The sequence below is a fragment of the Sardina pilchardus genome, chromosome 1 (assembly GCF_963854185.1).
Source record: "Sardina pilchardus chromosome 1, fSarPil1.1, whole genome shotgun sequence".
NCBI classification, from domain to species: Eukaryota; Metazoa; Chordata; class Actinopteri; order Clupeiformes; family Clupeidae; genus Sardina; species Sardina pilchardus.
The window spans coordinates 30891012-30963100 of NC_084994.1; the positions used below are offsets into that span (position 1 = coordinate 30891012).

The 72089-nt window shown below is 40.9% G+C and overlaps 4 protein-coding genes across 6 annotated transcripts in view; 3 read left to right on the top strand and 1 right to left on the bottom strand.

The window, feature by feature from the left end:
• Nucleotides 1-16459: 16459 nt before the first annotated feature.
• LOC134078100 (polyunsaturated fatty acid lipoxygenase ALOX15B-like) lies at nt 16460-38291 on the top strand. The gene is made up of 13 exons (XM_062533770.1): nt 16460-16469; nt 16794-16875; nt 19519-19641; nt 20158-20261; nt 20338-20507; nt 28682-28825; nt 29707-29910; nt 30034-30120; nt 34876-35045; nt 35336-35457; nt 36245-36345; nt 36433-36603; nt 38184-38291. The coding sequence occupies exons 1-13, from the start codon at nt 16460-16462 to the stop codon at nt 38289-38291; spliced, it is 1596 nt and encodes a 531-aa protein (XP_062389754.1).
• A 3345-nt stretch (nt 38292-41636) lies between these two features.
• Nucleotides 41637-45725, bottom strand: LOC134078105 (B-cell receptor CD22-like). Its single transcript, XM_062533778.1, has 6 exons — nt 45674-45725; nt 45027-45374; nt 43987-44247; nt 43308-43571; nt 41952-42034; nt 41637-41669 (listed from the first exon to the last, which is right to left on the bottom strand). Exons 1-6 carry the CDS (start codon nt 45723-45725, stop codon nt 41637-41639), a joined length of 1041 nt encoding a protein of 346 aa, XP_062389762.1.
• A 15341-nt stretch (nt 45726-61066) lies between these two features.
• On the top strand, nt 61067-67464 carry LOC134088071 (zinc finger protein 3 homolog). Of its 2 annotated transcripts, none has more exons than XM_062541995.1 (8): nt 61067-61209; nt 61715-61932; nt 62419-62523; nt 62654-62749; nt 63848-63958; nt 64644-64770; nt 64900-65430; nt 65712-67464. In XM_062541995.1, exons 1-8 carry the CDS (start codon nt 61134-61136, stop codon nt 66404-66406), a joined length of 1959 nt encoding a protein of 652 aa, XP_062397979.1. In that variant the 5' UTR covers nt 61067-61133; the 3' UTR covers nt 66407-67464. The 2 variants fall into 2 exon arrangements, with proteins under 2 accessions (XP_062397979.1, XP_062397988.1); XM_062542004.1 differs by having other exon boundaries at nt 61715-61908.
• Nucleotides 67465-69816: 2352 nt separating this feature from the next.
• LOC134073397 (zinc finger and SCAN domain-containing protein 21-like) overlaps nt 69817-72089 on the top strand; it is a 6186-nt gene continuing 3913 nt past the window's right edge. For both annotated transcript variants that reach the window (XM_062530326.1, XM_062530335.1), the window contains exons 1-4: nt 69817-69977; nt 70490-70683; nt 71197-71301; nt 71435-71530. In XM_062530326.1, coding sequence (XP_062386310.1) covers nt 69956-69977; nt 70490-70683; nt 71197-71301; nt 71435-71530 — 417 coding nt within the window. In that variant the 5' untranslated portion in view covers nt 69817-69955. The remainder of the gene's footprint in view (nt 69978-70489; nt 70684-71196; nt 71302-71434; nt 71531-72089) is intronic.

The following is a 72089-nucleotide window of genomic DNA, read 5'->3' on the forward strand; positions in this document are numbered from 1 at the left end:
CGCCGCCGCCGACTGGCGATGGCACGGGACACACCAAACAGACTCGAGTCCCTGACTGCCCGACGGCCGATTATTGGGTTGTGTTCAGGCCTTAAAGCATCCCGAGTCAGTCTGAAGTCTCTGCCTTACCTCAGAGCTAGGACGAGTAATTGTGATTTAAGAACCGCCCAAATTAAACGGCAGAGGAAGACACCTACAAGCATTATTCCTAAGGACTAGACGAGTGTCATAAGGAAACAAGTTAGGCATTCTCATTAACAGCTTATACTGTGGGTTTATCAACCTACTAAGGGTATTGACTTTACTTTGAACTGAAACTTTCCATATTCAGCGGAGTCAGATTTAGTAGGTTCAACAGGGGTGTATAATCAATTGATATTTTCCAACAGCTTCATGAGTTTTCCATGAACTTTCCATTCCCAGTTCCCTCATTGGTTCTGAGCGAGTGACGTCCTTATACTGTGACTAAGACAGACGTGAAAGTGATGCCTTATATGACAGGCTTCCTCTGTATTAACAGGCTATGATCACATGACCACACCTTGATTTAAAACAAATAAAGTAAAAATAAAAAGAAAGTCAGTAATGGCAAAGCCAAAGCAATGACACCAGTAATTTGCTCTATTCTTGAGTGAAGAGAGAGTAGAGGCACATGTTGGTACACATTTTCTAATACGTTTGTCTCTATAGTATATTGCAGTGTATCACATGTTCATCTGACTCAAGTCACTTCTATGATAGCAAATTATTAGAGATCAGTGGGAGTTACAGTATACATTTGAATTTTGTTAACTTATGGAGTGCAAATAGTGCCATCTCTTGCGGTCATACATCAGCAAACATAGATTTGATGAACATTAGAAGACATGCATCCCAAGTAATAGTGTGTGAACATTTCCCTTTAGCTTGTCAATCTTATTTCTCGAGGCTGAACATTAGCCAGGATGACAGATGACTTGATGAAAACTGTTTAGCTGCTTTTTCCTGACGGACGCTGCTTGTTTTCCATGTTGCCTGACCAAAGTGTTAAGGTTTTGTTTTTAATTATTGTTTAAAACTAAGTGTGTATAGACTAGTGAACCACTGTATAAGGATTCCATTGTAATACTAGAACAAACTCACTTAGCTTGTTTGGGGCAACAACAACAAAAAAAACCTGGGTAAAAAGTTAACATTCCAAAGTTTCCCCATCGAATTGCATGGCTAATAGATAACTGTATCCTATATCAAACACATAGTGTTTGCTGACCCTGCAGTGTCAGAGACACATGGGAAATCATTGATTAGACCCATACTGTCTGATTTTTTCCTTTAATTACTTCCCTGTATACTTCCCTGTGTGCAATAAGGGGACTTCGCCCTTGAGTGTGTGTGTGTGTGTGTGTGTGTGTGTGTGTGTGTGTGTGTGTGTGTGTGTGTGTGTGTGTGTGAATCTAGTTCAGAGCCCAAACACAAGTAAATAATTGCCCCATCTTCTATGGTGTTTTCCCCATCATTTTCCCTGTTGTATGTAATAGGTGGACCTTGCTCAAGCATGCAGAGTGCTCCCTGACCTCTGACCACTACAGAGGTGATGGCATGCAACTGTGGAACATCATTCTGTATGTAAGGGATAATGTAATTATTGGAAAATAAGTCCTGACGGGATGAACAGAACAGGGATTTGCTTCACCCTGAGGGGACTTATTTGCTGATAATTACCTGAGGACAATACACAACCCGTTCTCATCTCAGCCTGGGTCATATAAGGCTGTTTTTGTGACGTCCTTTGGCGTTTTCTATCCTTTTGCTTAAAGAGGACACGCACATGTTTTTTCACCAACTTTGGTGTAAAACCATCCGCAATGGTAGTAGACGCTCTGGGCTTCACCCGTCAATAACCCGTTTAATCCCAAATTTTTCCCAGACATGAAAATATCAAAATCATGTGTCTTGAGTAACCCTTTGAAGTAATCAATTACTGTTTTTTTCAAATTCTAATAAAAAAGTGGGTGAAAAGGAGTGTTTTCGGTCACAATTGTGACCGGTGGTAAACTACTGTTTTTGTCACATTTTATTGTGCAATCATCTAATTTCCAATAAATTCCAGTCAGAGATATGGGGACATTGTCCCAGGTCTGTTCTTTACATTTATATTTGTATCACAATACAATATACTCAACATTGACTGTGACACACACACTCACAAGTGAACGTACACACACACACACACACACACACACACACACACACAAATGCAGGCAAGCAGATGCACACATACAATACACATCCCATTAACCCCACCACGCACACTCTCAAGCGAAACCTCACAGAGAGAGAAGCACACACACACAAAATCAAGCGTACACATGCACACACTTACTTACATACATGAAAATTGCAGTAGGAGATGGAGTAGCAGATGGAAACAAATTGACACGCGTGATTTAAGTTTTTATTATTTTTTATTTAGAGAATGTGCAGGACTGCGCGGCGGTCATGTTTTGTACCGCTTTGTCATAAATTTAGTTTGAACTATTTTGGCCTCAACAATCCTGTTGTCAACAATATTGTTGTCAACCCATCGGCCATTAGAGAGAGAGAGTCCACGAAGATGAGGACTAACACCAAGTTCCTATAGAGACCAAGGTGGGATAAGTGTACTGTATCTAATTTACTTTAATTGCATGTTTATAATCATGATAATTATTTAAGCATGCTTATCGTGTAGATCCATATGGAAATAATAAAACATCACTCTGTGTGTGTGTCTGAACCAGTGTTGTGCATGAACGAGTTCAAAAGAACGTGTTCATTGAACACGCTCATTTTTCTGTGAACGCTGAACTGAACGCAACACATTTGTAAATAATGAATTTGAACGTGAATTCGCTCAGATTTTGGGAAATGAACGACGAACGTCACTGTTGATGTCCAATTAAACGTTACAGAATTTATTTTGTCCTGAGAAGTCGAGTGACACTATCTGCTGGCAATTCAGAAACAGTATGTCGTTGTCACACTCACTGCCCACGGGCGCCACTCCTAAACTACAGCTTTGCACTACCTTACTACATTACCCATGATCACGTTACGCATGATGCATTGTACACAGAACCGCTGCATTCTGCACTTGTCAGTGATGATAGAGGGATGCATAACGTGTTCAAAGAGCCCTACAGTATGTCACTGATCCATCTGGTAAGGTAATGCAGCAAGGCAGCCTCCTCCATACCCCCGGTGTAAAAACTACACTCTTCTACCGTCAGGCATGCACAGCTGACGCATTTATTATTAATTATTAATAAATGCGCGGCCACATTTATTAGGCGTCGGTATCTGCCATAGACCTAAAAGAAATGTATCTGCCCAGCGAAATAAAGCCCAATTTACGGACATTCTCAATTAGATGAGAACAACAGGTGGCTGTAGCCTATATTCCGTCAGAAACAGATTTTCATTCAAATGAACTGAATTTGAACTAGTTCAAAATTAAAAATGGTGAACTATGAATGTGAACAGTTCACTTTGCACGTGTGTGAACTGAACTTTGAACTAGTTACTGAAGAGTGTGAACGTGCACAACACTGCTCATGACACTCCCACATGCTTACCAGCTGTATAAAATGCTTTCTGGAAAGTAACACATTTCACTCCTTAAGTTGCACTGCTTCATGACAATCATTTTTTTTCTTCAGCTCATACAGAAGGGCATCCATCTTCTTATTTGGTCTATAAAGGTAAGTCATTTTCCTCCAACATTTTCCAGTTATATTGTTTCTGAAGTATCAGCAAACTACCACATTTTTGTTTTTCTGTTTTGTTTTTGTTCACATTTTTGTCCTGAATTCATAATTTTTTTTGGTCGTGTTTATGGGCCATTTCATGTCTTGGATAATCAAAATTAAATATATATATATATATATATATATATATATATATATATATATATATATATATATATATATATATACACTATATTGCCAAAAGTATTGGGTCACTTGCCTTGACCCCCCTAATGACTTAAAGGGATATTCCGCCATTTTTGGAAATACGCTCATTTTCCACCTCCCGTCGAGCAAAACAATCGATATTTACCTTGTTCCCGTTCATCCAGCCATTCTGTGAGTCTGGCGATACAACTTTTAGCTTCAGCCTAGCATAGATCATTGAATCGGATTAGACCATTAGCTTCTCACCTGCTAGCTTCATGTTTAAAAGTGACTAAGATTTCTGGTCTCCTCTCAAGTTAGAAAGTGCAATAAGACCAACTGAAAATGAAACCTGGCGTTTTTCTAGGCTGATTTGACATGGAACTACACTCTCATCTGGCGTAATAATCAAGGCAACTTGCAAACGTACCATAGGCGCAGTGATATCATATGCAGCATCTGAAAATAGTCCCCATAGACAGCAAGCAGTAGTAGTGCCAGTAGTTTGCAAGTTGCCTTGATTATTACGCCAGATGAGAATGTAGTTCCATGTCCACCTAGGTGGAAAATGAGCGTATTTCCAAAAATGGCGGAATATCCCTTTAAGTGACATCCCATTCTTAATCCATAGGGTTTAATATGACATAGGTCCACCTTTTGCAGTTATAACAGCTTCAACTTTTCTGGGAAGGTTTTCCATAAGGTTTAGGAGTGTGTTTATGGGAATTGTTGGCCATTCTTCCAGAAGCGCATTTGTGAGGTCACACATTGATGTTGGGTGAGGAGACTGGCTCTCAGTTTCCGCTCTAATTCATCCCAAAGGTGTTCTATCGGGTTGAGGTCAGCACTTTGTGCAGGCCAGTCAAGTTCATCCACACCAAACTCTGAGATCCATGTTTTTATGGACCTTCCTTTATGCACTGGTGCACAGTCATGTTGGAACACCAAGTGGCTATCCAAACTGTTTCTACAAAGTTGGGAGCATGGAATTGTCAAAAATCTATTGGTTAATGCTGTAGCCTTCAGAGATCCTTTCACTGGAACTAAGGGGCCAAGCCCAGCTCGGGGATGGCCCCTTCCTGTTCCAACATGACTGTGCACCAGTGCACAAAGCAAGGCGCATAAAAACATGGATCTCAGAGTTTGGTGTGGATAGACTGGACTGGCCTGCACAGAGTCCTAACCTCAACTCAACAGAACACCTTTGGGATAAATTAGAGCAGAAACTGATAGACAGTCTCCTCGTCCAACATCAGTGTGTGACCTCACAAATGCGCTTCTGGAAGAATGGTCGAAAATTCCCATGAACACACTCTTAAACCTTATGGAAAGCCTTCCCAGAAGAATCGAAGCTGTGGACTGACGTCATATATGGATTAAGAATAGGATGTCACTGAAGTTCATGTATGAGTCAAGGCAGGTGACACAATACTTTTGGCAATATAGTGTATAGCCTATTGTATTTCAGGAATACAAAAAAATGTTGACCTACACACTGAGTTTTTACACTGGCGATCGAGCTTTCGCCGAAACCTTCCACACCATCTATGTTCTACTCCGTGGGACTGAAGGAACAAGCGAGGAAGTTGGAGTGAATGGTCTTAAACGTCATCACGTGAGTCTGTTCATATGGTCTCTCTCTCTCTCTCTCTCTCTCTCTAGATCGTCTGTCACTCTGTGTGTGGCACGCATAACTCTCGAACCACTCATCCGACTGACCTAACATTTGACACGTGTCTTGCTAATGACATGCGTGAGTGCAGTGCAAAGTGGTCGTTTTAGGACAGAAAACGACAAAGATATCGTTAAATTAAGCAAAAAAACAACTCTACCGCAATCCCACAATTCTATCGCTCTTCGCACTTTAGTCACGCCCCCTCCCACTCACTCCAGCATAGAAACAAAAACGCACATTTCGCTGACAAACTCACGTGTTGCCATTCATGGAAATTACGATGTCTCGCGTAAACAAGGGACCGTTTCAAGGTTGTTAATGTTGGATAAACATCCTGAGTCCGACACACATGCACCCATGTTGGTAAGCAGGCTGTTGAAGTCAACGTTGCATCTACTCATCAACAACCGCGGTTGCCTAGCGGTTGTTGCCTGATCAGGGGTGCGTTTCTAGAAAGCGTCGTTTGCTAACTTGCGTCGCAATCTTGGGAGTTCGCTCCGTCGTTCTTGAATTTGGTGTTTCTAGAAAAGGTAGTTCAAACTCTCAATCGCAAACAAGGACGCAAAGTTTGGTCGTTTGAACTACTGCCCCTGGGCAGTCGCACCTGTGTCGTACCTTGGGAGTTCCAGTTGGTGATGTCGTCAGTGCAAGATCGCCTGACCAAAAATCATAAGCGCCCAACCAAAAATCACTAAGTTGTTGTTTTCTCGTGACTCAATGATTGCGCTATACTGTAGGCTAATATAAAGTAAAATACCGTTGGGCTCATTCTTGCTACGTGTGTTACCTTGCGTTCATTTGCGTGTTGGTTTGCGTTTTGGTAGGCTATACTGTTATGATATTGACAAACCCTCGGGTCAAGCACACCGTCACAACATCGTAGGTTCTTTTCCCGTATGCATCACACATGCTTTTGTTTCTGACTAGTGAAACGTGGAAATAACCCTAATAAGTAATGTCGTGGAACTATTAAACTGATGTCGTGTTCCTGGCCACTCGATGTAAAGCAATAAATATATTTAGGGTCTAACCTATTGTTGTGTGTGTGGTATGCCTGCTCTTACTCAAAAGTGACATGGAGAGGTAAGATGCGAACTTGGGCCGCGCGCGCAATGTACTGACGTGCAACAGCTGAACCACCAGCTTTTTAGTCTTGTGATCATTTGTAATTAGTCTAGGCCATATATATTTTGTACAGATATTTTTTAGATATTTCACACAAATAAGTACATATATTGGACAGCTTAAGCAAACTGTTTCATGTGCTTGCATAGGTTTACGTTTTTTTCTGATAGCAATGATAATGCCAGGCCAGCATGTCATGAATCACTTTGGGTTTAAATTAGACTCGTCGACACATAGGCTAGTGGGTGCCTCTCAACATCCCTCCTCGATCCTCGGTCCTCTATCCCATTGTTGCCGCCCTATCATTCAATGAGGACGAGGATCGAGGAAGGAAAGGAGAATCTATAAAGACAAGTGATAGGCATCCAGTGACGGAGCATTTCTAGTGGGTGGGGTATTATACGTTGACACCTTTTCCACCAATGAAATGTGCCGCTGGGTCCTCAACAACGTTGTTGGAACAACGGTGTTCGAACAACGGAGGTAGCGAATTGCGACACAGGTACGATGCTTTCTGGAAACAGGTGTAACACTGTCGTTGTTTGATAGCAAGTTGCGTCGCACCACGGTGGTTAAACAACGCTGTTGCTAACTTTTCTAGAAACGCACCCCAGGTTGATTTTGCAATGCCGACACACACGTCGGTAGCATTCTGGTAAAATTTGCATTTAAAACAGCCGTTCTTGACTCTATCTGGACACTCATTCAAACATAATTTCCGAGTTCATAGCACTAGCATTGCCATGGTCAGGTTTTGGCTATCATTTCCCGACAACAGCAAAAACGCACGGGTAGGCCTATGTGTCTAATATTGCCATTAGCTGCAACTCAAACGCCTTTCCCAGAGGCGGTTTATGTAACTAATGTTTGCCTTTCCCCTTCACTTTTTTTACTTTGCAAAGATGATTCTACATCATCACAATCTAACATGATTTATCAACGTCATTTGGCAACAAGTTTCTTGGAAAACAATGTTTGGTCGGGCACTGCAGTATATTGCACTGCACACACACTATATTTCCAAAAGTATCAGGTCACTGGTATCCGCCGTTCATTTTGACATACCAGCACTCCGACATTGACGTCCAATTGTCGTAGTGGCGGCATGTCTCCTTATGGGAAAAAGTCCCACCACTCCGAATTTTTTTTTTTTCATGGTCGCAGTGGCGGTATTTAACTTTTTTTTCAAACATTCCGACATGAGGTAGCCTAATTAATAGGCTATTAATGCTACAGTTATTATTTTGATGTCACTTCGTCTGTTTTATGGCCTAGAAGGTTGTATTTGGTATCTGTGGATAGCTCTAGCTCTCCTCTTTTGTCTGACACGCAAGCCATATATTTTTGACCACGGTTTCACGAGTAAATCAAACGAAAGTAGCGGTAGCCGAAGCTATATGACATTCTTATTTGTTTGTCACTTCGTCTGTTTTTATAACACGAAAGGATCGATGTGTTTGGTATCATTCTCCTCTTTCATTTGATATGCGTGTCATGTCTGTGCGATGCCCGGGGTAATTCAAGCGAGAGCAGTGGCTGCGTGGGTGAACACAGAGCAATATAGACTGTAAATATGATATACTTTGATTTAAATTCATGATTTTATTTTATTTTCATACTTGATCGTACAGACACGTGTCTAGTCTCGTTGGAAAGCCCCGGTTCTGCTCTTTCATGCAATATAGGTCTCATCTCGCGGAGCCATGTAACAGAGAAGAATGGGTGTGTTTTTTGATGCACTTTGCCTCCATCGGGCTCATAGGGTCCGTTAAATTGACTTGGAAAAAAATAGGATTTGTAAACTGTCGGAATGGGGGTACTAAAATGGGTCGGATTGGTAGCATGTCTAAATAGCAGCATGTCGAAATAGAGGCATGTCTAAATGGAAGCATGTCGTAGTGGTGGCATGTCTGAGTGGCAGCATGTAACCCAGGTCACTTGCCTTGACTGGTGCAGTCATGTTGGAACAGGAAGGAGCCATCCTCAAACTGTTTCCACAAAGTTGAGCATGGAATTGTCCACAATCTCTAGGTTAAAGCTGAAGCATTCAGAGTTTATTTTACTGGAACTAAAGGGCCAAGCCCAGCTCAGGGATGGCCCCTTCCTGTCCCAAAATGATTGTGCACCAGTGCACAAAACAAAGTCAATGGATGACAGAGTTTGGTATGGATGAACTGCATAGAGTCCTAACCTCACCCGATAGAACACCTTTGGGATGAAGTACAGTGGAGCCAGTCATACAATATCAGAATATATAAGAAACCTACATGTACTGACAGTGGTAGACTGTGTGTTTTGGTGTAACCATGCAGGCATCCCACTGTGTCATCAATTGCGCTGCTTCACTGGGGGACCTGGTCACGGTGGAGGTGCGCTCGGAGTGCTGTTTCTTTGATGACCAGTGGTTCTGTGACAAGATCACTGTTAAGACCCCAGAGGATGAAGAGCTTCTGTTCCCGTGTTACCGCTGGCTTAGCTGCAAGGCAAGGCTGTCTTTAAGACCTGCCTCAGGTAAGAGGCATGTTCATTTTAAGAGTTCCCCATATTTTCGTAACACTTAGAGAAGAGATCAAAAGAGATCAAGTGACCATGTAAACAGCCAAGAATAACCAAGAATAGAGAAACAATAAGGATCCCCCTTAGCTTTACTCTAGAAAAAGATATCTCATTATGTGGACATAGTGAAAGCCCTGTTGTTGTTGTTGTTCTTGTTGTACATGCACATGATGATATACAGATATGTCCTACTCGGACAGAAGAATGCACATTTTTCCATCGTGAGACAATTAAATGTTTTTTTTTTTTTTTTTTTTCAATCGCAACAAGCGCTTACAAAGATACTTTTTTCTAAACTCTTTATCACAGACTCACACCTACAAAACACAATAATAAAACACAATAATTTTCTTCTCAAAAACACATACATACATACACTACACTAACTCTTCATTTCTTCGCACACACTAACTTTGCCAAACTGCCTCAAAATGAAATTTTTCTGTCAAAAAATAAAACTTGTATTCACTTCACAATGTACATCCAGTCAATCAAAGTAGTAGACCAGAGGGGCATTTCACGAAACAGATAAGGGATTAAGCCAGGATTTTTTAATTATCCTGGATGAATTTAGCCTTGATCTGGTTTCACCAAAGAGATGGCACATTGGAGTTTATTCTCAGCACTATCCCAGGCTAACAGCCAAGCTAAGTTAATTCTAATGGTAATTACATCATCTGATTGGTTCAGCTGTATTTCATTTATGAGCTGTATTTCATTTATGTACAATTACAGTAGTTACATGCATTTACTCGCAAAACACAACAGATGGTCTGCCCAATATAACCGTTATGTTATAGGTGTTTTCAACTAATTGCAGTAGTTTTAAGACAAAATAAAGGTATATATAGTCATACGTTGTGCATATTTGCGGTGGCAAGTGCTTTCTTAATGACGTTGCATGCCGAGACAAGGAAGATCTCACACGTGGGTGCATACGTACAGGGGGTCAGGATTTGACTGATTAGCTTTGCCAATTAGCAAGGCTTCCTCGTCGCCATTTTCCAGAAATACATCATGTCCGGTGCCATTTCTCCTCATGCTGATTGGTGGCTGTTCCACTCTCAGCTCATGCACGAGCTTAGTGTGGGCACAAGCTCTCCTTATACAGCTTTCTTCTGTACTGGCTTCTGTATTGGCTAAGTAAAATGGCACCGGAAACAAGCCCCTTGAAACGCCATGTTAAAGCCATGGTTGAAGCCTGAAAAAAATCGTTCAATTTTGGCAATTTTCATTAGCCTAGCATTCCCATTGAAATGAATGGGGGCGGGACTTATTCAGTTCTCCAGTTCTTATAATACCTCCATGCATATGTACATTTGCATTCAGTTGGTTTGCCACACCGCTGTCACGTCATTCGGAGAAATCTTCCTTGGTAGCCGCATTTAGCTGATTTACGGCTCCCATTGACTGATTGAACATTTCTAATGAAAACGTCAATTACAGTATGTGCTTAAACAAACGCCGCTGACGCCGCAGCAACCATTTCACTTTGATAATAACCTACATTTTTGTCCGACATATTTACAGCAAGAATTGCACGTTATCACAACGTGGAGAAACTTAAGGGAGAACAAAAACATTACATCCGTGATCCCATGTTCAATTGAATTCCTCATTGACGAGGCGTCACCAAAAATGAGTAATGACATTCAAAAGAGTACCTTAATAATACACCACCACTCAAAAAGGAGCGAAGTATGAAAAGAAAAACACAATTTATTAATTTGTGTACAGATTTTTTTATTTTTCTACACTTTACAGTAGTAAGAACTATAATTTTGCCATTTTCTGTTTATTGACTTGTCACTGTAACTGAACATATGGTACAGTGAAAGAAATAAATATTGTCTGCAGCATCGGTTTTTTGCATTGCTTGATGAGGGTTCATCAAAAATATTTTTGTCATCTAAATTATACTAATGCTCTCAAACAATATGTCTGAATAAGATCTTGGATGAGGGTTGATATTAGAAGAGGGTTTTTACAGATGTGTTTTGAATTTATTGTGTTGGTGTGTATAAGATGGAGACAGTGTAGAATCATTCAAAGAATGTGTGTGTAGTATTTGTGCATGAGTAAGAACACACGCATAGACGGAGCCAAGGTAAGTGCTGTTTACTTCGTAGTTCAGTTCTGAATACAGAGATGCTCTAGGCGCGAGTGGCCAATACCATTACCGTATTAACTCTAGTACTCATACTATAATTACCGTACAGTACCAACTATTACACTCCTCCCCCCCTAGATTTCAACCTATAACAACAAGACTAAATTACTATGTACTGTTATCATTATTCTAGCAAACACAATATGCAGTGCTAAATGTATACCACTTATACAAACTTCATTAACATAGCAATAAGCACTCTGAACATGACTAATGCATTCACAACTCATTTCTACATGAACACTCAAAGATTCAGTCTAGTTGGTGCAGTCCGCTGCCTATCTGGATAGCGGCGCTCTTGTTGCACTTCCTGAGATGGACCAGGATCAACATTTTCTGGCTCTGTGTTTTCTGCTGGATCTTCACAGGCTGCTGAGTACTCCAAGAAATCATCGCCATCCCTTCTGCTTGGTGAATATGAAGCTTTAGATGCACGCAGGTGATCCACATGCACCTTGACTTGGCGATGACCAACTTGTACCTCATAGGTCAGAGGTCCTCTTCGTTGCAGAATCGTCCCTGGGATCCACAGCTTCTTTGGATGTCTGAAATCCCGAACTAACACCCTCTCTCCCAGTTTGAATGTCCGGAGTGGCTTTGCTCGCTTGTCATGAGCCCTTTTCTGCTGGAGCTGATGCTTGAGCACTACGTCAGACATGTCTGGCTTCAATAATGACAGGCGAGTGCGTGGTTGTCTCTTTAGAAACATTTCAGCCGGGGTGCGCTCGGTAACTGTGTGAGGAGTATTTCTATATGTGAACAGGAACCGAGCAAGTCGTTGATGGGGTGATACAGACTGCGCTTCCAGACGAGTCCAGGCTTTCTTGAACGTCTGCACAGCTCGCTCCACTGCTCCGTTGGATGCAGGGTGGTAGGGTGGTGATAGAACATGGCGAACTCCATTATTCTTGAGAAACTGCTCAAACTCCGCTGATGTAAATGGAGGGCCATTGTCTGACACCAACACCTTTGGCAGGCCATATGATGCGAATAGGTTCCTGAGAAGATTTGCAGTCTTCTCTGCTGTTGTCAGCTGTGTAGGCAGGACTTCTAGCCACTTTGAATAGACATCTACTACTAGCAAGTAGTGCTGTTTATTGATCTCAGCGAAATCAACATGAACTCTTTCCCATGGTGATGTAGCCCATGACCAAGGATGGAGAGGTGCTACTGCAGGTCTGTTCAGTGTGATCTCACAAGCAGCACACTGACCTACAAAGTTCTCAATCTCTTGATCTAGCCCAGGCCACCATAAGAAACTTCGGGCTAATGCCTTCATTCGTGTTATTCCAGGATGTCCTTCATGCACATCAGACAACAGTCTCCGTCTGAACTTCGGTGGAATGATGACCCTTGACCCCCAGAGTATACATCCCTGGTCTGTAGACAACTGGTCCTTTTTCAGATGAAATGGCTTAAGATCTGGATCTGGCACAAACTTTGGCCATCCTGACAGTGTCAGATCAAGAACTTTGGAAAGGACTGGGTCATGTCTTGTCTCTTCTGCGATGTCTTTTGCTGAAACAGGCAGCTCATCAACATGTGAGACACAGAGTACTCCACCTTCATCAGTAGCATCATCAGTGTCATGCTTGCATGGGAGACGTGACAATGCATCTGCATTGGCGTGGTCACTGGATCGTCTGTACTGAATGTCATAATCGTATGCTAACAGGATTAAGGCCCAGCGTTGCATGCGGAGTGCAGCGAGAGTTGGAACTGCAGATTTGGGGCCTAGAATTGTCAGCAGTGGTTTGTGGTCAGTTAACAAAACAAACTTTCTACCGTATAGGTACTTATGGAACTTTTTGACACCGAAAATTATGCTCAACGCTTCTTTTTCAATTTGAGCGTAATTCTTCTCACTTGATGAGAGAGTTCTTGATGCAAAAGCAATTGCTTGCTCTTCACCGGATGGAAGCACATGTGAAATTACTGCTCCGACACCGTATGGACTGGCGTCACAAGCAAGCCTGAGAGGCTTCTCAGGATCATAGTGTGCGAGGCATTTGCTGTTTAGGAGACGCTGTTTACAGCCCTTGAATGCGTCTTCACATTGTGGTGACCACTTCCATGGTGTATCCGCTTGTAGCAGCTGGTGAAGTGGATGCAGCAATGTGGACAATTTTGCCAAGAACTTTCCATAGTAATTAAGCAATCCTAAAAATGACCTCAGCTCCGTAACATTCTGTGGAGCAGGTGCGTTTACTATGGCCTCGACTTTGCTTGTGGTTGGGTGCAGTCCCTTTGCATCAATTCTGTAGCCTAGGTACTCCACTGAGTCTTGCAGGAATGCACACTTGGAAAGCTTGATTCTCACGCCATACTTTTCCAGTCTTGTCATCACTTGATCTAAAATTGCTAGGTGTTCTTCCTTTGTAGGTGCTGACACCAGAATGTCGTCCATAAAGCACACAACCTTCTCCATTCCATGCAGTATTTGGTCCATTGTGTGTTGAAACAATGCTGGAGCTGTGGAAACTCCATAGGCAAGGCGATGGTATCTGAAGAGGCCTTTGTGTGTGTTTACGGTAAGATACTGCTCTGACTCAGGATCTAACTGCAGTTGTTGATAAGCGAAGGACAGGTCTAGCTTACTGAAAACTGTCCCGCCAGCCAGAGTAGCAAACAAGTCCTCAGCATTTGGAAGTGGATATTCTTCCGGAAGTATACATCGATTCACGGTCACTTTGTAATCTCCGCATAGTCTCACTGCCTTGTCTTTCTTTGGTACAACGACAATAGGCGCCGCCCATTCACTCCTTTCCACTTGTGTTATAATGCCATTCTTCTGTAAGCGTTCAAGCTCTTTTTCCACTGATTCTCTCAGTGCATAAGGTACTGGTCGTGGTTTGTGGAAGATGGGCTTGGCCTCACTTTGCACTCTAATCTTCGCTCTGAAGTCTTTAATCTTCCCATATCCATCTTTGAAGAGATCTTTGTGCTTTTCAAGCATTGCTTGCAGTGTGAGCTGTTCATTTTTCTTGCAGCTTTCCAGACTGAAAATCTTTCCCCAATTCAGCTTTATCTTCTGCAACCAATTTCTTCCCAGTAGTGGTGGTTTACTGCCTTTCACCACCACAAGTGGCAGCTCCCACTCGTGTCCCTCATACTTCACCGGCACTAGGATTTTCCCAAGCACAGGTATGGTGTCTCCTGTATATGAAGACAGATGAATTGCTACTGGCTGCAGAGAACAGTGCTTCAATTGCTCATGATAGAGAGACTCAGGAATCAAGGACACAGATGCGCCTGTATCCACTTGCATATTCACTGGTTTCCCAGCTATTTCTAATTTCACAAAAATGCCATCTTTTTTTCCTTGAGCGGTGTACACTGTATACAGGTCCAGTACGTCATCCCTACAATCATCTGAATCATCAGTTTCTCCAGTTGCGTCCACTATTTGAGCTTTGTCATTATGCTTTGTTTTCTTGCATACTCTTTTTAGATGTCCAACTTTTCCACAGCCGTGGCATGTTTCAGTGCGATAGAAGCATTCAGTTGCTTGATGATTGTCCTTGCCACATCGATAGCATTTCTGCTTTTTATCTGTAGAGGAGCGCTGTTTAGCTTTCACATCATCTTGTCGGTTGTAACATGAATTGCTACCCTTCTTGTGATGCCGCTTGTCACCTGAAGCGTTGAAGACTCTATGAACTGCCCCTTTTGGTTTATCAGCATGTTCTCTCAATTCTTTTGTGTCTTTGTAAGCCAGCTCAAGAGCAAGTGCAATATCGCAGGCCTTTTTGAAAGTAAGATCTTTTTCAGATAATAGCCGCTTGTGATATCCCTCCCTTGACAGGCCACAAACAAACTGATCTCTGAGGGCATCATTGAGAAATTGTCCAAACTCACACGTGCTCGCTAATTTCTTCAGTACAAGAATGTATTCAGTCACTGTTTCATCTTGCTTTTGCTGTCTTTTGTAGAATCTGAATCGTTCTGCGATCAGAATGGGCTTAGGCTTAAAATGCAGTGACAGGGCACGTGTGATATCGCCATATGGCACATCCAAAACCTTCTGAGGTGCTATCAAGTTTTTCAACAATCCATATTCAGTTGGACCCAAGACACTCAGAAACACATCTGCTTTCTTTCCAGCATCAATCTCATTTGCTGACAGCCATCTTTCAAATCGTTCTAAATATGAATCAAAATCTTCTTTCTTACTGTCAAATTCTGGGACTCTTCCTATCAATGCCATATCTTCAGGTGTTTACTTTCATTAATTTCTTTACAATTTCCCTTCTTTCAGCACAATTCTTCCTCTGGCTCTTTCAGTTAATCTCCGGTTTTTCTTTTATAACTTGCTTTGTCTTGCAAAACGTTTTTTCTGATATTTTTACTCACCACACGAGGGCGCTCTTGCGCTTTCAGAGATCCGACCCTTTTCCTAGCCCTGTTGGCAGACTTAGCCGTTTCAGCAGCTAGCAGTTTCGGTTTCTTCCAAACCAAAAAACAGGCGAAAAGTTGCCTTTTCAAGGAGTTTCACTCGTCAGAAATCGTCAGTATTCTTCACTGATGTGGATTCATTAACTTTGTTACCTCGTCGCCACTGTAGTATTTGTGCATGAGTAAGAACACACGCATAGACGGAGCCAAGGTAAGTGCTGTTTACTTCGTAGTTCAGTTCTGAATACAGAGATGCTCTAGGCGCGAGTGGCCAATACCATTACCGTATTAACTCTAGTACTCATACTATAATTACCGTACAGTACCAACTATTACAGTGTGGTGTTTGGTTAATTGTGTGATGTGTTTAGACAAAAAGAGCCCTGTTTTCAAAATTGTGTGTAAACGATTGAAAAAAACTGTAAGAAAAACGACCTGGAATGTCCTAATGGTATGGGCATGAAAGACCGATGCTGTGCTAATTGTGTTTAGAGTTTTGGAAATGTGACAACTGATTGGACAAACGCTTGTTAGTGACTGAAATCAACTGTAATTAATTTATTTTTTCCCCAATTAAATTAATTATTTTATTCCCAGTCTTATCCTCCAGCTCAGTGACTGGTCACCATGTCTACGGGTCACTGAGAGTACTGTATACCTGAGTTGCCAATCCCCCAAACAGCTACCTCTTTCTCTAGCACGTCAGCTAGTGACACAACGTCACAATTTCGAGGAAGACACCGAACCAGGGGCCAGAACCATGCACCTGCATGCCTAATCCCACAATTCCATTGGTGTGACCAGTTATCAGTGAATAAGCTAGTCATACACACATACAGTAGAACCCTTGAACCTAATGCTGAAAAGCAGGACTAGTGACGTGACCGAATTTATATATCCTTTAATGACCAGTGAAACCAGTATGATCTTTAAATTCATCTCTCTGTGACTTTGCATCAAGGGACATTGCCATTCCAGGATACTCACCCAATAGCCCTAAAAGTGAGGAAGGCAGAGTTGGAGGCAGCTCACAAGAACTTCAGGTCAGTCCCTAGCGAGATCTATTTAATGGAGAAGTTTGGTGTGAAATTGACCTTGTGTGAAATTGTTTTCAGCCGAGCTTGCAGTAGGCTTGCAGCTACCTGTTGGGCATAACGTAGCCTATGCAGCTAAATCACTATTTTTAAACCATTAAAAAGGTTCCAAGTAACTCCACACTGCCAGTGTTGTGCACGTTCACACTCTTCAGTAACTAGTTCAAAGTTCAGTTCACACACGTGCAAAGTGAATTGTTCACGTTCATAGTTCACCATTTTTAATTTTGAACTAGTTCAAATTCAGTTCATTTGAATGAAAATCTGTTTCTGACGGAATATAGGCTACAGCCACCTGTTGTTCTCATCTAATTGAGAATGTCCGTAAATTGGGCTTTATTTCGCTGGGCAGATACATTTCTTTTAGGTCTATGGCAGATACCGACGCCTAATAAATGCGGCCGCGCATTTATTAATAATTAATAATAAATGCGTCAGCTGTGCATGCCTGACGGCAGAAGAGTGTAGTTTTTACACCGGGGGTATGGAGGAGGCTGCCTTGCTGCATTACCTTACCAGATGGATCAGTGACATACTGTAGGGCTCTTTGAACACGTATGCATCCCTCTATCATCACTGACAAGTGCAGAATCTTTCCGCGATTGCATTCATATAGGCCTAGCAGCGGTTCTGTGTACAATGCATCATGCGTAACGTGATCATGGGTAATGTAGTAAGGTAGTGCAAAGCTGTAGTTTAGGAGTGGCGCCCGTGGGCAGTGAGTGTGACAACGACATACTGTGTTTCTGAATTGCCAGCAGATAGTGTCACTCGACTTCTCAGGACAAAATAAATTCTGTAACGTTTAATTGGACATCAACAGTGACGTTCGTCGTTCATTTCCCAAAATCTGAGCGAATTCACGTTCAAATTCATTATTTACAAATGTGTTGCGTTCAGTTCAGCGTTCACAGAAAAATGAGCGTGTTCAATGAACACGTTCTTTTGAACTCGTTCATGCACAACACTGCACACTGCATTGGTAGACTTATGAGGGTCCTGACATTTAAAACGAGATACTGAGAACTTTGGAAGTGCACAGGAAGTTTATTTAAAAAGACTGTTTATTCATACTTTGCAGTCACGTGACTGCCATGGTTACCTGGCGGGCAACACACGTTGGAAAAATGGTGGCGAACAGCGGCCAGCCAGAGGAATTGCAGACATACCGATTTAAAATACTATAATCAATCAACTATTTAGACCATATGTCAGAAAATGTCAAAATTAGGTATCGAGAAAAGATATCTATACTCGGAACTTGTGATCCATACACAGCACCAGCTGATTAGTGGGCTTGCAGCAAGACAAGCCCATATATTGTTCTTCCTCCGCAAGCACATTTCAAATGTTAACTTATTCCCGTTCACCTACTTTTTTAAGACACCTCTTCTTCTAGAGCGTTTGAGCTATCAACGCGGTTCCAACACTAAAAAATCAGACCCGTTCCGGTGTATGTTGCTTGTTCATGTCGGATGGCTGCCGGTTGTTGTTTTTCCGGTATTCCCGTTTTTTGCCGGTTTTCGGTCCCATTGAAATGAATGGGGAGATCATGTTTTTGGTAATTTTTTTGCAGGCTTTTTTTAAGCAGTGTTGACGTAACAGAAGTTATTAGCTAAGTTAGCATTGTCAGCAGAGTTAGCATGGTTAGCTAACTTGATTTCTAGTATTTATGCTAAAAATGCTAAGTTAGCTAATCAACCTGGTTAGCATTGTTAGCTTAGATAGCATTGTTAGTAGGGATGTAACGATACACTCAACTCACGACTCAATATGGTTCATGATTTTTTGTTCACGATACGATTTTATCACATTTTTTTTATTTTTTTTTGATATTGATGCTGTTTGAAGAGGTTGCTCCAAAGAAAATCAAATTGCACCACTCCCTCTCCTACCAAAGCATTAGGGGTGGGAATTGGCAAAAAAATTAAGATTCGATACTATTGCGATATTTGGGCCACAATTCGATAATATTGCGATTCTTAACATATTGCGATACACCAGGTATTGCAATTCGATTTTGCGATATATTGCTATTCATGTCTCTCATATTATTCTAAGTCATTACAAAAAATTAGGAAAATAACACTGTTCAACTCACTTTGCAATGGCATGGTGCATGTCAAGGTCCTTACTATTCACTTTTTGTTGAAAACCAAAATACACCCACCTTTTTTGATGTGAAAGAAGTGTCGAGTGTCGTGTATAACAGGTTGTGATTGTGAAGCCATTTTCATTTATTATTGCTGTTGAATGCACAATGAAACACCACAACACGTGCCCCCCTTATAAGCGTAATAAGCTAATTTAATGTGATCAGAGTAAACCCTGAGTAAACTCGACTCAAATAAAAGCAAAATGGATAATTCAATTATATAATTAAGTATTGCGATACTTTGAGCTACAAGTATCGATTTAATTGTGTGCACAAAATATCGCGATACTGAACAGAATCGATTTTTTCCCCCACCACTACAAAGCATTACGTCCTATAGTCCACTAAGCTTGATGTCTTTTAAAAATGAAAATAACCGTTGTCCACAATAGCTGTCCGCTTTGAGATGCTGTGATGTGTCTTTTATGTGTCCATAGATGGCATGTGTATGCTGACGGTTTGCCTCAGACAGTTGATGCTGATTCACACCACAATCTTCCTGATGAAGTCCAGTTCTCATACACAAAATGTATTGAGTTTTTCTCCACTGCATTCCTTGAGTAAGAGACCTCAGTCATACTTTTATAACCAAAACCATAATGTGACACACATTTTGAGCATTATGTTCTAATGATTAGATTAATGTAGAAAGGAGTAGTGGATGCAAAGTTTTATACTGAAACAACAACCTTGTCACTGTTAAAGGAGCACGCCAACATTCTCACGCCACTCCGCCAAGTATAGCAGTAGTGGTTTGCCTGAATGAGAATACAGTTTCAAGAATACTGTATAATGTTGTCTCATTTTACATTGCTATTTGTATATATTGTAATGATACTAGTCATAACACGTAAAAGTGAATATGGAGTTATTTTTGGGACCTGCAGACTAGAGAAGAAAGGTAGATGATGAGAAGGGTACAGTATGTATCATCTTATCTAACTCTAGGGGAGACAGCAAATATGCTAATAATGAAGAAATTAACAAGCTTCACAAAATGTTGGTGGGTTCCTTTAATGTAGGCCTATGGAAAGTATAAGGACATTAAATGTTGTTTGCCATTGTTCCTTCTGTAGATTACATATTCTGGGTTTACATCGCTATTCTGCTTCAAAAAAACAGTGGAGAAGCTTAAGCAAGCTGGAAAAAATCATGTCGAAATCCTTCTCGCCCACCTACGGTACTCACCTTAAATTGAAGAGCAGCTGAGTTGTTTTTTTGCACATCAATTTTTCCTGACACAGCATGTCTTGCAGAATACGTCCAGAAGCACTGGAAAGAGGATAAGTTCTTTGGCTACCAGTTCCTGAATGGCCTCAACCCCATGATGATCCAGCGCTGCTCAAAGCTGCTCAAGAACTTCCCTGTCACAGAGAACATGGTCAAAGGCTCCCTGAGACATGGCAGCTTGGAGAAGGAGATGAAGGTACAGGTTTCTTCTTCTTGGTTACTGTCATGACCTCCAAAGGGTCATTTAAGGTAGCATATTTTCATTTCTGGTGTTGGTTACTAACGCTACAGCCGTCACAAAAAATGTTAGCCACTCTGGGCACATAAGCAGATTGCAAGACGCTTACGGCCAATACGAAATAACATTGAAAATGTGCAGCTCACTGCAAAAACAGTGTTCTGTTTGATTGCCCCTAAATGGGCAGATCCAATATTCCCTGTCATTTTCAAGTTGCACATGATTGAGCATGCCCGTAATCTTCTACTTTTTCACAATTAAATCATGTGGCCTTCATTTGCACAACTGGTAAAACGATAAGATTAAAATTGAAACATAGATGGGAAAGCTGCAGTAAGGGCTCTCCACTTTTTCACCTTAAAATGAAACTGGCAGGTTATGGCTTACAGGGTCCCCGCGGGTCCTTAAAAAGTCTTAAAAAGTCTTATTTATTTTTTTTTGATTTTCAAGGTCTTAAAATGTCTTAAATTCTAGAATTTCCGATGAGGAGGTCTTAAATTTGACGACCACCACACAGTGGAATGATTCATCTCTACTGTTGTAGTGTACTGTTGACAAATGGAGTTACCTGCTTAGTGGAAAGTCACAGAGTCAGTTTTGACAAAAATCTGAGAAGTCATGGAAAATAATCTTACCATTGTCCAGTACAGGAATGTCTTACAGGGGTCTCTTGGACATTAGGAAAATATAACCCTAAATTTTCAGTTTTTAAAACCCAACTGAAAATGATCAGATTGAAGCCTCAAAATAGGGAGGGAAAGTGAAAACCAGCGCCCCAAGTGGTTGCGTTCCTATCGAAGAGCAGCTCCAATGTTAAGTCCCATAGACCGACTTTTCAAAAAAAAAATACTACGCAGCTATTCCAGCGATCTTATCCACCAAAAATATTTTTCAGTCTTCATACTGTAATAATCTACTAACTGAAAATATCAGACCCTATTTCGCCTTAATAAAAAAAAAACGTAATTGCTCGTTTCATTTCATAAATGGACTACAACTTCAAGTGACGTGACACCCTTCCACGACGTTACTCGCCTAGCATGGTTTGTTTATTAGCCTGTTAGCTAGTTGGTTAGTTAGTAGACAATCAGACTTACTGCCAGCTCTTGTGTGAGTAGGAGCACAACACAAGTTGTCCCAACATACAGGTAATTACCACGCGGTTTACATCGCTCTCTGTTATTACAAAAATATGTAAAGCCAGTTCAGCAAATTGCCGTTTTGATCAGTTGGAGATGAAGCGCCCAAACTGGTGACGTCAAATGCTACTGTAGCTAGTACTGTAGTTCGTTATCACCATGTTACAAACAAACTCAAAACAATTAAACTGATCCTAAAAAATAAAGTATGACCACTAGAAGCAATAGAGCTGACCTAAATGCATAGCATATTGAGGGCATTTAACTAAGTTCCCATCATGGGCCGAGATGTATTTTTTCTAAAAGATAATCCCATCCCCTCCCGCTAGCCTCTAGGAACGCAACCGCTAGATGGCGATGAGATTACTTTCACTCCCTATATTGTAAACAAAGTAGCAGGCTAAGCTTATCATACTCTACTGGTTGGACTGTTCAGTTTCCCCACATGTGTTTAAGTTTCAAGGTAAGCTCATACTTTTTCTCCTTGGGACAGACCCATTAAGTCTTGGAGTTGAAAATATTGGTATTGAGATGGTCAGTCAACTTGAATGCAAGAGTTTTAATCAAATACCTGCAGCATAGCCTACTAATGATGCTAACCGAATTTGACAGTAATTTAGCTAGTTCTGTGCACCTGCGTGAAGCTGGCCCCCCATGTTATTCAAAAATGATTAAAAACACTGCTATTCGTTTGTGCTACGTTTGTGCCGGTTTGTGCCGTAAAAATTATAGTTTGTGCCGTTAAGGGTTTTTAAGTAATTCAACTTTACATTTTCTGGCCAGTGACGTCACTCAGCCCCCCATACATGTCCAAATTTCCCCAAAATGGTCTCCATCGTTTGTGCTACGTTTGTGCTGGTTTGTGCCGTTAAAAGTAACATTTGTGTCACTATGTTTTTTAAGCTATTCCACTTAATTTGTTACACGCATGACGTCACCCAGCCCCCCATCAATGTCCAAATCTTCCAAAAATGGTCTCAATCGTTTGTGCTACATGTGTGCTGATTTGTGCCGTTAAAAGAAACATTTGTGCTACTATGTTTTCCACGTTATTATGGTTTATTTATTACTCGCGTGACGTCACCAGCCCCCCATCAATGTCCAAAACTCCCAAAAATGGTCTCAATCGTTTGTGCTACGTTTGTGCTGATTTGTGCCGTAAAAAAAACATTTGTTCAGCTATACTTTTTAAGTAATCACGCTTTGTTACAGGCGTGACGTCATTCAGTCCCATTCAGCGTCCAAATCTCCTGAAAATAGTTGCGCTCGTTTGTGCTACGTGCGTGCTGATCTATTTCATTAAATGTTTGTGTTGCCTACTATGTAGAGGTTAGCCAGGGGGCTTGTCCAGCAGTTTTAGCTTATGCTAGACATCACCCAGCCCCATCAATGTCCTTATCGATTTACGGTGCTACCCTCTTTACTTGGCTGTTTCTGCTGCCCAGAATTATACACCAGTTGCTGGTGCGTAACGTCAGAATTGCTGTAACCAGAATTAACTGGTGGCCTTGGAGACGACTTCAAGTAGCTGCCTAAATGCTGCTTGTGTGCGGGCAGTGCGCAACGCTCTGTCATTTTGATGCATAGGCCAAACAAAAACTTTTGCTTATTTTAGAGAATATTGTAATATTTGTTTCGTGATCGGAGGAGGAGTCAAATCACACACAGACAGGGAGTCACGTTTACAATTTATTTAAAGTTGACACACACAACCCAACCTCCCGAATGCACCCACCCTGCATTCATCCACACACAACCCACCTAAAACAGCCCTCTCTATGGCGGAGTTGTGCTAGGGGAAGGGACTGGCCATTAACCCCGGCCTGGGGCTAACTATGCCCGCACACACACGCACAACACACACACACACACACACACACACACACACACACACACACACACACACACACACTCACACAGGCCTGTTAGTTCGGGGAGTCCCAGTTGCCACAGCTAGCCCACAGAGTTCAGGTAATCCACAGTAGCGATAGAGTCCACAAGTAGCCACAGTTAGCTCACAGAGTTCAGGTAGCAGTAATCCACAGTAGCGATAGCAATTCTGACGTTACGCACCAGCAACTGGTGTATAAAATTCTGGGCAGCAGAAACAGCCAAGTAAAGAGGGTAGCACCGTAAATCGATAAGGACATTGATGGGGCTGGGTGATGTCTAGCATAAGGTAAAACTGCTGGACAAGCCCCCTGGCTAACCTCTACATAGTAGGCAACACAAACATTTAATGAAATAGATCAGCACGCACGTAGCAAAAACGAGCGCAACTATTTTCAGGAGATTTGGACGCTGAATGGGACTGAATGACGTCACGCCTGTAACAAAGCGTGATTACTTAAAAAGCATAGCTGAACAAATGTTTTTTTTTACGGCACAAATCAGCACAAACGTAGCACAAACGATTGAGACCATTTTTGGGAGTTTTGGACATTGATGGGGGGCTGGTGACGTCACGCGAGTAATAAATAAACCATAATAACGTGGAAAACATAGTAGCACAAATGTTTCTTTTAACGGCACAAATCAGCACACATGTAGCACAAACGATTGAGACCATTTTTGGAAGATTTGGACATTGATGGGGGGCTGGGTGACGTCACGCGTGTAACAAATTAAGTGGAATAGCTTAAAAAACATAGCAACACAAATGTTACTTTTAACGGCACAAACCAGCACAAACGTAGCACAAACGATTGAGACCATTTTGGGGAAATTTGGACATGTATGGGGGGCTGAGTGACGTCACTGGCCAGAAAATGTAAAGTTGAATTACTTAAAAACCCTTAACGGCACAAACTATAATTTTTACGGCACAAACCGGCACAAACGTAGCACAAACGAATAACAGTGTTTTTAATCATTTTTGAATAACATGGGGGGCCAGCTTCACGCAGGTGTTCTGTGCGTCAATGCGTTCACGATTGTGAATGTTTTATTTGGATTAAATATGCATGTCGATGGCGGGTGTCCATTGAGCGCGCATGAGAGCCGGCCAAGGAGAATGAGTTTACTTCTACTGTTTGGTAATTTAGTTGCACGCATAGTCTACAAAAGTTGCGGGAGAACTTTATGCTTCTACCCGAGCAGCGTCAGTTTCATCAGTGCGACCACCGACCACGCTTCCAGGGATGATCTTGTTGGTTTTCATGGAGATAGACGCGGTGTGCACGGAGGGGATGGGCTGTGTGTGCCTGTGTGTGTGTATGAGAGACAGACGCGTGAGTGACAGAGAGGAAGCGCAAGGAAAGGAAATTCAGCTTAACGAATGCTGCGCGTTTTTCAATAGCGTTTCAATAGCGCACAATAAATAAATAAACAAATAAATAAATAAAAAATTACGAAACGCAATATGTGGCGGCCGGTGCTGAATCTGTGGCGCACCGCCACACATTTGTCTATGTGTGGGAAACACTGATCTGCATAAAGTGTGCAGTCATGAATATCAGAAATTTCAGTAGGCTATATAGATAGTAAAGGGGAAAAAATGGGGGAGGGGGGGTTATTTAGTTTGAATGATTATATATAATGTGAATGATTTTTTTATCAAATATATTTAAAAAAAATCATTCACATTATATGAAAGGAGTGCGATAAAAATGTGACCTTTTGCTGTTAGAAAGCTATGCAATGAAAAATGTGGGTGCACCTAAATTTTGTGCTGGTGCACCTGAAAAAAAAGTTAGCCGCACCAGTGCAACCAACGCAAAAAGTTAGTCGGGAGCCTTGTCCATTTTTTAACTGTGTTTAACTTGTAATTTGCAACTTGATTTGTTTACACACTGTTTGTACGTTATTTACAGCAGTATTGTTGTAGTATTGAGAAGGCAGTTGCCTGACGTGCACTATTTGCACTGTCACTCAAATACAAATGTGCTTTGGTAAACTGAATAGCCTAGAGCGTACTTTTTATATATATATTTTTGCCGTGGTAATGGTCTTAATTTTTATTCTTAGAGGTCTTAAAAAGGTCTTAAAAGTCATTATATTTGCTGATAAAAAATGCGCAGATACCCTGGCTTAAGATACTTTGGAAATTGCAGTAAACAACTGCAAAATAGCTTAATAAGCTTTTGTCATTTCATGCGGTATGTACCTTTGCTGTCATTTCAGTGACCAAAATCCCTCTGGCATGAATGTAGGTTTCCTCAAGTGTTAAGCAAATTAGTTTCACACCAAAAGTCTTAATGCTCAAGTCCAATCTATGTGTTTGTTCACATTATTTTTTATTAAATGTGGCCAATATCAGATTCCTACTCCAGTGAGGACTGGTGATAGATCCTGAACTGACTGACTGACTGACTACCTTCATAGCCTTTACATTTCCACAGAGTGATGCATTACACACGCCAGATAACATGCTCCTGACTTTTCTAGTGCTCCAGTGAAATGCTTGAAATGGATCATATGCACGGAAAACTCTTGAGCCAGCTCATTTAATTTGGGTGAAGGGTGTTGTGACACCATCATTTGTTATATTCTGCTCCTTTCTTGTTCCCTCTGACACTTAAAGAGACCCTATGCAACATTTTCATAAAATCGCTTAGAAATCGTTGTTTTGCTTGACTGGCCAGTTTTATCGAAAAATGTTTCCTCCCGCCCCCACTGTCCCTATCCGCTATTGCAGCCTTGCAGTTTGTCCAGGGAGCGATCGCTCCTTGTTTACATCTGGAAGTCTGAGACGCGTGAGGAACGAGAAGAATCACGCTTGCAATTTATACATACATATATATGTATATATATATATATATATATATATATATATATTAGGGCCGGGACTTTAGCGCGTTAATTACGATTAATTAATTACACAAACATTAACGCGTTAAAAAAAATTGACACATTTTAATCGTATGCCTATTTATTTTTGCACCGCGTAACGTTTCTCACTGGATGAGTTTCAGACGGACCGATTATACTGGAGCACCAAGTAACACGCATGAGTTCGGTTCAGACAAAACAAACCACAGTGGCACAGTGAACATGAACAAAGAAGCTGATGTGACCGCGTTGGTTGGCCCCGTGGATGGGAAATGTTGTTACAAAAAACGAACAGATGGAAGCGTAGATAAGAGCATGGTTGTGTGCAACCTATGCAACAAGGACGTATCACCGCAGGTATCACCTCAGTGCAAAACATAAAGCAGCTAGCTGCTAGCGTGGACAAAGTATTGTGATACTCCAGACACTTGAGGGAAACCTCTGAGCTATATTTATTAAACAAATAGCAACCGAGTTGCTGTTACAGCCACAACTCACGCTTATAACAGTAATCCACTGCACCTAATTCCATGTCCAACTTTCATAGACCTAAAAGAAACTTCACACTCAGAACCGCATACAAGCACACACGCACACACGTAAACTCCGCCCCCCAGTTCCCCTTAAAGGGACACAACAATTTCATGAACTCAACTCAAGGTAACAGGTGACACAATTAACAGGATATCACAGTATTATAGTTTACAGAAGGTCTACCTATCTATAGGCTACATGAATTTCTGAAAATGTACTATTTCTAACTATGGTATTGCTACACTTTATGGCAAAAATTGCACTGGTCTGTTGGACTTATTAATAAACTATATTTTTGTTACTTAAGCTCAGGCCTATGTATTCAGTCATAATCCAATAGTAGGCTATACTAAAAATCCATGTGAAAAGGGAAGCTCTGCAGAGAAATATGCAAGCATAAAACGAGCGAAAACGAAAAGCAAAAGCGGGGATGAAATTGCCAATCCTGCATAGTTTGTCTTCAATATCTTATTTGCACCATAATAACAATTCTGACACATACATAAATCCTTCTACACCGTAATGTGCTGATTATACTGTAGGCGCAACACCCAACATATTCAGTGTAGATACTAATTACATTAAAAATAGCAGCGGCTACAATTCACCTGGCTCCACCAAAATTAATTATCTGTTTTCAGAGCCTTCTGTATATGGTCCATTCCACCAGCAAAATAAATCTAAGGAGTGTTGATTAAGAATGTAAATGTTAACATTTTCTGAGTTTGCAGTGTTTTTTCTGAGTTTGCAGGTTTTTTTCTGAGGTTGCAGATATTTTTGAATATGCATGAGTTGTGACCCTGAGAATGCAGATGTTTTTGAATATGCATGTGTTGTGACCCTTCTCGGCCACCGTAGTTCGGACTCTGTGTTACGTTGCAAAACATCCAACCTATATTGGATTTAGACCACATATGGATGTGGTCCAAATCAGAATCGAAAAAGCTTTCATGTGACTTGATGTGACCCATCAGATATGGGTTACATCAAGCGAAACAAAATAATTTGGCTTGGGAGGGTGAATCCAGCCTTTGAAACATGGATGAAAACAGGCAGTCAAAAAAGTCATAACTGCATCAGAGCTTGCCAGGTTAAATGCAGCCTAGGAGTTTAGGCATTTATGTTTCTTAACAAAAAGGGGAAAAAAAGATATTTAGGGTGCCTACAGGACTCTCCAAGGCCAACACAGCTTGGCATATTAAAGCAGAGACATTACCATGGTGACAAACCCTCGATTTCATATTTCATATTTAAATAACCACATATAATCACTAGCCTGGCTAGCGCCTACCACTTCTCAAATGAGAAGTGATCTGGCCACCAAACGTTCATTTTCTCTTATTTGAAAAAATGCCCAGATCTGTTCATTGGGCGCCACGGATGTCTATAAAATGTGTCTATGCAAAGCTCACTATCGTCTTGCTTTCCCCCTGTTCTGTGATTGGTCCCCTATCTGAGGGAAACATTAGGGTGGTTTCCAGACTGCCTTAGCAGCGTGAATGAAATTGCACGCAAGGCAGCATGGGAACACGCAGGCTAGATAATCACAGTAATCACAATAATCACTCCATGACCATTTTGGTGAGTCAATTTACTCAGATTGAGAATGAAATTAGGATGAACAGAATAGTTAGAATTGGTGAATGCATTAAAATATTTTCCATCTTAATCTGCCTCACAATCCTCCAGAAAGGGAACATCTTCCTGTGTGACTACAAGATGCTGGATGGGCTTGTGGGAAATGTAGTCCATGGCAGGCAGCAGTATCTCACCGCTCCCCTGGTTCTGCTCTACTGCAACCCTCAGGGCAAGATGCTGCCCATCGCCATACAGGTAAACAATTGTTTCTTCCTTATCCTCTATCAATAGACCGTACCTGAGAATCTGATCATGTCTATTCCACTCCTTCTTCTCCTATCAGTCTCTCCTCTGATACATATGGGGTACCAAGTGTAACAGGCCAGTTTATAAATGGAATGTCTTATTTGCCTTATTATTTTTTTTTTAATCTTTGCTTGCTTTTATACAAAACAATAACATACAGAAGATAAAACCGGATTAGGCTGTGTATGTATATAGGCTAAAATGGTAGCTCCCAATATATAATTTAGACTGAAAGATGTCAATGTTTCTGAAGACCCTGTTGGGTCGAATTGTTGTCGTTTTTTAATCTTGTTAAATGAGAGCTCCTCTAGTGTGTGCACATTAGCCCCGTTTACATGGACACTTCTATTCCGATTAGAAACGGAAAAAACAGCTCAATCGGAATAAAAATCGTCATATAAACACCTCAATCGGAATGAAAATCCTGATCCGATCAGAATTGTAATCGGAATAGAAGAGGTGGTGGCTCATGTATACGGTCATTCGGATTGACTGTAATATCTTCCCAATGAAAAGTAGTAAACAACGGCTATTCCGATCAAAGATTCTAAAGCGCTAACAGACGTCTGATCGGAATAGAATGTAGCCCATGTAAACAGACGGCGCAAAAATGTTCAATCGGAATAGTTTGATCGTAATGACAAAAAACTGTCCATGTAAACGTGGCTATTCATTCTTCTTTTCATCCTACCCGTACTCTTGTCCTGCAACTGGCCTAACAACAGGTGGGATGTACACACAGCTACTCTTCTAAACTCAGGTCTTACTGTAATACCTAATATTAATGCTTAATACTTTCACATACAAACATACATGTCTCCCCTCCACAGTTGGGGCAAACCCCTGGACCTGAGAACCCCATCTTCCTGCCCACCGACTCCAAATATGACTGGCTGCTGGCTAAGATCTTTGTGCGGGCCGCAGAGTTCAGTGTGCACGAGTCCGACATTCACCTGCTGCGAACTCACCTGCTGGCTGAGGTGTTCACTATGGCAACATTACGGAACTTACCCTCCATACACCCACTCTTCAAGGTATAACACCTGGAAAACAGGGGCAAAATCATGGGAAAGAATGAATCTATCAGAACCCATTGAAAGACTATAGGAAGTTAGAGAAAATATTTACATGCACATTTGTATCCCCTCCCCCCGTAGCTCCTCTTTCCGCATATCCGGTACACACTCCACATCAACCTCCTGGCCCGGAATCAGCTGATATCCAAAACTGGGGCCATTACCACGGTATGTCCATATAATTGTTCAATTAATGCATTAATGATGTATGCATGATATATGCAAAAAAATAGCTAAATCTGTTATTTACGCACAATGGAGAAAGTTCGGCGTTTTGGTTGGAGCCACCCCTAAATCTGGGCGTTTCTTATGTACATGTATACAACATGTATGGATTCTGGCATTGGTTTAAGCACCTTTTCAACTCTGTTCTCCCGAGGGCTGTATTACAGATTTTTCAGTCGCTAACAAGGACTTACCCATACTTCAGATACTTTTTCTAAACTCTCAACACACACTCACACCTACAGTACGAAACACAATTTACGAAATGGATCATTTTGATCCACCACGTGGCCATACCATGCCATTACACCGTCACACGAAAAACATAACTGCCTCCTGAATCCAGACGGTGATACGGATCACTCCCTAAATTTAATTCCTTGGGTCATTTCAGACCTTCCCTGAAAATTTCATCAACTTCCATCCATCAATTTTTGAGTTATTTTGCTAACAAACAGACAAACAAACAAACAGACAGACAGACAAACCCCGATGAAAACATTTAACCTCCTTGGCGGAGGCAATAGTGATAGTGGCACGAATTTCATCACTGACTGTTCTACACTACTGTTCTTGCAACCTTTAGAATGCCACCACCAGGCATTCTTACACCTCTACCTTGCCTTCTCCTTGAGCCTACTCTTCTCCCTAGCCCTGCTTCTCTCACTGTTCCTGCACCTCTCACTGCATCTTTCACTGGACCTGCTCTTCCCCTTGGGCCTGTTGCTCTTACTCTTCCTCGTCCAGACATTAGTGTTTGTCCTTAACTGTTTCTGATTCCAAAAACATCACTCCTCAAAGTCCTCCTTTTATTGTTAGAGTCAATGTAATAGAAAATCTAGACTGGAATCTGGAATCAGCTGTGGTTGGCCCAGTGTACCCAACATGTCAGCTGCATATGTTTTGACATATGATAACTGATATCACTGCAAATAACTTTGAATAATACAATTAATAACAGCTAACAGATTATAGCTGGACATGCATAATGCCAAGAAAACATACATTCTGAAGGACGCACGGAAATGACCGAGTCTCTGAAAGTTCTGTAACTCTAATCGTAACGTTGATTACAGTAACACAAGCCAGGGTTGAATTCCAGGGTTCATTTTCTGTTCACGTGCACCCCATGAGCGCTCAGAGAATCCAGGGTGCACAGGATTGGATGCACTCAGTCACATTTTCTCGCTGCCACGGCGCACATCTTCCCATTTTGAACAAGAGATTTTTATAATGTATCTAAGATTTGGAATATTATGTTTGTTATTGTGGGATATTGTGTGTTAACATTCATAAATAATGCAAAAACAATCCATTATTTTGTTTGGAGGTATAGCATGTCTGTTAAAGGAGTCCTAGAATTCAAAACCACATTCACCTTGTTCCTGTTGAATTTAGGCTGCGAGCAGTGTCCAAAGGACAACACCAAAGACTTTACCGCGTCCCCTGCCTGCTTTCGTATGCAAATTGGGAAATAGAAACAGCCGTGTTGAAATGCTCCAATCTGAACAGAGCTCAGATAACACGTAATAGGCGCCCATCCCCCTTTAGATACACCCCCTCTCATTTGCATACCTTCGATTAATAATTCTTGTTAAACTGCTCTTACGATGCTAGTATCTAGATATGTGGTCTATGGCAGAGACGTTGTAATGCTAGCGTTATTACAGCGTTACTATACTAAGAAATGTACTGATAAAACTTACCAATCTAACACATTCATTCTGTTGGGGAATCTGCTGCACTTCATCTTCGTCAGAACCTTCTTCTGACTTGGTTTATACATGTACGGCTGTATTCCTTATTTAAATCCATTGTTGATAGCTTTATCAAAGACTTTGGCTTTATTTACCAGCAGTAAACGTAGTTTCACTTTGCTCTAGCTTCAGACCGGTGGATTGAGCCAATCAACTTTCAGGACATATCGGCCAATAGACCAATCAGCGCGCATCTCATTTGAATATTCATGAACTTGCTGAGTGGGCGGGAAAAACAAACTGTTTCATTGCAAGGCTTATTTATGACCTTGTATTAGGCGATCTAGCAGTGCTCCTGGGGCGTTTTCAGCCCCACAAATTTACATATGACATTATTTAGGCTCAAAGATCAATTTGTAATGGTCAAAAAATGCGTTCTATGACTCCTTTAAGAAAATATAAGCATTGTGGAATTGTGTTCACTGACTGCAAATTCAATTCTTGAAGTTACCTTGCTGGTTCTCTCGATAGCGATCCGTTACGGCTGTGCTTTATGGCGTTGCTGTATAACTATACTAGAAAACAGATTCCCCTATTACAAGTTTGCTTATCAAATTGCCTTTGTTTGTATTAAGTAGGGTTGCCAACTTTCTCCAATTCAAATCAGGGACACCCCCCCCACACACACACACACACCCCAACCCAACCCAACCCGCCGCGCCGCCACCACCCACCCCGCCCAACACCCCTTCGATTACATGCGCAGCTGACCTACTATAATGGAAATAACAAAGTTTCATACCATAAATTCACACATTTCACAGTGATAAGTTTTAGGCTTAAACAATTTTGCATTAAGTCATTTTGTTGTAGAAAATAAATTTGTTAAGAAATACAGTTAATATGATGCTGTTTAATTCATTTATAAATGGTGCACTGTCACTTTAAGATTCTTGCCGGCTGCTATGCTAGGCTCACAGTTTATAACTGCTCAGGGGTGCGTTTCTAGAAAAGTTAGCAACAGCGTTGTTTAACCACCGTGGTGCGACGCAACTTGCTATCAAACAATGACAGTGTTACACCTGTTTCCAGAAAGCATCGTACCTGTGTCGCAATTCGCTACCTCCGTTGTTCGAACACTGTTGTTCCAACAACGTTGTTGAGGACCCAGCGGCACATTTCATTGGTGGAAAAGGTGTCAACGTATAATACCCCACCCACTAGAAATGCTCCGTCACTGGATGCCTATCACTTGTCTTTTATAGATTCTCCTTTCCTTCCTCGATCCTCGTCCTCACTGAATGATAGGGCGGCAACAATGGGATAGAGGACCGAGGATCGAGGAGGGATGTTGAGAGGCACCCACTATGTGTCGACGAGTCTAATTTAAACCCAAAGTGATTCATGCTGGCATTATCATTGCTATCAGAAAAAAACGTAAACCTATGCAAGCACATGAAACAGTTTGCTTAAGCTGTCCAATATATGTACTTATTTGTGTGAAATATCTAAAAAAATATCTGTCCAAAATATATATGGCCTAGACTAATTACAAATTATCACAATACTAAATCGGTGTCTGGTGGTTCAGCTGTTGCATGTCAGTACATTGCGCGCGCGGCCCAAGTTCGCATCTTACCTCTCCATGTCACTTTTGAGTAAGAGCAGGCATACCACACACACAACAATAGGTTAGACCCTAAATATATTTAATTGCTTTACATCGAGTGGCCAGGAACACGACATCAGTTTAATAGTTCCACGACATTACTTATTAGGGTTATTTCCACGTTTCACTAGTCAGAAACAAAAGCATGTGTGATGCATACGGGAAAAGAACCTACGATGTTGTGATGATAAGCCACCTGCCTTAACCATTATACTAATGAACGGTGTGCTTGACTCGAGGGTTTGTCAATATCATAACAGTAGCCTACCAAAACGCAAACCAACACACAAATGAACGCAAGGTAACACACGTAGCAAGAATGAGCCCAACGGTATTTTACTTTATATTAGCCTACAGTATAGCGCAATCATTGAGTCACGAGAAAACAACAACTTAGTGATTTTTGGTTGGGCGCTTGTGACTTTTGGTCAGGCGATCTTGCACTGACGACATCACCAACTGGAACTCCCAAGGTACGACACAGGTGCGACTGCCCAGGGGCAGTAGTTCAAACGACCAAACTTTGCGTCCTTGTTTGCGATTGAGAGTTTGAACTACCTTTTCTAGAAACACCAAATTCAAGAACGACGGAGCGAACTCCCAAGATTGCGACGCAAGTTAGCAAACGACGCTTTCTAGAAACGCACCCCAGGAGTCTTCACGTTTTTCTTTAAAAACGTTTCTTATAAAAATGAGATATCAGTTATCAACAATGACAAGCCAGCTGGCGCTCTCTCACCCTTTCATGCACGCTCAAACGCGTTCCCAATTAGGCCTAGGTTATGAGTAACATAAAGTGAATTAGATTTGCTGCAATAGACAGAGAGTATCAAGAGAGTATAATCTCTATGTAATATGCTGTTTTGATATTGACATTGTAAATGTAAACGATCTCTAAGAAGAGTATAAAGCAGTTTGCAGTAGCCTAATGTTAACCACAACGTCGTTGCTGGAAAAAAGAAATAGCAAACAGGCAGCCCATTATAACCTAAGTGCGTGGCGGGCTGGATCTAAGATAAACTAATGTATGCTCGGCGGGCCGCATTGAAGTGTGTGGCGGGCCACAGTTGGAGGTTCAAAACTGAAAGTTTGTTGCGGCCCTCGTTGGGGTGCTGGACTGGTGGCCCAAGTTTGGGCCGCGGCCCTATGGTTAAGAATCACTGGTTTTCATGAGTTTTGGCTGTGTTTGAAATACGGGACAGGAGCTGTCCCTGAAGGGACAAATCAATATTATTCATAATTCGGGAAATCGTGGGTAATACGGGACGGTTGGCAACCCTAGTATTAAGTTAAATATTTTGCATAATGAACCTTTAATGATATGACTCTCAGTATTCAGGAATGGGTGGAACAGCTTTGCGAAAGTTGCTGCGGCGTGCCACCTCGTCCCTGACCTACAGCTCCCTCTGTCTGCCTGAGAACATCTCTGAGAGAGGCCTGGAGGACGTCCCCAACTGCTACTACAGAGATGACGGCATGAAACTGTGGAACATCATCCACCAGTAAGATTAACAAATGATTATCATAGAATATTTATTTTTGTATGTCGCTTTGGACAAAGATGTCTGCCAAGTAGCATAACCATACTGTGTGTATGGACCTCCTGTTTGCTTTCGATTATATTTAGGGTGCTTTCAGAACTAACAGAAAAAAACATTGGTTGTTTATCTATTTGAGCTCAACAACCAATTTGAGCTATTTTGAGAGAGGGTTTAACCTGTTTCAGTTTGGTTCAAAATATAATGGACAAATAGGATGCTGCTCCTATATAAAACCATGTGATTGTTTTCAGGCATGTCAAAGGAATATTGACACACTACTACAAGTCTGATGACAATGTCCAGAGGGACACCGAGCTTCAGGAGTGGATCAGAGACATTTTCGTATGTGGGTTCTTGGGAAACGACAGCACAGGTGAGTTTGAGGCTGTCATCATGATCATTCTGCACAGAAGCACACACTATCTAATCAGAGATCACACCCTAAAATGAGCCCCAGATGTCAAGCATTTATAGATATCCAAATTAATACCAGGTATCCAAAGTTTACAGAATTAAGCCTGTGTGTGACTCACTTTTTTTCATTTGCAATAATGCAATGTCCCTCTCATAGACTAAAATGTTAACTAATCAAATTATGTTACTGTTCACTCTAATAATGAATTAATGAAGCCTGGGTTAGGAAGATCAGACCTTATCTGACGCAAGATTCTACACATCTTCTTGTACAGACCATGGTTCTCTCTAAGCTGGACTATTGTAATTCACTCTTAGCTGGCCTACCTGCTCATGTATTAAGATCACTACAACTAATTCAGAAGGATGCAGCATGTAGTCCTCAATTAGTCAGAGGACACATACTCCTCTCCAAGTTATTCTCCACTGGCTCCCTATAGTGGCCAGAATTAAATTCAAATCTCTCAGTTTGGCCCATAGGAAACTGACTGGATCTGCTCCCAGTTACTTGAATTCAGTGATCAAGATGTACGTTTTCAACCACCCACTACGGTCTTTTGATAAGCGTCTGCTGTGTCGGCCAACTAAACGCTTGTTTTTTCTATCAGTTGTTCCACACTGGCAGAATGAGTTGCCCAGTACTTCCAACGATAGTGTGGTGCCGTTAGCCAGGCTGCAATTAATGGGTTCAATGTGATATTTTGTTCAACCTTATTGGAATTGCTGTTTCCATTTTCCTTTCTCAGGAATACCAAAGTCTTTTGATACAGTGGAAGATCTCATTAAGTTTGTCACCATGGTGATTTTCACTGGGTCTGCCCAGCATGCGTCTGTCAATAACGGACAGGTAATTTACCAAAAAGACTGAAGTTAAGAAGCAGTTTGTTTGTGGAGCCTACTGCATCCAACATTCTTATGTGACATTCCCCACCAGTTTGACTTTGGCGGTTGGATGCCCAACTACCCTAGTGCCCTCAGAAAGCCCCCTCCCAAAAAGAAAGGCAAGACCACAGAGGACACCATCATGGAGACCCTGCCTGACAAAGGAACAACTGTGCACGTAATGGCTGTCCTAAAGCTCCTAAGCAATGCATCTGTAGACCATGTGAGTCTCTATTTATTAGATCTGGGGCTGTATTTGTGAAGAGTACTTCCTTACTGGTGAATTTGGTAAGTGACTACCAAATTGGGTGAAATGGGGATAAAATATGATGCAAATTGATGATAAAGGAAATGTGGGAGCAGAGGGCCTAATTTTGGAAATGATGATAATAATAAAAAAGCCCTTGGCAATAGTGGAACATAGGCTGTGGGAAAATAAGGCTAAGGGAACATAGGCACACTCCTGAGCCACAACGACATCAGATTAGCGGTATGTTCAGTAATTGTATTGTTTGAAAGCACATTTTTTCCTGTCTGCCCTTTGGTTTATGTGCATACTGTGTACAGCTGGAGGGTTTATGAAAGAGAGTTTTCAAGAGTTTCAAGAATAATTGCATGACTATGACAACATATTTCTGATGTTATTTAATTGTTTTCATAGTATCCCCTGGGCTACTTTCCCGAGGAATGGCTTGTGGATGATATTCCGCTTAAGTTCATTAACCCTTTCATGCGCAACGTCCACATGCGTGGACAGTAACTTCAATTCTGTTTTCTACTTATTTATCATGTTGATATACACCAATCCACTTCAGGGCAGTTTTAGTAGGTCCTTGGCAATATATTAACAATATGTATCATCTTATATTTGGAATATTGACTGCTTGATGACATCATCAATTCAACATGAGTGACAGTAATGGCCATATGCTGAATGCTCCAGGCATATCTGTAAAAAGCTAGTACTCAAGAAGGCAAAATCATGTAAAAAAAAATATTATGCTGTACAGGAGAGTGTGTTGAACAACTCTATGTTTTCAGAAATTAAATCGGATATAAAATAGAGTTTGTAGACCCTAAAAAGCAACTGTCCACGTATGTGGACGTTGCGCAACAGAGGAGTTAAATGGCCAAAAATTAGATTTTGTAACTAGGACTTTTTTTTTTTTTTTTTTTTTTCAAATATGATTTTAATTGCTTTAAATTACAAAGAAACAAACATTTGGTAAACATATTTATAAATAATGACCTAATTACATGTGGTAATGCCAAGGTGGTATGGTAATATGGGGGTAGTAGAGGGGTGGGTGGGTAGTAGAGGGGTGGGTATGAGAGTACTAGAGGGGTGGGTGGGTTAGTAGTAGAGGGGTGGGTAGTAGGGATGTAGTAGAGGGGTGGTTGGGTAGTGGTGGTAGTAGAGGTGGGTAATATGGGGGTAGTAGAGGGGTGGGTGAGGGTCGGTGAGCAATAATGGGGGTAGTAGAGGGGTTGGGCGGGTAGTATGGAGGTAGTAGAGAGGTGGGTGGGTAGTATGGGGGTAGTAGAGGGCTGGGTGGGTAGTATGGAGGAAGTAGAGGGCCATAGTTTCCACATTTTTTGTCATTACATTTTATTCTTTTTTACCCCTTTGTTGCGCACTGTCCACATATGTGGACAAAAACATAACTTCTGTATAAAAGCATATTTTTAAAAAATTCCAACTGATTTTCAATATTGGGCTCATATAGAGTAATAAAATCAATACTAAAAAAATCTAGACACTTTTTTTCATAATGCGTGCATGAAAGGGTTAAGAACTTTCAGGAGGACCTGGAGAAGTTGTCAGCCCACATTGAGAAGAGAAACGCTAAGCTTGAGCTGCCCTACATTTTCCTGAACCCCAAGAATGTGGACAACAGCATTGCCATCTGAAGAGAGTTTGCGCAAAGTCTAAAGTATATTCCTTTGGGAGTGAGCTTCTGTGTAGAGCTTGTGTTTGAACACCACCTCTTTCCATATGTTACATGGCCAATCATAGCCAAGTATCTGCCCTTTATGCAAATGGAGGACACCTCTTTAGCCAGTTAGCGCATACGCGTTAGTTATGGTGGATTACCGTAATTTTCGAACTATTAGCCGCCAGTGGTGGGGGAAAAAAATCGATTCTGTTCAGTATCGCGATACTTTGTGCATGCAATTATATAGATACGAGTAGCTCAAAGTATCGCAATACTTAATTATATAAATTAATTATCTATTTTACTTTTATTTGAGGCGAGTTTACTCAGGGTTTACTCTGATCACATTAAATTTGCTAGATAAGATAGATATATAGGTAGATAGATACTTTATTGATCCGGAAGGGGGAAATTCAAGATATTATGCTCACAAGGTGGCGCTTGTTGTGGCAATTTATTGTGCATTCAACGACAATTTCAAATCGAATGTTTGGGTGTGTTTTGGTTTTCAACAAAAAGCAAATAGTAAGGACCTTGATAGGCACCATGCCATGACAAAGTGAGTTGATCAGTGTTATTTTCCTTATTTTTTGTAATGCCTTCGAACAATATGAGAGACATGAATAGCAATATATCGCAGAATCGAATCGCAATACTTGTTGTATCGCAATATGTTTAGAATCGCAATAATACCGAATTGTGGCCCAAATATCGCAATAGTATCGAATAGTCATTCTTTTGCCAATTCCCACCCCTATTAGCCGCAGAACACTCATTTAGCAGCATTTCTTAAATCTATGAGGTTAATATACAGGGGTAGTTAATATGTTATTATGATGTTCTTTCTTTTCACTTGCATATACACAAGCTAATACACAGGAAATTACTGAAGTTTATTGTCATATTGTCTACAAAAAAAAATTCAATAACACTTCACAGCTAATAATCACTGCATAGCAACCAAATGCGTTCTGAGCTAGGTCTACTTCGCATAGCGGAGGAACTGGGCTAAACAAAACAATGGCAAATAATAAATTATCCTTCCTAAAAATGCACTCTATCATTTTTTTGTTGGTAATGGAACTGTTGTATAAAAGCATTATCACACTCGTGGTCGTGGTGTTGTTGGCCAAATATCGCCACGGCTGTGGTTCGCCGTAGGCACGAAGCCGAAGGCTGAGTGCCGTAGGATATTGGCCAACAACACCACTCCCGATAATGTGTAATCAGCAACCCTTCGCTCAATAGCACCATCTGCAGGCCGATGGGTGTACAGTCACTAAATGTACACAAATTGAATTATTTTATAACCCCCCATGCATGGAATTCCACAAAACACTACGGTGTCCGGGGAATCGTTGACCAAAAATAAAAGTAGATGACGAAAAAAAAAATAAACAATCACAATATGCCCGCTATGCTCATAATTACATACAGTATAAGTAAATTAAGGGCTGCGAAGGGATGTTTTTTTTTTCATTCAAAATATGTGTATAGAAAAATTATAGAAAAATATATATGAGAGAGAGAGAGAGGAGTTTTAGAAGTGAAATAAACAGGAGGGCAACTTGAAGTATTCAGAAATAACTGAAAAATGAAATTATATCAGTTCAGCATTTTTTTAGGAAGTGGCAGTGTAGGATACACACACCTGAACACACATGCACGCACACACAGACAAACACAACAAACACACACATGCACAGACATACAAACACATAGCACACACATGTAGTAAGTACACACACTCACACAAATGCAGGCAAGCAGACAGGCACACACACACACATACACACACACACACACACACATATCCCATTATCCCCACCGCACACACTCTCAAACGAAAACTCACAGACAGAGAAGCACACATACACAAAAGCAAGCGCACACATGCATTTATACGTAACTTACAACATTCCACAAAGAATTCCCTGGAAAAAAAGCCTTACGACCCCTTGCCCAAAAAGGAAACTAAAATAATAATTACAGTAATTCATTCAATAACAATTATTTAAATTCAGCATCATCCTCCATCTTCTCAGGTTGTGTCGGTCTTCTCGGTGACATGACATGTTTGCGTGTTCAGTGAGTGTTACCTCACAGGTGAGACACCTTCAGACAGCTTCACTGTTGCGTACTCCGTCTCCTCCTCTGGCTGCCTGACCTGAGGCTCTGCCACTATGCTGCTACTGCTGCTGCAGCTTGGTCTCAGGGATGCCTCGTGCCTGCTGGTGGGAAGGAACCGAACGCTGGAGTAGAGGACGTCCTGCTGATCATCCACGCGATCCACGTGGTCAGAGGTCGTCATGGAGAGCGCCGGGTCGGACGGCGTTGCTATGACGTTGCAGTAGAAGATCCTGCTGTTATGCTGGTGAAGGGGAGATCACATGCGTATTTTGAACTGAGGAGGGTCCCGCCCTTGATTTTCTGTTAGTTCTACTTTTGATAAACTCATTACTCTCCTACAGCTATTAAATGTGCATACAGTATGCTCATTTTATCAATGGTGTTGATAAAAATCCATATTGCACACCAGTCAGACATGCGAGACAGCTGTGTCAAAAGCTCTGGCTTACTGGTTCATACATTACTCAGTTAGTCATCATACCTTGCTGTCGTCTGCTTTACCCTTTACGTCTTTACTTGGAATCACCTTCTTCCTCCTGCTTGAACAAGACAGCAAGAATGTTTGAGATGGTGACATTCAAGAATGACCCTTTTGATTAAATATCTACATAATCGACACAATCTATTTGGACGACCCCTTTCATTAAATATCTACATAATCTACATTTTGATGTGTTGCTGCCATTTCATTCTTGCTGAAGTTAATAATTCACAAAGGGCCCTATATTCAAAAGGCAAAAAGCAAAGATTCTGTGCATGAATTATAGTTATTGTGTGATATGTAGGAGCTGAAGGTCTTGCCCATGATGTTGAATTAGCACATTAAATATAGTCTATTATTGGCTATAGATATAGACTTTGGCCCTTTGCCATACAAATAAGTGTTGTATTAGGTGTCATAATAACACTCACCACCAGCATGTGATGAGAACAGCTCCCAAAATCAAGGGAGCCATGACAGACAGAATGATTAAGAGCTCTGCTGTGATCCACCATGCTGGAGCTATAGGGAGAAATCAAGAGAGCCATGACAGACAGAATGATTAAGAGCTCTGCTGTGATCCACCATGATGGAGCCATAGGGAGAAATCAAGAGAGCCATGACAGACAGAATGATTAAGAGCTCTGCTGTGATCCACCATCCTGGAGCTATAGGGAGAAATCAAGAGAGCCATGACAGACAGAATGATTAAGAGCTCTGCTGTGATCCACCATCCTGGAGCTATAGGGAGAAATCAAGAGAGCCATGACAGACAGAATGATTAAGAGCTCTGCTGTGATCCACCATGCTGGAGCTATAGGGAGAAATCAAGAGAGCCATGACAGACAGAATGATTAAGAGCTCTGCTGTAATCCACCATGCTGGAGCTATAGGGAGAAATCAAGAGAGCCATGACAGACAGAATGATTAAGAGCTCTGCTGTGATCCACCATGCTGGAGCTATAGGGAGAAATCAAGAGAGCCATGACAGACAGAATGATTAAGAGCTCTGCTGTGATCCACCATGCTGGAGCTATAGGGAGAAATCAAGAGAGCCATGACAGACAGAATGATTAAGAGCTCTGCTGTGATCCACCATGCTGGAGCTATAGGGAGAAATCAAGAGAGCCATGACAGACAGAATGATTAAGAGCTCTGCTGTGATCCACCATGATGGAGCTATAGGGAGAAATCAAGAGAGCCATGACAGACAGAATGATTAACAGCTCTGCTGTGATCCACCATGGTGGAGCTATAGGGAGAAATCAAGAGAGCCATGACAGACAGAATGATTAAGAGCTCTGCTGTGATCCACCATGATGGAGCTATAGGGAGAAATCAAGAGAGCCATGACAGACAGAATGATTAACAGCTCTGCTGTGATCCACCATGATGGAGCTATAGGGAGAAATGGGGAGGCATGAAAAGAACAGATGAAAAGTCAATAGCATGCATATACTGTACATGGTCTGTTTTTCTAATCTACTTATGTGTCTATCTGTTCATTGACCAGTTTGTCTCAGTTCTGATTATTATTCAATGTGTAAACTGCTTTGCATATCATTAACTAGACATGAGACATGCAATAAGAGTCCACATGTTTGTCTCTGGAAAGAGGCATGCGTGCAATAAAGACTATCAAGAATGAGACGATTGATACATGTATTCTTTGTGTTGTAATTTCCCTGTCTATCCTGTTGGTGAGTGACCTCAGATATAATATCCTGTACTTAGCCATCTGCGACTACTCTGGGTTTCTGGGTCTCGCTGCATTAGCTGATGGCTGTAGCAACTCAACCTGGGTAAAACCGATTGTTTTCTGTGTTTTTTTTTTTTTTTTTTTTCATACCAACAGTATTTGGTGACCTCGAGAAACGGTGACCTATGTGAAAACTAGCCAGATTTCTCCTTTAAGGAGCTGGGCTAGCGTGCAGTAACTTGAAAAGTTGTGGACTCAATTCCAGACTTCCACCATTGTGCCCCTTGAGCAGGGCACTTAACCCTGAGTTGAAAAATAAAACGTATAAAACGTATCTGCTAAATGAATACATGTAAATACATGTAAATGCAAACTTGCCTATACAGCCCTTTTTCTATTAGAAATATGAATGAATGAATACATCGAGGGCTGAGAACCAAAGTGGCGTAAGTGACATTTCACCAACTTTACAGGAGAGCCAAAACAAATCTTACTGCTTCTATAAGTTCACAGTTAAAGACCTTTGGTTTTTGTTCAATAACTTTATATTTATAAATATTTTACTTCTATAATTGTGTCAGCTAGAAAGACCTCATCAAGAGCTTTCGGGTGATATACAGTATATAACTCAATTTTGACCAAAATGTCACTTACGCCCCCTTTTTCTATTAGACACAAACCTGCAAACGTTATCTCCACTCCTGTGGAGTTACCAGAGCCAACTTCATTCCATGCCTCACAGATATAACGTCCACTATCGCCAATATCCAGAGTGAAGTTCATCTTCTCTCCAGCGCCCAGGCGGAATGTTCCAAGTCCATTCTGTCTGTACCAGGTGTAGTCGTGCACAGGTGGGTAGGCATCACTGCTGCAGGTCAGAGTCACCAAACCTCCGTTCGACACTTCAGAGGGATTCACAGACACTGAGGTGTTCTTTGGAGTATCTGTGTAGAAAGTGTCTTCTAATTTATCTAAGATGCTTCATCTGAACACAGTTTAAAGCAAATAACATCTCTTTGAAGGTAACAATCAGTGCAATTTTGAGATGGTGATACAGCAAAATAAGTATATGTAATAAATAGTGGTTGCTGCTATTGTTATGGATAGCATCCACTGACTTAACATCATTTTGGTACATATAATATTATCTGTAAACTAAAAATGTATATGGTTTTAATCTTTTTAATATTTACTCATATTTGTAGATCATGTTAAAGTTACTTAAAATACTTTTAGCCATACTTCATCAATAGCCTATCCAGTTTTTTTTTCCCTACAACACCAACACCCGTTGTGTTTGATCGACTGAAATCGTTGGTCAATTTTTAATACTCCAAAAATACAAATGCAGTTACTCACATCGGACAGTGAGGGGCGCTGCAGGAGAGGGATGCTCCTCACATCCTCTCACCGCACACGAGTAGCTGCCTGCGTCCTCGCTGCTGACCGGGTCTAAGGTGAGTGTGTTCTTCTCGGTGGTGCGGTTGCTGGTTGCAATCCTTGAACTCTTGTGCCAGAGGTAGGTGGCGCTGTTGCTCAGAGTGCAGGCGGTGCTGTGGCAGGTCAGTGTCACACTCTCTCCTTCGGTCACCGTCTCTGAGGCCATCAACACCTGCAGGACTGGATCAAAGCAGAAGCAACATCAGTGGTGCCAGATAATACTGATGACATGCCGTAATTTCCCGACTATTAGTCACAGCTTAGACATTGATTTTGCAAAATTTCCTCAGCTATGAGGTTAATACACGGAGGCAGTTAATATGGTATTAGTAAGGTTTTGTTTCTTTTAACTTGCATAAATAAACACTGTCCTGCGGCTCATACTCAATGTGGCTAACTCACAGGAAATGACTGAAATGTAAATCAAACAGAACCAATATAATGGGGTCAGACACATTGTTGACACCTGTACTGTAGTGTAGGTCACTTTGGATGTCTGATGAATGAAAAAATTAATAATAAAAATATGTAGTACATTTATGAGTACGAGCATTGAGAATAGCCGAATGGCTGAAACGTCTGCTCACCCAGTAAAAGAGTTTTTTTTTCTTCAGCAAAGACTTTGTCTATATTTTCCAGAGTGCGAACCCTCACTACCTTTTCCGTACATTTATGAATAGAATGCATTGGTGCAGTACATGAGTTAGTTACTTGTAATGGCAATACATACTGTACAATTCAGTGTCTGAGGTCATGGTTACTTTCAGGGATAAGGCTACATCAGGCCTGCACCATGCCTTAAATCAGTATTATTCACTTAAGAGAAGCACATCAAATATAATAGAATACATTGTAAACAGGATGTGCCTCTTTATTTCAATAACGCTCAAAGTGAAGGTAACCCTAATGCACAACTGACGATTTTCAAAATAAATAAATTAATTAAAATAAAAAAATACCTGAAACAGAGAGATCAACTCCAGGAGCTCCAGTCCATTTTCCTCGCCACCACCTACTTGTAATGAACCTGAAGCAGTATTCACCAGAGTCACTTTCTTTCAGATCCGTTACCCTCAGGCTACAGCTACTCTCCGTATCGCCCAGATACTCCACCCGACCTGCAAACTCTTTGTTCTGACTCAGATCCTCATCCTCTCCACCACTGCTACATCCTTGATACCAGAATGCACCTGTCACTTTCAAGTGGCTGGGATAGACGTATGTGCAGTCCACGTACAAAGTTGAGCCTGCCAAGGCACAAGCTTCCTTAGGAATGTAGACAACGCCCCACTCTGAACCCCAAATGCCTGTAACACAAATTGAATGTTTTTTTGTTTTGTTTTCTGTTGCATAAAATCATGTTTCAAGTGTGCACAATGAATTCAGATTTTTTTCAGATTCAGATTGTATTTGTCACATACAGTACACATAGTGCAGTGAAATATTACAGTCAGAGAGAGAGAGAGAGAGAGAGAGAGAGAGAGATGGTCACCACAACAGTAGCTGCATTGAAACCCATATCAGGCAGATAATACTACAGGAAGTAACCAGAGACACCACAGGAATGACTAGTGTATACAAAGTTGTTGCTATGGTGTTCTCTTACCTGGGAGGCACAAAAGGAATTTTACCAGAAAGAGACCTCTTCTAAGAAACATGTCTGTGTGCTGTTTAAATAATTAAAAAACAGACTACATTACATTACATTGATTCACAGTGAATAGATTAAACATTTCAATGTGAAATTTCAACTAAATCTGAACAGACAACATTGGCTATTTAACAGTTGATGACATCACTATTGGGGATCATCGTACTGTAAGCTACTAACTGTATTCGTTATTGCTTGTTTTGGCAGAAGCTGAACGCACGTTAAGGCGAGACACGGCAGTTGAAAACATTGTTTTTGTGAAATAATACAATCCACCACTAGACTAGCCTGCTTTAATCCCAAATTTGCCAAAGGTTCAGTACTCCCAGGCTACCACTATAGGCCACATTGGACATGCCTGTACTAAAGCTGAAAATACCTTTTCTGTATGATAGTCACTAGATAAATGTAACTGTAAAATGTAAAATATAAGAGAAGAGGTGCAACCTACCTCGCTACAGCAAGATGTCAACCACATTGCAGCTTCTTTATTTAGTTCTAATAGAGACTGATTATGATAATATTGAGTGACCGATAAAGAAGAGGAAGCTTGACACACTGAGAGGAAGATATCATTCATTGAGGGGAAGATATCAGCAAAATGTTGCACACTTCCCCTACTGCGTTTTACCACAACACCACACAAAACAACCGAAAGAAAGAGAAACGCAAGACTGACAGAGACACACAACAGAATCAGCTTCAAACTGTATGTGCGCTGTGTCATGCACACAATTGTTTGGTTGTTTTTGTTTGTTTGTGCAATTAGAACAAAACAACTCCTCCTGAAAGAGGTATGATATTATACAGTACACAACAATGCTATTATTGTATTGCAAGGATACAAGGAGTTTTATTTGCCACATGCATATATCATTACTAAAGTAAAGAATGCAGTGAAATGTGTCAGTTCCTTCGCCTGTTGTGCATATTGGGGGGGGGGGGGGGTAGAGGGGCAGGATAAGTGCAACAAGTGTTAAGTGCATGGGGGGGGGGGGTAAGAGTAAGCTGGGGGATGAATGATGTATGTGTGTGTGTGTGTGTGTGGGGGGGGGGGCACCAAGGGACAAAAGATAAAAGATTACTACTGTACCTTTTATGCACTGTGCTCAAGTGGCATCTGAAAAAAAGCACTGCTAAATTACATCTAACTTTAAGTTCAGTTGTTTGGATTATGATCTTGAGAGAGTAGATGTACAGTACAGTATGCAAGGAGACATCTCTCATTTCTTGCAGCTAGCAACTTTTTCTGTTGTTGTGTTGTAGTTTCAGTTAAGCAATCAATGGAGCAACAGGTTGCAAAAGTTTTTTTTATTATTATTATTTATTTATTATTATAGATTAATTTGATAATTTACATAAGTTGTTCCTCTGTTCCTCTGGTTGTGTCTGTAGGGAAGTTCCACAGTGAGTTGCATGTTCGTCATATTTCCCTGTTTATTTGATTGTTTGTCCACTTCCGTACAAAATAACCAACACCTCATTACTGTAGTAGTATGCTGAAACATGTACATTTACTGACAGACATTATATTTCCAACAGATATACTCTTAATTGATATGGTGTAAGATGCACATACATGTGTTTTGAAAGCTATACAACATCATCACATCAGGTGTTTCCATCAGAATCGAGTCAACATGTCATTCGTCTCCAAAGTCAGTGAAGCCCTTCCATTGCCATTTCCTTTGGAGAAGTGTCTTGTTCTGTGAACAAAATATTTTTGTACTGATCACCTTTATGCAGTTCAATGCAAAAACACCCATGTCGCACAGTCTTTCAAATTCTGTACGAAGACAAATAACGTGTGACGTAAACCACTGCTCCTGTTGTAAAATCAGGCACCATAACCTCAGTAGTGTCACCAGTAGGCCACTGGTCCTACTCCTACTACTGAAGAAAGTATACTCCTACAAGAAAATATATTATACTCCTACTAATGAAGATAGTATACTCCTATTAATGAAAATATTATACTCCTACTAGTAAAGATATTATACTCCTACTGATAAATATACTCTACACCCACTTTAAAGACATTATTCAATTCCAACGAATAAAGATATTCAACTTCTACTAATGAGTATATTATACTCCTACTAGTAAAGATATTATCACCACGTCTGCTACTAGTGTGCCCTTCTCCCAAAACCCACACTCACAGCAGCACCGAGACTGGGACCAGGGCCATGAATAGGGCCAGGAAGGTCCCCAGGGTGATGACGGTGGCCTGGTTGTCTGAGCGGAGCCCTGTGCCCGTCAGGCCCTCCTCCACACCGACCTCCAGCCCCGGGCCAAACACCTTCCCCAGCTCAGCCCTCACACTCTCCTCCTCACTCTGCAGCCTCCTGGGCAGCGACAGGGCAGGACACACACACACATACACAGTGCACACACACACAGTGCACACACACAGACACAGTGTACACACACACACGCACACACACACACACACACACACACACACACACACACACACACACACACACACACACACACACACACACACACACACACACACGCACACACACACACACACAGTGCACACACACACAGTGTACACACACACACACCCAGAAACAAACGTACAAGCAAACAAACAAACAAACAAACAAACAAACAAATACAGTAAACACACACATACACATACACACAAAGAAAAAACGCACACATGCACATACAGCGTAAGTCACTGAAAGCAGCAAACAACAACGTTTATCTAAACTTAATTCCTGTTGCATTATAATTGATTAAATTCCCGTTTTTTTTTAAAGCTCAAGAGAGACGGAGGGCGTTGGCGTACTCCTTGACCTCCTCCTCAGGCAGGACTGCTGTGCTGTTGGGCTCCATCGCAATGAAGCTGACGTATGTTTTCGGCTGGACCTTTATCTGAAAGAGCTCGGCATCGCTAGTCACACTCAAAATCCTCACGGTCCAGCCCAACGCCCTGCCCAGAGACCTGAGAGAGAGAGAGAGAGAGAGAGAGGGAGAGAGAGAGAGAGAGAGAGAAAGAGAAAGAGAGAGAGACAGAGAAATTAAGATAAGGCTAAAGTGGGATGGAGGGCAATAGAAAAACAATACCAGGGGAAAAATCTGGGGAAAGGATAGAATACAATACAATAAGGCTATGCTCATAAAATCAGACAGATTAAACTGGTGCTTAAACTGGTCATGGCGATCCCTCATCACACAGGATGAATGGATTGGATTGGCAGTATGTGTGCTGAATGGCAAGTGTAGTGTTGGAAAAAGCAGGAAAGGTTTGCACTCTGAAAAAAATTGTAGACATAAGTCGCTGCTGAAGAAGATTTTTACTGAGGGGGAGCAGACGTTTCGGCCATTAGGCTATTCTCAATGCTTGCACTCTGTGTAGTGTTGACCATTGTAGCTAAACTCACTCTTCCACTTGGGGGGCACTGTCCTCCACCGTGTTGACCGGCATGTTCAGTGACAGAATGGCCACGTTGCTGCTGCCGCTCCCTGTGACCGTGACCTGGAGGAGTCAGATCACATCTACTGTGATAACTGATAACACAACATAGCACTACTAGTCTTCACTGGTCCTGTGTTGTAACTTGAGTGGTGCAGTGTCTGTAAGTGTTCACATCTACTGTGATACTAATAACACAACATTGTGCAAACGTTCAAACATTTCCATGTTCTGTTTTTGCAAAGGGGAGGGGGGGGGAATCCCCCTTTAAGCAGACCTAGAAAGTGACGTTACATTTGAACTGAACTGCTTGCCAATCTGACAGATATCGATATCCCACTATGACGTCTTTGTGACACGCCTCTTTAAGCAGACAGGAACTGTTAGAATTTTGCTTCCATAGAGATGCATTATGTTGCTCTATCTTGTCAGTAATGAAGGATCTTTGATAGCACTAGTCTTTACTGCTACCGTGATGAAACTTTGGTGGTACAACAAAGCATTAAGCATATACAGGTAATTTCATTGTTGCATGTCTATCTATACTGTAGTGTCCGTAAATGTTTTTCCATAAATGTCTGCTAGTTAAAGCAACACCATGGAGTTTTTCAACCTTTTGGGGTTCGGGTACGAACCGGTACAAACCAAAGAACTACAAAATTCGACTGCTTTACGGCACACTTCCCCCACCACTTCCTCAAATTCTGTGCGAGCGTTGAATAGACAGTTGATGCCTTATAAACATGAGCTACGTGATCTTTTGGCGTTTGAAAAAAATAAAACCCATGAAATTATATTCATATGATGATATGCTGAAATGCATGCTATGGGCTAGGCTACCTGGAATAGCTATAGCCTACATTTCACACGCAACGCAGGCAGTCCGAGTTTGCTGAGCAAGACGTGAGAACTCCTCCTGCAGAAATCGGCTTATCAACAAAAGCACGTGTATCCTAGCTCTGTCATCTAGTCACTAGATTCTAGTGTCATCATGCTGCCAACCAAACTGCACGGGAGCTGGTTATGTGTGCTTATAGCTCAACGTGTAAATCTACCGCCTATAGGCTAGGCTACTGACCAAACAATTATCTTGAAAAACAAAGTTATCACGTGTAAGATTCTGTCATCATATTATAAGAGCCTTCCAAACAGTTTGGGCGTGCAAATAGGCTATATGCCACTATGGACGTGAATACCATAGAATACAATCTCTGGTGACCATCGATTTTTTTTTATGTTATAAAGACACTAAAAATGACCACCCTAGATTAGGCTACGCTATTGCTCATAAATATCATAATCGTTTTTTTTTAAAAATAAGTAATTGACCAACAATGACCAACATCATCCCAATACCGAGAACGTGCACAGACCTGAGCTGATAGCCTAGTTTTACAAATGAATCACATAACTGGTATCGTAGTAGGCTACCACATACTTTAATATTTAATGTGCAGCCTCAAGTCTAGCCTATACTGTACGCTATGTCTAACTTGCTTCTGGTGTAACCGTGACAGATTTTACGACATATATAAGAAATTACCGTTTCCCAACTGTAGGGGGACCCCGAGAGCAAAACTTACATGGTGTTGCTTTAAACATTTTTCTATTATTTCAGTTATAGTTACACATACAGACTGGTTTATTATGAAGTACTGTACACTGCATCAAATAACAATAGGACTACACAAGATTATTATTTACCTGCCTGCATATATGTTACTGTTGGTTGGATTAAAAAAAACAAAACTATTTTGACACCCCCTCACCTCCACTGTAGTGACGTCATGAAGTCCATGGATGTCTGTGGCCTTCACCTGCAGGCTCACCTTCCCACTCTCACCAGCTACTGACACTACATACACCTGGCCACTAGAGGGCTCTACAGCAAACATGGAGCTGGGCTCCACCAGGGAGTACTTCAGTGTCTCTGTCTCCCCTACATCGGGGTCTGTGGCCTGCAGTCAGATATCAAAACGCATTATGAATTGGTTTTCTATTGTATTTAAATCACAATAAGAATGTGCTTGCTGTATATGCCATCATAACAAGGCAAGTCATTACAACACACCCTGGTTAAGTAACGGCTTGGGCTATGGTGTGTTATAAAATGTTATTACTTTAAGAAGTGCATACATTTAAGCACATACATACACAATATTGATAATAAAGAGCAAACGATACTGTCTTTTTATGTGGTAAAGGAAGAGTGTAAAGGAATCTCAGAAAGCTTGCTGTGTACACATTAACTTTTATAATACAGATTAGATCCCACCGATCCCACAATACGCTGCAATCAGATCAGCCAATGGTAAGCTGCATTACAGTCACTGTCAAGTGCTTTACCCAATCATATTCCGCACTCTAACTTGTACAGGGCACTGTAAAAACACTGAATGATTACCTTGATCTTCACGACAGGGTACTTATATGGAGCAATGCTGAAAATCTGTGCTGCATATACGTCACTAGAAAACACAGGAGCCTCAGCTACATCACCAATATGAACCAAGAGCTATAAGAAAGAAAGAAAGAAAAAAAATACTATTATTAAATACTACTATATCTATCCTGATGAAATAAGGAATAAATATTGGTTTGTAAAAATGTGTTTACCGTGCTGTCTGCTGTCTTCTTGCTGTCATCTTGCTGAGAAGCCTGGATTGTTAGTAAAGAAAAATATACAGATGAAATATGAATATCATTCACAATCAACCAATCATGTATTCATACAATTAAATTCCAAATATAATCTTGTTAATAAATGCATTGCCTTGCATCTATTGGACAGTAAATGACTATGATTGACACAGTTACCTTTATACTAAGAAATACAGAGCTGACTTCCTCTCTGTTGAGCGACTGCACCACGGCAACAACTCCAGTGTTAACGTCAATGAGAAAGTTGCTCTGATACTTGCTGGTAGACACTGTTGTTGTAGGCAACACACAACACTTTATTTGTTTGTTTTTTTATGTCCATAATAACAAGTAGATTGTTTACCCTTTTCCACACAGCTAGGCAGTGTGTGTGTGTGTGTGTGTGTGTGTGTGTGTGTGTGTGTGTGTCTGATGAATTAAGAGAGAATGTGCTTGATATAATGTGTGGTTCCTGATAATATATCAATATCAATATACTGTATGTGTCATATCGATATTGAGAGGATATGAACATGTATGCTATAGAACCTGTCTGATGAGGCCCTGAATGAATACGTAAATTAAATGCTAACATCAACATGCGTGTAATAGTATCTTGTGAAATGCTAACATCAACATGTGTGTAATAGTAGGCCTGCCTTATGAAATGCTAACATCAACATGTGTGTAATAGTACCTTATTAAATGCTTTATATCAGTGAGCTATAGTACCTGATGATATACTGTAGACTAAGGTTTCGTTGATGCCTTGGTCACCATCCAAAGCCTTTATTGCCTCTGGGTTCACACCATGGACTGATCCCATCTGGACAGGAGGAGAGCATTCAGCATCAGACAGCTGGTCAATCATCATTATGAACACTGACATGCATGTTGGACACTTAACATGATATCATGCATCTCATTAGCCTGGGTGTTCCCATCCTGCCTTGCGCAGTGATTTGATTCACGCAGCTAAGGGAGTCTGGAAACTACCGCCCTAATTTTTGCCTGAGATAGGGTACCAATAACAGAACAGGGGGGAAAGCAAGACGATGATGAGCTATGCACAGACACATTTGATGGACATCTGTGGCGCCCAATGAACGGATCTGGGCTTTTTTTTTCCAAATACAAAAAAAATGACGTCTGGTTGCCAGATCACGTCTCATTTGAGAAGTGGTAGGCGCTAGCCAGGCTAGCATCACATATATGTGGTTTATAGATTTTAGATGGCCTTCAGATAACACTTTATTTGAAAATGATTTACCGGAAAAGGTAAACCAGTATTTGTCATTGTGCCTATGACTCGCTCTGTGATCTACTGGCTCAGCCAAAACAGCTCTCTACTCATGGAATCAAATACCAAGTCAAAACATCAATGGAATGTCAATTCACATGTGGCATGCAATGTTGATTATGTCGATGCAATGATGAATAAATATTCCCATATATGTACTCACTTGGGACAAAAGTGTCTGCTAAGAACTACTAACATAATACATCAACATACAGAAATGGAAATCTGTGCTTGTACACAAGTGCTTGTACTACTTCAGACTGTATTCATACAGAGTATAGGCCAATACAGTATGAACGGGTAGTAGAAGCTTTCCCAACTTTACGGTACATTTAGCAATATGTTGCACCTACCCAGTTCTCCTGCACTGTTGTCTCATAGAGATTGTGTAGAAAATATGGGTTCAGGTTGTCAAAATCCTGGACGTCAATGATGACCTGGGTTGTGCTTGAGAGGCCTTCCTCGTCCTATTGGGTAAGACATAGTGGTTTACATTACATTACATTATATCTGGACAGACCTTCACCGCCTATTGGGTTAAGGAGCTAGTCTAGAGTCCAGTAGCCTGGAGGTTGTAGGTTCAATTCCCGGCCTCCACTCTTGTGTCCTTGAGCAAGGCACTTATCCCCAAGTTGCTCCAGGGACAATGTAATCCCTTGTAATATAGGTGATATACGCAAGTCACTTTGGACAACAGTGTCTGCTAAACGTAATGCAATGCAACAAAGTCATGGTCGAAGGAACAAAAAACATTTTTTTAAAAAATGGGATGGTAATAAAACACAGGAGATACAGTATGCTGTGCTGCAATGTGCTACGATTAGTTTGTTAGCAGATGTGTTGTGTGACATGTCCGAAGAAATATTACGTGATACTGTATGTTTTACAGCATGTGAGATGTGCTCTTTGTGTGTATCTGAATACATGTGTGATGGAATTAAACACTATCAGTAGAGGAAGAGACTCATTTGACGTCTGGCCTCATGTGATTTGTACAGTACATACACTTGCTTCCACAGTAAAGTTGTGGGAGTTGATGCTGTTGTAGTCCAAAGACTCTGAGAGAAGTATCGATCCATCTTCTTTCAGCTCAAATGTACTTGGAACAGGTGGCTGCATGAGAGGGAATACAATGCAATTACAAAACAAGGAATTTACAGTAGCCTCTTGCTTCAATAAAGTGTTGGATTAAATGGGTTAAATATTGCAAAGATAATCGCAAGGGATGAGAACCAGAGGGGCATAAGTGACATTTTTGGCAAAATTAAGATATCAAAAGATTTTAAAGTTTAATTTAAAAGTGAAAAACTAAAGGACACTGAACACATTGAGCCAATTTGTGTTGTTTTGTTGTGTTGGCTCATGGTTCCAAGTCCTCAATGTACAGTATACAGTACTATACTATACTACCATCCTATACTATACTACATTATACTATACTATACTACAGTATACTATACTATACTATACTATACATAAAGGCTAAGCCATATACTATATGCTATGACAGACAGTGTATACTGTATACTGTAGCATGCAACCATGCTATACCATACCATGCTATGCAACAGGACTCACCAGTAGGGAGTATATGACTTTGCCGTAGCCGGGCGAGACGTCTGCATCCACAGCCTTGAGTGTGACAACCAACGAACCGACAGCAAGGGCCTGGAGAGATCAAAAGAGCAGGAGAGAGAACTCTTAGCACTTACAGCTGTGCTAAGATACAGTGTACAGTACAGTAGTACAAAAACTCATGGTGATGTGATTTTACTCTGTTTGAATTGCCTCTTGATAGTGTCAATGAGAAGAGGTTGAGTAATGATGTCATGATAACTCTTATGTGGTTTACAGTATATGCACCTTTCATATGAATGTGATTTATTTCTGTCAGGAACTTAATTCTTACCTCTGACACATTAACCCTGTATTCTTGTTTTTCAAAGACCGGTGGATTGTCGTTGAGGTTATTGACCCCAAGCACCCGTAGATTTTTTCTCTAAACAGAAAGCAGTTCGTTTTACACACATTTTTTTTTTTTTCAACTTTTGCAATGTTTGATTCTTTTCATATGTGATTTGTCTGGAGTCTTACCCCACTTTTTACACAGCCTATGGTATAGTACAGAACACCTTTTGCCTAGAAATAGACATTTAGCATTCTGGTCAGGATTGAACAGCTTTTAACACCAACACACAACTCGACTCATTCTACAAGATCACAACCACAGCAACAGCAACAACAACAACAATATACCGTAATTTCCCAACTATTAGCCGCGGCTTACATTGATTTTGCAAAATGTCTTCAGCCATGAGGTTAATAGACGGGGGCAGTTACTGTGGTATTAATATGGTTTTGTTTCTTTTAATTTGCATAAAACACTGTCCTGTGGCTTATGAATGCGGCTAATACACAGGAAATTACTGTATTATTGTTATAAAGTAAACATTCCTTCTCAAGCACATTGAAAAGTAAGTTAAAAGTAGACTCACATCTTTCAGTGCCTCTGCATCCAGAGGTTTTCTTGTCTGCACCACTGCGATAGATGCATTTCCAGTTGTGAAGTTCAGTTCCAGGAACTCGAGGTGGGAAGGATACCTGTATGGCTCCAGCACGATGGTGTCATTTGCTGGAACCCCTCTCATCACATCGATGTTCCCTGTCAGACAGGTCAAAGCGGCCAGACTAAACAGTCAGTCACACTTATAGCCTAATCAACACATTTCATCTGATTTAATATCATTGTTTAGCCTGTAGCCTACAGTATACCAGACGAATCTTAGAGTGCATTTGAATTTCCTGGAACCCCTCTCACAACATCGATGTTCCCTGTCAGTCAGGTCAAAGCAGCCAGACTAAACAGTCAGTCACACTTTATATTAATGGTAGCCTAATCAATACATTTCATCAGGTCAAAGCGGCCAGACAAAACCCGTTGCCATTGACAGCGGTCATTATATACAGTAGGCTACTTTACAGTGGTCATTATAGAGATTTAACAGACTTCCGACCGTTGGGAAGTGAGTGGAACTTTCTGCAGCACCCTGAAGAGCCATGTAATAACTTAGGTTTAATTTCACGCCTGGTTACGCCCCTTGTACATTAGAAAGGAAATGAGTGGGGGCTAGACCCAATTCTCAATTGGTTAGCAGCACTGATGTCAGCTAACACTTTGCAACTGAACATGCAAAAGTAAACATCTGTTTTGATTTAAGACAAGTCAGTATTTTATCTACCATGGCAAGCCAGTTGCTGTTTTATTACTTTGTTAAGTGTTTTATTGCCTTGGTAGTGTTCTATATTATCTTATGTTCTGTGATTGACTTTACCTGTGTATCCTTCATCTTGTTCCCCCAAAAAATCATTTGTCCCTGTTTTACAGTTTATCATGGAAGCTGAAAAAAAAAACATGCAACACATCAAAACATATAACAAATCACACAACAAAAGTGTTCCACACATATGAAAGCTGACAAATAGCCATTTAACTGCAAACATTTTCTTAATTGTTAATTTAGCACATCAATACACATAATTATTCATGATAAACACCACAGCATCTGACCTCAGGCTCAACATCATGGACGCTTTTCTGGTGATGACGGAATACTAAATGTACTCACTTCCTAGCGGGTAACAGACAGTACTGCAGAAACTGCAGCTTACAACAAGAGCAATCCATATCCAGCCAACCATCCTGATAGCCTGATACTGCACGTCCCTCGATCAAGTTTCAAAGCCGAATGCATAAACGACAGCAGTGGCTCAGAGCTCACTGGGCATGAATGTAAAAGCCACTGACTTGCTCTTTACCACGGATAGTATCTCTGCAACCTTCCCTAGGTGCACTAGACCTATTATAGTGTGTGACGGCAACAGATAAGCTTGTACCGTGCTCACACTCTATACTTTTTTACAACAGTGATGGTAGCATGTCTTTATAACATTCCAGCCCGCAGTAGTCCTTTACGGGAAGCAGTTCAAGGGTCATACTGACATGATAAAAAAAATTGAAAGAGTTGCACAATAAATGTTTTATAATTGCCTCAATAATGTCGTTATGCCAGGCACAGATAGTCCGCACATTCCTAATCTGACGGTAATTTGCTTGCTTGCTACAATGAATTACAACCTAGAGCTTGAGATAAAACACCTTTATAGACAAATCAGTGATCACATCAAAAAACGTTGTTTGTAGAATGGTATGTCTCCAATATTACAAATCTGCAAACACATGCTGGGCTTTTTTAGTGTTTGCAAAGAAATTGCATCTGTATAGTAGGCCTAGTAGATTTCAGGACAGCGGCATCATGTGAAGAGCAGGAACAGAGAGGGAGCTAGATCAGTTGCAGAGATGAACAAGGTGTGGAAGGTTCTGATAGGATACTCAGCTTTTTAAGTTTGCTCATGACATTTTCAAGTTTCAGTAACTTAATACGCATCTGTTGTTAGACGAAAGCAAGACTGTTAGTTGAAAATCCATATATTAGTAAGTTGAGACAGCTTTTGTCTTTTTCAGTTTGACAGACTCCTTAAATTAAGTTGTCGACTCACCTACATGTAGCCTACATGTAACAAAGTTACATGTTTTATGTTGAAAATGTTCTTTATTTTAAGTGTTATCTGAACCCCCTGAATAGTTTTTTTAGAGTGCATTTGTTTGCATCACTTTGCAACAAGAAGTAGTAACTGTTCCAACCTTCCAAATTGCATGATGCAAAATTGTAAAAGCATGTATTTATTTTTAAATAACAACTTAATCTGTTAATGGACAGTAGTGAGAAGTGTTACTCCAGTTTTGAGTGAGAAGGCACACACAGAGGTATAAAGGGCAAGGGATTGCAACATAGTGGTTCAATCAAAACATTATAGTAACCCCAGCAACAGTAAAGGTTTTGGTACACCATATCAAATTGCAGTAAGGTACAGGCAGTAGATTACTTAGTCTGCCAAAACTCTATTTGTATCCCTTCCAACATAGACACAATGATGACTCACTTTGAAGCTACGCAAACTGACAAATGTCGGTCTATATGAGGCATTATGAGTGTTGTCATTGTGTGGGCTCTGTTTATTTGCACAACATTACATTGTAAATATTATGTAAACAAAATAAACAAACAACCTTTATACACTTTTGTTTTTGCCCCCATTGATCATGAGCTGAACTCAAAGATCTATGTACAAAAAAGGCCAATTTCTCTCAAATATTGCTCACAAATCTGTCTAAATCTGTTATGAACACTTCTCCTTTGCCGAGATAATCTATCCACACATCACAGGTGTGGCTTATCAAGATGCTGATTACACAGCGTGATTAAAAGGCCACTCTAAACTACGCAGTTCCATCACACAGCACAAGTTTCGAGGGTGTGTGTACAGTAATTGCCATGCTGACTGCAGGGATGTCCACCAGAGATGCCTGTGAATTGAATGTTCATTTCTCTTTGAGCCGTCTCCGTCATGGGTGAGCGGTTTGCTGATGTCAGCGTTGTGGATCGAGTGGTGCATGGTGTCGGTGGGGTCATGGTATGGGCAGGCGTGTGCTATGCACAACGAGCACATGTGCATTTTATTAATGGTATTTTGAATATGCAGAGATACCGTGACGAGATCCTGATGCCCATTGATATGCCATTCATCCACCTCACCTCATGCAGCATGATAATCCACGGTCCCATGTTGCAAGTTGCACAAGTCCTGCAAGCTGGAAACATCCCAGTTCTTGAGTGGCCAACAAATCCAGCAGACATATCACCCATTGAGCATGTTTGGGATGCCCTTGATCAAAGATCATTAAGGGCGGAGCAAGCCACTTCCTGGAACCCATGTTAAAAAGCTAGGTGGCCCCGGCTGTGGTGCGGCTGGCTGGGGTACCTGCACCGTATGCAGACGACCCGAGATCTTTCCGGATCCGGATCGAGAAAAAAAAAGATGCTGTATTGGGCTCCAGAACACGCAAATAGTGCCACCATCTTGGTGGGGACAACAAACACTGCAGGCCTATGGAGAAACAGGTATCTCTGAATGGAAATCAGACAGGTGTCTCTGATTACCGGGACTTGTTTTTCATAATGCTGCATTCCAGACAACTTGGAGGTCAGAGGTCGGACTTCAGTTCCAACCTTGAAGTTGGAATAGATCGATTTGCCCCAAGTTCGGAGGCCTCAAGTGCCATTCCATTGTACATTTTCCCAGTAGGTGGTCAGAATTCTTGATCTCCGAGGTGGAATTAAATTGGTCGATTCCAACTACTATAGGAAATACGTGACTTCTGGAAAGCAGCAATAGATGGAGCAGTACGTTTTTTCCCCCCAGCACAATAGCGGCCGCCTTTACGCATGGCACCTAATAGAACTCCATGGACATGCGGCTTCTAGCTTTCTAAATTGAGCAAAACTTTAAAGTGGCCTTTTATTGTGGCCAGCCTATGGCACACCTGCACAGTAATCATGCTGTGTAATCAACATCTTGATATGCCACACCTGTGAGGTGGATGAATTATCTCAGCAAAGGAGAAGTGCTAACACAGATTTAAGACAGATTTGTGAACAACATTTGAGAGAAGGCCTTTGGTGTATATAAAGAAAGTATTGGATCTTTGGGGTTCAGCTCATGATAAAGGGGGGCAAAAACAAAAGTGTTGCATGTATCATTTTGTGACTCATCTCATTATAAATCAAGCTGAGCAATATAGGTCATAACACCACCAGGACTGAATGTTCATGTGCATTCCCTGATAAGAGCTCATTAGGTTTACTCTAAACATTCAGTATCGAATTCCAGAGGCTGTTGACTGAATAAGCAGAATTGCTTTGGTCAGTCTCTGCTGGCCTTTTGTTGAAACATGGTGGCCATATTGCCCCCTTCTCCCATAATGTTTGTGTTCTATGAAATCTATATTCAATTTAATATGCTTAAATAGCATAATAGATCCTCCCAAATCCTACAGTTATCAGCTTTAACCTAATAATTCCAAGGACATCTCCTAAGACCAATATTAAATGTTCCGTATTCTGAAACAATCAGGGCCCTTTCTAACATGAAGGATGAGTGTGGACAGAGGCGCCCCCAAGGGGTAGCCTCAAATTTTCTGGGCTCAACAGCATAAATAATTAGTTAATACTAAGACTTATTCATCATTGGCCTACTGTAAACTCTATGGACATGTAAATGTGTCATTTAGTTCAGCATTAATTAGCTGACTCAATATTTTTTTATGTAGCCTAATCTTAAAACACATTTGCTATTGGCTATGGCATCATTTCCCAACCATGGGTCGGGACCCTGTGTGGAGGCGCCTGAAATTCGAATGGAGTCGGCTGAAATATCATTATGGGTCCCAGCTCATGTAATGTTTGGAAATAAAACGGTTGATAAATTGGCCAAGGAAGCAAGCTGTTAAAAAGGAAATTATAGATGTTGATATACATTTATCTAAGGGGGAAGGTAAAAGTATTGTATGGCAACAATTCTGGGAGCAAGAAAATAAAGGAAGGCACCTATTTTAATTACATTACATAGTAGAGTGACTGATGCAATTACTGTTTCTAAAAGAGGAAAGCTTAGTCGTAAGGAACAGGTTATTATTTCTAGATTAAGAATTGGCCATACATGTCTGAATAACACCTTATTTGTTCTAGGAAAACATCAGAATGGCTTGTGTCATGGAACCAGATGGTGCAGCATGTTTTGATTTTTTGTAGGAAATATAACCGCCAAAGACAAGACCTACTAAGAGAATTGAGGGAAATTGGTTTGGAATCAGTGTCTCTAAATAATATTTTAGAAGTAGGATCAAGTTGGAGGGGAAAACGCAATCTGATTTTTAAAGGACACTGTATTGTTTAGCTTTAGCAGAATATAGTGCAATATGGCGTTAGTACCATAGATGGCAGCATTGCTACTCTTTGGATGTCGGCTGCCGTAAAATCCCAAAGAAGAAGAGGAAGAAGAAATACAGCCTATCAGCTGCAGATAGCCTAGTTTTCACCTCACAGGCTCTTGTATCGAGATATAATATTTCCTAATCTGTGCAGTTTATGCACATTTCGCAAACTTTTCTTGCGACAGTTGTCAAGGGACTGTTATTCCCAATGTGTCAAACACGTGTCAAAGGTAGGTTTTTTTTGTTGTGTTGGAACGCTTCAGTTACGCCTCTGGTGTAGCTCCCCTGTGGCTATTGTGTATCCAATCGTGCGCGCTCACTTAAAAATGAATTAGGTTAGGTGTTCGTTAAGTTATAACCGGCCACTTTGCTAGGTTGTTTGACTAGGCTATATTCATACTGATTGGAATGGTTGTATTACGACGAGCTTTTGGTTGATATCTCTTAACCCATCTTCACCACCAACTTCATTCTACAAAGCAGTCTAGCCTACTTTAGGGATCAAACAAGTGTGTTGATAGTTGGCTATGTGTCGTTCATGAAGTCTTGACTAGCTGCTAGCCTACTTAACTTAAACCGACGTTGAATAATTCATGATTGCAAGGAGTGTGCTGCAGTCAAAACAAGAAACAAAATGACTGGCTAGGCATGTTCAGCCCATAGAAAGTGCACAATGGCATTTGTCCCTCATAAATCCCGCCATCATAACCTGCATCACGTTTCTTTCAAACTCAGTTCCTCTATCCTCCTTGCGCCTCTGGGTTCCACCGCTGAGGTTACTGTCAGCGTTCCTGTGGCAGGTGGCGGCGAAGCGGCAAGTCACGTACTACACCAGGCTGGAGGAGTTTACCTCAGTCGTTTTGGAGACTGTTCCACGCCTACTGAGTCCTAAGGAAAGAGTTGAACTGCTCCTTGGCTTGAGAGCTAAGGTGAGCGAAAGCAGAATATTCATGGTTTGTTATGGTCTCTACTCTCTACTAAACAAACATGGACACAACCTTTGTTTTTGCTCCTATTTTTCACTCTGTAACACTTCTGTTCTGTTTTCTGTTCAAGTATGTGTTTGGTATTATGAACACTTTACTTATACATTCAGATCATAGTCCGCCATAGTGGATATTCCTGTAGTCAGTATGCCAGTTGTATACTCCCTTCAGAGTTGTGTGATAAAACTGCACATTTTAGAGTCGACTTTTATTGTGATGTCCAAGGGATATTTAGGAATATTAATCAGCATCTTTGGATATGTCGCGGGTGTCTGTGAATGTTAACACATTTGACACACAAAAAAACGGAAAGAAGTAAACCTTTTGTATGCAGAAAACCCTTTAACTTAAATGGATTGTATTGACATAATTTAAATGGTATTCATTTGCATTGTTTTCTTCAGTAAAGTATTGGTTTATGTTTTTGTTACATCCAAACATATGTTTGTGCAGTTTATTTTAGATTTATGCCGCAAGCTTCCATCAGTGACTCTCAAGGCAATGCAGCCACACTTGAACAAATTTTCAAAGATTGCTGAGTCCGTCTCCATTGTTGGGGTAAGGAATCCATGAGGCCACCAGGCAGGCTGGCCTAGTCACACAGACTTAAATTGCTACAACAGACCATAAAGGTTTATCATCACTCTTTTAACATGTTGTCTCTGCTGTTGTAATGTATTTCAAAAAGAGTGAACGTACAACCATAGATGCTGCTGTGAGAGGCTTTGTGGAGCTCGTCAAAACCCTTCTGCAGAGTTCCACAGACAGGGACCATTTCTTTCAGGTGAGTGAACTGGTGACTGTCGGAATCCAGCACACTGTCCATTACGCATGCCAAACATTTATTCACAACGTTTCTTTCATAGACCTTCCTCAGGTCAAAATTCACCTGAGGAAGGTCTATGACCGAAAAGTTGTGAATAAATGTTTGGCATGTGTAATGGAAAGTGTGTGGGATTTTCTCTTTAAAGTATAACTGGTGACCGCTACCTATTCCAACGCACCTGTCCCCATAAAAGAGGTGTGCAAAAGCGCTTTTTAACTAAGAAATCTTCCAGAATGTCCAGAAATCTTTGACAAAAGCATCTGCAAGGATAACATCATGTTCTGGACTGAGATAAAACCGTTCTTAAAACACATCATGGAATTTTATCTATAATCATCAAGCTTGCTTCTTTGTGAACTTATGCATTTTGGATAGCATATAAGCCAATATATTTATGAGTGTGGTTTTGTAACAGCTGTAAAATACAGCATAGAACATGGAACTAGAAGCCGCTTTCAGACAGACGCGTATTTCCGCAATGTTCACAGACTTTTTACGGTATGTTTTTTTTTTTTGTTGTGCTGTCTGAATGCATATGTCCGTATATCTACTACCGGAACTTTTCCTGCTGCTGACCTAGTAAGTTTGCCTTTATGTTGCCACCACAGCTGCTATGTGACTGCAATCGCGAAAAAATTCCGCACTTGTAAGTGATGATAGAGGGAAGTATTAGGCCTACGTGTAGTTAAAGCGCCCTAATGCCACAGAACAGTTTTGCATCTCTCTAACACGCTGCTGGTAATGCAGCAAGGCTGTAGCCCCCACCATACTCCCGGTGTAAAAACTACACTCTTCCGCTGTCAGGCATGCACAGCTGACAGCGCGGCTGCATTTATTAGGCGTCATTATCTGCCCGGCGAACCAAAGCCCAAATAGATGAACAACAGGTTGCCGTATACATTCCGCATACATTCCATATGCTTTGTGTCTGAATGTCCGCTATTGTCGTATGTGGAATGTGGCAAGCAATTATCGCAGAATGTGTGGAAAATCTGTCTGAAAGCGGCTAGATAGTGAATTGATTGGACGTTGAATATGTATTTTCTTCTGTTTCAGGATATCTACCCATTGCATTATGGTGCCACATATGACACAGCACTTCAGATACTTGTGTGGAAATTCCTCAGCAGACTGGAACTGTTACTGCCCGTGCCCAACTTCCACATGGTACGGAGGCAGTTTTTTTTTTTCATTTGTTTTTAAAGTCTCCTTTTGATTTAGTATCAATCTTCCATAGTGACACAATGACTATGTTTCCATGCACACCATATTCTGATCAAGGACCATATTCTGGTTATGGTTATATTCAGATTAAGATTTTGTCCAACAAAATGTGAATGATCCCGTTGACGTGTTCATCAGCATTTTCCAAATAAACCAGGACTTCGCTGTAGAAGTAGGCCAAGTATCTGTATCATCTCAAGATGTAGGGTCTGATTATTCACCATAGCAGGGCTCAATCGGAGGGGTGGGATAAACGGTTGTCTTTCAAATTCCCTCTCCACACAATAGGATAGTGCTAAACGAGTCATCTTCTTGTTTTCAAGTAGCAGGATGCTTAATAGTGATTGGCCTGAGAGAACAGAGAAGTTACCTCAAGGCAGCTCGCAAGCCAACGGAGAGTTGCTAGACTACCTTGGCATCAAATTAGATTTGCTGCCGCTAGGGGCGTCTAGATTTCTAGGCTAGACACTCCTAGTTCTAAATGAAATCATAATATGATGTGCATGGAGTTGTAGTCATTGACAGTAGGGCAACATTGTTTTTGTTCATACTGTCATTGACAATGCAATGGTTATCATATTATTGTATTGTGACACTTCACATGGCACCAAGTTCTCTCTGGTTGAAGTTGCAGGCAGCCACTTGGTTTGATAAAGACCCCTCACTCTTGGAGGATTCTCTACAATTGGTTTATGACACTAAGAAAGTTCAACATTTGTTGCTGCAGTTCAAAGATTGTTCACACTTGACCCCTGGTGAGCATATTATCCATACAATTTCATTCATATGCGTAACATTTCATTCATAATTGACTGTGCACGTCTCTTTAGAATAAGGTTGAATGGTAAATAAATATTATTTCCTGTTTTATTTTCTTTTAACAGAAAGCTCGCCTTCACCGATTTTGGGAAACACTGTTTTCTCAACATTATCTGTCCCTGTCACTGTTAAGACCATTCACCCCTGTGAACACCGTGAGCAATGTTTGCTGACTGCTCATGACAGCCATGAGTCTAAGGATGGGGCAGATACACTTGAAGACCCGAATGAGGAGGGCGGATTAGGAGATGTGGAGGGGGCAGATGAACAGAGAGATGTGGATGAAGAAGATATACATGAGGATGAAGAAGGTAGACGTGCGGTTGAAGAAGGTAGACCTGTGGATGACGAAGATATTCAGGAGGACGACAAAGGTAGATGTGAGGATGACGAAGATAGACATACGGATGAAAAAGGTAGACCTGAGGATGACGAAGATAGACCTGAGGATGAAGGAGATAGACGTACGAATGAAGAGGGTAGATGTGAGGAGGATCATGATCCACAGAGGAACCTTAATCAAGGCAGGCAGAAAAATGTGGAGGAGACAGTTCTGCATGATCAGAAAGCGAGAAGCGAGAAGGATCAACATAATGGTGAGAACTTGTTGACAGAGTAAATGCTTACTTGTGATATAACTCAAAGCTAAAAACCATGCCGAAGTGCTATATCCAAGTACTTTCATTAGAACTGTAATTGGCTTATTGTTATTCGATTTATCTATACTCAATCAAAACAACACAACTGCACTGGTATTGATATTACCTGAAATACACAGTTGAATGAAGTGACTTATTAATGTTATCAAAATGGATTTATAGTGTTTTGGGAAAGAGCTCTTATATATTAGCATATTTAACATGGTTTTGTTATGTAGGTGACGTACGTGATTGTGAGAGACTTGTAAGCAGCAGGAGTGAGCAAGAGGACCTGGCATCCTCAAGAGAAGAGTCTGGGGAGAAGAGAAGAGTTTCATCAAATAGGCCCCTGCATCACAAATGCCCCGAATGCGGCAAAGTTTTTAATCATAAACATGACCTTACCAGGCATTGGACCATTCACACGGGTGAGAAACCTTTTCTCTGCTCTCTCTGTGGCAAGAGGTTCAGAGTGAAGACCGTTTTGGAAAGTCATATACGTGTGCATACAGGTGAACGACCCTTCTGCTGTTCAGTCTGTGGGAAGAGGTTCACCCAGAGGGCAGCCTGGAAATTGCATGCGCGGGTGCACACTAGAGAGAGACCATACTTGTGTTCTTTCTGCGGCAAGAGTTTCCCTTACTTGGGGCAATTGAACAGTCACAAACGCATTCACACAGGAGAGTGTCCTTTCAAGTGTGAGCTCTGTGGGAAAGAGTTCCGGGACTCTGGGAAGCTGACCAGCCACAGAGTCGTCCACACAAAGGAGAAACCATATAGTTGCTCCGTGTGCTCTAAACGTTTTTCCACGTCTTCCATAAGGCAAAGACATATGCGAGTACATACAGGGGAGAAACCCCATGAGTGTCTGGTATGTGGAAAACGATTTTCACAGCAATACAATGTGAGAATACATCAACGTGTTCATAGATGATATCCTAAAATCTGAAACTTGCAGTAGATACAGTACAACAGTGTGTCCTAACAACGCCCCTTAGCTGTTGGATAATCAGTGGAACCTACGCTCTCTCGGGGCTTATTGTTTAATTGTAATGGTGAGGCCATTCACCTGTAAATGTCAGCCCAGATAGCATTAAATATCCCAAACTAAGTTTGGCGATTGTACACAAACTGTCAAAGGAAAATCAAAAGAATTGTGGCACTCATCTACAAGAATGATCAGTGGCTACACAGACGGTGCCTGTTCTCATCCAAATGTGAAGGGATATGACCTAGTGCCAGTTATCTCAACCCTAGATTGCATGGCTATCCAGACAGATATTTATAAAAGTGTTCTTAACTCTTATGTAAAATACTGAATACTTGTAAGGAGGACTCCTGATCCCATGCTTTTTGCAGGGCAAGAGAGCATTTTATAATGTCAGCGTTTTCTCTGACATTTCTTCCAGTTTTTCCAAAGTACCATACTTAACAGACCAGTTTGTAACTAGATGTAACTTTTCATCACAGTTTTGATGGTGGTTGACGGCACAGTTTACATATGAATATTCCAATTGACATTGCATTCAGAATACTTTATTACATTTTTTAAAATCATATTACAACATACTTTACATCATTTTTCTTGATGTAGTTGATGTGTTACATTTGTTTGTGTGTGTGTCTTGGGTCTTGCTGATTATATTGGGGCAATTGTAATTCAATACAAACGCCTGAACTCAATTGTTTTCACTGCATGAGGAAAAGGCACCCTCACCATTCCCTGCTCACCTTTGCTTGCAGCTGTGTTGTGTACCATGAGCTAAAGTCATGGCAAAAAGAAGTGAAGCTCATTTGATTGATTCTATACCAGAATTAGTTGGATCAAAACCGCCATCTGTTAGAATGTCACTTCACCATCATCTAAATCTCAGAGAGACTATACCTTAGTCTTCTGCTATAATCAGAGATAGGGGACTGAAAACTTTTTTTGAGATTGCCGTCATGTCAGTGTTTCTCTGATTTCAATAAAATGTAGTTCATTTGCAGGAACTTTTAATATTACTTGCATATCACAATAACGGCGCATATCTTAACAGGCAATTTTGCACATGATTGAGCTACCTCTAAATATATACTTTTCTAATTTTGAAGTTAAAAGGAACAGTTTGAGTAGTTAAGACACTACTGGCTAGGTATGATGGATCATGAGAGCTACAGTAACTGTCTTATGTGAATCCGAGGAAGACCAAAGGAATGTTATTCGCCATGCATGACAAAATAAGACCAAAAAAAAAAAAAGATGCAAGACGTGTGTGAACGCGAGGCAAGTATTCCTACAGCACTTCTTCAGCACATGTGAAGGGTAGCTGCCCCTCATGGGCTAAAGCTTGTACGTACTGTACAGTACTAAATATGTGCTTTAGTGACACACCTGGGTAAATTAACTCGGTATGTGGTAAACCTCCTAATAGAAGAGCTGTATGGCTTCATTCTCCTCACAAAACAATGCCACAGGGCTCTTATTGTAGGAGGTTTACCACTTACTCTGAGTTCACTTAACCGGGTTCGTTACAGGTCTACAGGGTACCATACCAACCTGACTGCAATACGGTTGACTTGTTGATCACAACATTTAAAACAAATGGTACATAAGGTCACATTTTTGTAAAACCAGTCATCTTGTTATAATATACAGTATTAAATCCTTAGGAGACACCTTTTCTGTATCCGCTTTGTAAAAGCAACTTCCCCCTAAATTCTGTTTCTCCTTTGGAAGAAGGGAACACTCTTCCTGTAACTTTAACATCAAAGTCCAAAGAGTCTAAAAAAGCACAAAATTACTGTATCTAATCTCTGCTCCTGCACCTCCCACTGGGCCTGCTCTTCTCCCTGGGCAACTTGCTCTTACTCTTCCTCATCCAGACATTACAGTGTTTGTCTTTTTCTGTTTCTGTTTCCAAAAACATCCTCAAAGTCCTCCTTTTACTGTATAAGTGTCAATGTAATATCAAAAAATAACCCCTGAGTCTAAGCCACTGGAATTAGCTCTGGTTGGCCCAATTGGCCCAATTTCCCCAACATAAATCAGCCATGTGTCATTTATTCAATCTTTTTTTTTTTTTTTTTTTTTTTTTTAAATGATATCATTGCAGAAGCAGAGGTTTTTATACTGTATCTAAGGTTTGGAATATTGTTTTTACTATTGTGAGATGTTGTATGTTAACATTGGTAAATAATAGAAACAATATCCATAATTTTGTTGAGAGGTATAGCTTGTCTGTTAAGAAAATATAAGCATTGTGGAAATGTGTTCACTGACTGCATATTGTGTGAAAAATAAAATAAATGTCTGAATGGTATGGCCACAAAAGACCGATGCTGTGCTGATTGTGTTTAGGGTTTTGCAAATGTGACAACAGTGAGGAGAACATGTATTTGATACCATGCTAAAGTTGCCTAAAAGGAGGAATATAAAATCATTATTTGAAAAATGAGTAAAAATAAAACCGCTAAGTACACCTCTTTGTATCGTAAATAAATAAATGTTCTTCCTAAATGCTAGAGGGAAGGAAGTACTTGACCCCCTATGTAACCAATTTAACACATATAGGGACAGGCAGATTTGTATTTTTTTTAAGGCCAGATATTTCATGGATCCAGGATTTTATGCATCCTGATAAAGTTCCCTTGGCCGTTGGAATTAAAATAGACCCACATCATCACATACCCTTCACCATAGCTAGAGATTGGCATGGTGCTTTTTCCAGTAGGCCTGTTAGCCTGTTGGATACTCATTGATACCGAATTAACTTAGTTCTTACCTCTGACACATTAACCCTGTATTCTTGTTTTTCAAAGACCGGTGGATTGTCGTTTAAGTTATTGACTTGGAGCACGCGTAGATTTTTTCTCTAAATAGAAACCATGATGGCAGTTAGTTTTACACACAAAAAAAACTTTTCAACTTTTGTAATGTTTAATTCTTTTCATATTTGATTTGTCTGTAGTCTGGCTTACCCCACTGTTTACACAGGCTATGGCATAGTACAGAACGCCTTCTGCCTAGAAATATAGGCTACATTTAGGAGTAAGTTTAACATTCATGGTCAGGACTGAACAACTTCACTAACACACAACTCGACTCATTCTACAAGAGCACAACCACAGCAACAACAACAACAATATATTATTGCTATAAAGTAAACCGGTGGGGTATTCCATTAACCCCGCTACCCGGCTAACTTTGATAAACCTCGCTAATTTTAGAAGAATATTCTGCTAAAGCTACTGTTTAGTTTTAGCAGAATATAGTGCAATATGGCGTTAGTACCATAGATGGCAGTATTGCTACTCTTTGGATGTCGGCTGCCGTAAAATCCATAGATCCAAAGAAGAGGAAGAAGAAATACAGCCTATCAGCAGCAGATAGCCTAGTTTTCACAGGCTCTTGTATCGAGTTATAATATTTCCTATTCTGTGCATTTTATGCACATTTCTCAAACTTTTCTTGCTGACAGTTGTCAAGGGACTGTTATTCCCAATGTGTCAAACACGTGTCAAAGGTAGGTTTTTTTTGTTGTTGTTCTGGAACGCTTCAGTTACGCCTCTGTGTGTAGCTCCCCTGTTAGGCTATTGTGTATCCAATCGTGCGCGCTCACTTAAAAATGAATTAGGTTAGGTGTTCGTTAAGTTATAACTGGCCACTTTGCTAGGTTGTTTGACTTAGGCTATATTCATACTGATTGGAATGGTTGTATTACGAAGAGCTTTTGGTTGATATCTCTTAACCCACCTTCACCACCAACTTCATTCTACAAAGCAGTATAGCCTACTTTAGGGATCAAACAAGTGTGTTGATAGTTGGCTATGTGTCGTTCATGAAGTCTTGACTAGCTGCTAGCCTACTTAACTTAAACCGACGTTGAATAATGCATGATTGCAAGGAGGGTGCTGCAGTCAAAACAAGAAACAAAATGACTGGCTAGGCATGTTCAGCCCATAGAAAGTGCACGATGCCATTTGTCCCCCATAACCCCTGTCATCATAACCTGCATCACGTTTCTTTCAAACTCAGTTCCTCTATCCTCCTTGCGCCTCTGGGTTCCACCGCTGAGGTTACTGTCAGCGTTCCTGTGGCAGGTGGCGGCGAAGCGGCAAGTCACGTACTACGCCAGGCTGGAGGAGTTTGTCTCAGTCGTTTTGGAGACTGTTCCACGCCTACTGAGTCCTAAGGAAAGAATTGAACTGCTCCTTGGTTTGAGAGCTAAGGTGAGCGAAAGCAGAATATTCATGGTTTGTTATGGTCTCTGCTAAACAAACATATGGACACAACCTTTGTTTTTGCTCCTATTTTTCACTCTGTAACACTTCTGTTTTGTTTTGTTTTTTGCTTTGATATTATGAACACTTTACTTTTACATTCAGAACATAGTCAGCCATAGTGGATATTCCTGTAGTCAGTATGCCAGTTGTATACTCCCTTCAGAATTGTGTGATAAAACTGCACATTTTAGAGTCGACTTTTATTGTGATGTCCAAGGGATATTTAGGAATATTAATCAGCATCTTTCGATATGTCCCGGGTGTCTGTGAATGTTAACACATTTGAGACGGAAACGGAAAGAAGTAAACCTTTTGTATGCAGAAAAAATATCATTTTTAACTCCAGTCCATGAAAAAATTTATTGTATTGACATAATTTAAATGGCATTCATTTGCATTGTTTTCTTCAGTAAAGTATTGGTTTATGTTTTTGTGACGTCCAAACATATGTTTGTGCAGTTTATTTTAGATTTATGCCGCAAGCTTCCATCAGTGACTCTCAAGGCAATGCAGCCACACTTGAACACATTTTCTAAGATTGCTGAGTCCGTCTCCATTGTTGGGGTAAGGAATCCATGAGGCCACCAGGCAGGCTGGCCTAGACACACAGACTTAAATTGCTACAACAGACCATAAAGGTTTATCATCACTCTTTTAACATGTTGTCTCTGCTGTTGTAATGTTGTATTTCAAAAAGAGTGAACGTACAACCATAGATGCTGCTGTGAGAGGCTTTGTGGAGCTCATCAAAACCCTTCTGCAGAGCTCCACAGACAGGGACCATTTCTTTCAGGTGAGTGAACTGGTGACTGTCGGATTCCCGCACACTGTCCATTACGCATGCCAAACATTTATTCACAATGTTTCTTTCATAGACCTTCCTCAGATCAAAATTCACCTGAGGAAGGTCTATGACCGAAAAGTTGTGAATAAATGTTTGCCATGTGTAATGGACAGTGTGCGGGATTTTCTCTTTAAAGTATAACTGGTGACCGCTACCTATTCCAATGCACCTGTCCCCATAAAAGAGGTGTGCAAAAGCGCTTTTAAACTAAGAAATCTTCCAGAATGTCCAGAAATCTTTGACAAAAGCATCTGCAAGGATAACATCATGTTCTGGACTGAGATAAAACCGTTAAGGTGTTCTTAAAACACATCATGGAATTTTATCTATAATTATCAAGCTTGCTTCTTTGTGAACTTATGCATTTTGGATAGCATATAAGCCAATATATTTATGAGTGTGGTTTTGTAACAGCTGTAAAATACAGCATAGAACATGGAACTAGAAGCCGCTTTTAGACAGACGCGTATTTCCACAATGTTCACAGACTTTTTACGGTATGTTTTTT

What these genes read in the sequence shown, in the direction of transcription:
- LOC134078100 (XM_062533770.1), top strand. An exon ending in TGCTGCCCATCGCCATACAG is followed by an intron (nt 28,826 to 29,706) that starts GTAAACAATTGT and finishes TCCCCTCCACAG; the next exon opens with TTGGGGCAAACCCCTGGACC. An exon ending in GCAATGCATCTGTAGACCAT is followed by an intron (nt 36,604 to 38,183) that starts GTGAGTCTCTAT and finishes AAGAACTTTCAG; the next exon opens with GAGGACCTGGAGAAGTTGTC.
- LOC134078105 (XM_062533778.1), bottom strand. Translation starts at nt 45,725, where the DNA reads ATGTTTCTTAGAAGAGGTCTCTTTCTGGTAAAATTCCTTTTGTGCCTC. An exon ending in AGTGGAGATAACGTTTGCAG is followed by an intron (nt 42,035 to 43,307) that starts GTTTGTGTCTAA and finishes TTCTCCCTATAG; the next exon opens with CTCCAGCATGGTGGATCACA. An exon ending in CTCCCTATAGCTCCAGCATG is followed by an intron (nt 41,670 to 41,951) that starts GTGGATCACAGC and finishes TTCTCCCTATAG; the next exon opens with CTCCAGGATGGTGGATCACA.
- LOC134088071 (XM_062541995.1), top strand. Translation starts at nt 61,134, where the DNA reads ATGCACATTTCGCAAACTTTTCTTGCGACAGTTGTCAAGGGACTGTTA. An exon ending in GCGAAAGCAGAATATTCATG is followed by an intron (nt 61,933 to 62,418) that starts GTTTGTTATGGT and finishes ATGTTTGTGCAG; the next exon opens with TTTATTTTAGATTTATGCCG. An exon ending in CGAGAAGGATCAACATAATG is followed by an intron (nt 65,431 to 65,711) that starts GTGAGAACTTGT and finishes TTTGTTATGTAG; the next exon opens with GTGACGTACGTGATTGTGAG.